The sequence below is a fragment of the Pinus tabuliformis genome, chromosome 5_2 (genome assembly GCF_031772625.1).
Source record: "Pinus tabuliformis cultivar Carrire ecotype Pingquan chromosome 5_2, CPIR1, whole genome shotgun sequence".
NCBI lineage: Eukaryota > Viridiplantae > Streptophyta > Pinopsida > Pinales > Pinaceae > Pinus > Pinus tabuliformis.
Window position 1 is genome coordinate 384313559 of NC_142306.1, and position 72089 is coordinate 384385647.

At 37.5% G+C, this 72089-nt stretch overlaps 1 pseudogene; it reads right to left on the reverse strand.

Annotated features, from left to right (window-relative positions):
- Positions 1-18051: 18051 nt before the first annotated feature.
- On the reverse strand, positions 18052-20636 carry LOC149159087 (uncharacterized; annotated as a pseudogene).
- Positions 20637-72089: the final 51453 nt, after the last annotated feature.

Below are 72089 nucleotides of genomic sequence, written 5' to 3' on the forward strand. Positions count from 1 at the left end.
ATTTTTTTTTCATTTTTCCATTTCTTTGATTTCTCTATGTGCTTCGAGTTCTCAATAAATATAGGATTCTCTGTTAGATGGATCCCACTCTTGTTCTCACAATATATTAGTGTAGTTTCTAGGGCATGCTCAAATAAATTTCCAAAGAGATTCCTCAACCAAACTACTTTCTAGCTAGCCATGCTAGCAACAATGTACTCTGACTCTACAGCACTCAGTGCTACAGAATTCTACTTCCTGCTCATCTAAAATATCATGGAATATCCAAGGCTAAAACAACATCTAGACATACTCTTCCTATCGAAAACATTTCCTACCCAGTCAACATCAGTGTATCCATGAATTCAAACATCTTCAATAGAATATCTCAAACCAAGTGTGATCGTCCCATGCAAATATCTCAAAATGTGTTTGATAGTGATCCAATGGGTAGGAGAGGCACGATTATGAATTTAAACAACATATTCATTGCGTAGCATATCTCTAGATGGGTGTTCGCTAGGAACATTAGAGCGCCAATCAATTATCTATACTTAGATGGATTTCCAAATTGGTTCCTATAGCCTCTGCACATAATTTCTTGAAGTTTATTCCCATTAGTGTGTGTAGGGACTTTCATTTCATCATTCCAAATTTCTCCAACAACTTCACAACATATATTCATTTTGAGAGGAAAAGCTCACCGGTCCTTTGCCATATGCCAAGGCCTAGAAAGTAATGCATGAGTATGAGGTCCTTCATCTTGAATTTAGAGGCTATCTCCATGTTACATTTGATCATTAGGGTCTCACTACCTATCAAGAATATATGGTCAACATATAAAACCAAAATCAATGAGATATCTTGGACTACCTTGAAGTAGATGTTGGGATTGACATTACTTCTTATGAAGCCTAGCTTCACCAAATAATTGTCAATGTGGGCACACCATGCTCTAGGGGATTGCTTCAAATCTTATGATGCCTTATTCAACCTCAAAACATGTTCCTTTGGATGCTCTATGTCAAATCCTCATGGCTTCTCAATGTACACTTATTCCTGTAACATGCCATAAAGGAATGTTGTCTTCAAATCCCTCTAATGACAGGTCCATCCTTGACTTGCAGCAATGGAAACATATTATCATCATAATATTATCCCTCTTGATTAACCACTCTGAATTCAACACAGATTTCCCCTTCGGTCTCATACAAGATACCATACATCATGATTCATAATTGATTCATATTATTTGGCCATAACATACTTCCAAACTTCTTCTTTCACGACTTCTTCAATGGTGGGAGGCTGGCTTCAATCATAGTTCTCATGGTGGAAACATATCCCTGGTATCTGCATGACTTCTTACTTTCTCTAAATTCTCTTCCAATGGGAGCACACCTCTCATCATCTTGTAATGAGTCACAAATCCAAAGTGCCCTCTTCTTGGTGGGAGGATCACATAGAGGAGGATCTAGGGAATCTATGGGTTCCATGGAATCATCAACAATATTTGTTTCAGATAACGACATCAAAGGAACATCTAAAATATCCATATCATCATTATTCTCAGGAGGATAATGCAAAGGAAGGTACATTACTTTACAAGGGAAGCATCTTCATCGAATGTAACATCCCTGCTCATTTCAACCTTGCTTTGACCAAGAATATACTTTCTAAATGCTTTAGAATTTTCATAATATCCAACAAACATACATTTTCTTCCCATAGCCTCCAACTTGTTTCTTTTGTGCTTCGTCACGTGAAAGTATATGGGGAAAGCAAAGTTACAAAGATGACCAACATCGGGCTTGACACATGTGAATACTTCTTCTAGGGTATTGTTGTCTAATGCTTGATGAGGCGCCCTATCTTAAACATATACAACAACACTCATTGATTCTCACCAAAAGAGCTTTGGAAGCTTTTGATTATGTAGCATGGCATATGTAGCTTCTATAATCGACCTGTTATTTCTTTCAACCACTCCATTTTGTTTGGGAGTATAGGGCACAATTGTGTTTTTATTTACCTTCCTTTTTCCAAAAATCAATGAACTCCTTAGATGTGTACTCTCCACCATTGTCAGACCTGAATATTTTCATTTTCTTCCCTTTTTTTATTTTTGATCAAAGCTTTTAACACCTTGAATATTTCAAAGGCTTCATCCTTGTGCTTCAAATAATATATCCTTTTCTTTCTTGATAAGTCGTCAATGAAGACGATGTAGTAGAGATGGCCAATAATATAATTCATAAACATTGGATCACATATGTTAAAATTAATGATATGGAGAATGTAATTTGTATTTTTCTCACTAGAGGGTAATGTTCCACTTGTCTTCTCTCCATTAGCACAACCTAAACATAGTCCATCATGTTGAGCTTGGGCCTTAGGAATCCCTGAGACTAATTTCTCCAATTCCAAAAGAGAATAATAATGTATATGGGGAAATCTTTGGTGCCATAGCTCACTTAGATGAATATTATCATGGAATAATTATAGAAGAGGTCTTCCAGTAACCCAGTATATTCCTTCATATCTTGATCCTAATGTGAATGAATCTCTCATAGGTTATACAACAGGAAAAGTAAGAACCTTTTCCTTGATGAAGGAAGTCCTCATCCCTTTGTCTCCCAAAGTAGATATTGATACCAAAATCTTCTCAAATCTCTGCACATACATCACATCATCGAGAAAAATAGATTCCTTAAAGTTCAAATGAAATTTGATAGACCCAAAGCCTTTGATGGGATGAGTGGAGTTATCTTCAAGAATAATTTTCAAATTTGACTCCCTCTCTTCAAAATTAGAGAAAACTTCCTTATATCCGTAGAAGTGATGAGTGGCACAACTATAACCAAACTAACTATCCCACAATTATGGAGATGAAGTAGTAAGGGCATCAATAAGAATATGTTCATATTGATTTGTAACATTACTTTCATACCTGGAGAATCTTGAATTCTTTTGGGGATGATGATCCTCATCATGTTGACTAAGATCATCTTGTCTTCTTCTTCCATCTCTTCCATTGCCATCATTACCTTGGTATTCACTTCATTTTTGATCATCAAACTTGTTGTTGTTGATTGTAGATTTGTAGTGTGGAACATTGTTCTTCTTGGGGAAATCTCAAAAATAATGACCTTTCTTGTGAGAATTGTAGCATTCAATGTGAGATGATGATCTATCACTCCTTCTTTTGGCATCTCAAGGTGGAGACTTTCTTGAATTTGATGGACCTCCTTCTGCTTTCTTCTTGTTTTCAATGATAAATGGAGCGAGATCTCCCACTTCATGCTTTTGAATCCTTCCTCTTGATATCATCCTTCATTATTCTTGAGTGATATTTCCAAGAATTTCATCAAATGATGGGAGGGTATTGTTATTTCTTATAGTACTAATGAATGTTTCCAATATAGGTGTGAGACCTCTTAGAGTCACAGTCGCCAATTTCCTATTAGGCACAAATTACCAAACTCTTTGCAATTGATCTCTAAGATAAGATATCTGGAAAATGTAGGATTGCACATACTCTCTAATCCAGGTGGATATTGTTGGAAACCCACCTATTCCACTTGGACCCTCACCATTGTTCTTCCAATTATTTTTAGTTTCCTTAATTGTAGTGCAATTTACTATTTTTGTCAATTTACCAGGTCCTCAACTTCTGCTGCTGTTTTGAGGCCCTAAATGACTTTTTTTGGCAAAATGCATCTAGGTATATATATGGAAATTGCATTATAAACCCTCAGAGAGATCTTTCCAATGAGGTATCATATGCGTCAAACAGAGATAATATGACCAATTTACGACCCTAAGAAATTGGTTGTTCAACTAACCCCAACGGGGCCCAGAAGCTCTTGGTGTTACATCTCCTTCGGTTAGGGTTCTGGTTGTTTAGGGTTTTTCTCTTATTGCCCAATAATAAAAGGGCCCTTGAGCCTCATTTTAAATAAGTTCAGAGGCATGTAGCCGCCACATCTCTTCTCAGAGATAAGCTACCATTGCCTGATCTAGTCTTATTTCCATTATGTTTGTAAGCATATTTTAGTATTTAATATTAATGAAATGAAGTTTTATTTATGCTGCATCTTTATATTTATGGTTATATCTGTAATTTTTTGTGTTGATATTTAAATACGGACCAATGGTATCAGAGGGGTTTGTTCTTTCTATGTTTTTCTTCGCATGTCCCCAACGAGGTCGAGATATAAGGAGTTAGGGCCCGATCTGGTTGACCCTTTGCAATATCAACCTCGTAAACCCCAACAAATGCCCATGGGGGAAGAAAAGAAAGAAGAAAGAGAAGGAGATGCTATTAGAATATTTCAATGGGAGGCCCTTGAGAAACAAAGGAAAAAGATGATGGATAACTTTGCATAGATCCTTCAACGGTTGCTCACCAGTGGCGCATCCACATACAATGGCCACTCTGGAGGATCCCCACCTTTTAAGGTACAAGTAAAGTTTGACATTCTCATATTTGAGTGAAAAATATATGCAAACACCATAGGTAAATGGTTAAATCTGCTAGAAATATATTTTTCTGTTCATGATTTTTCTAGTCAAGAAAAGATTATTTTTTCCCTTCTCAAAGCGACACCCCATGTCAAGGATTGGTGGGAAACATACTATGTGAAAAAGGATGAAAGTACAACCTCATTATTTTCAGTCACTCCCACTTGGAATTCATTTCGGGATTCCATCAAGGAGTAGTACTACCCTGTCAGGAGCTATGAGGACAAATAAATAAATTGGAGCACACTGCGAAAGGCAAGGGATGAATATGTGTCGATGTTTACCAATGTTTTTCATGCCCTTCACACGAAGTTGGGTATCAAGGATTCTGAGAAACATTTGGTACTCAAGTATCGTGGTTGTCTAGACAGATACATTCAGGATAAGATGGAGTTCCTAGACATATCCTCGCTCAACATGGCATACTGGTATGCCATCAAGATCAGCTAGAAGTTCAAAAAGAAGAAGAGAGACTGTGCATCTATGAATCTAAAGCAAGGGAAAAGTGCCCCCAAACCACAGAACAAAGTACAAATCCAAGGCAGGATGGCCAACGATAACCAACCAAAGCCACAAGCAAAGGAAAACACTTCAAAGTTGAAGAAGGACATAGGAAAGTGGAGTGAGTTCCATAAGAGGTCCACTGACAACATAAGTGAGTGTTGGGTGAAGTAGTCACTCGTGGCTGAGCTGAAGGGTTCGAAATTAGATGCATGTTCTGACTCTTAGTCAGAACCTCACAAGGGTAATGACAAAGGGAAGCAGGTTATCGATGTGGAGCCCAACATTACCATTTCCACCATGAAAATGTAGAGGGAGGAACCCGAAGATCTAGAGAAGGAGCGTCTTTTCCACTCCCTAATGTGGGTAAAGTGTTACCCACTGGGATCCAAAAGAACCTCATTGTAGAAGAGGTCATGAAGTAGCTAGGCTTACTGACCACAACACAAATACAACTGTACACCATTGGGTGGCTTCACCAAGGACAGGATCTTCGCATGAGCCAACAATGCCACCTTCCATACAACATCAAGCCCTTCACGGATGAGGTATTATGTGATGTTGCTCCCCTTGATGTTTGTGATGTATTATTAGGCCCACCGTACTTGTGGAAGTGACTTTTTTTCTATGAGTCAAGGCCTCACACTGCTATTTTTACCTTGGGAAATAAGTTGTATAGGATACTAGAGGTAGCACTACCTACCTTCACCTCTATAGTTATGGCAAAATGACATTGTAAGCTCATTTTCAAAACTGGTAAATTTGTTTTGGTGATGATATGCCCTTAGAGAAAGAAGAAGACGGTGGCCACAATCTCCAGATAGGGCCTCTCTACATGACAAGAACAATGGAAAAGGTCATGGAGGAGTATGAGGACATCTTCACCTCCCCCGCAAGGGTGCCTCTACACTATCAAGTCAGACACTGCATCAATCTGACCACAGGTGCATCGTTTCCCAACGGACCAATCTATTGGCGCTTTGTTCTAGAGAACAATGAAATCAGGAGTTATATTCAGGAGCTACTATAGAAAGGTCACATCCGACCAAGTTCATTTCCCTATGGGAGCTTGATTATGTTGGTACAGAAGAAGGATGGTACTTGGAGACTTTGTATTGACCATCGGTGCTGAAAAATATCACTTTCTAGAGTAGGTACCCAATCACATAGAAGGATGACCTTTTGGACCAACTCAAGGGGGGAAATATTTCTGCAAGATTGAGATGAAGTCCAGATATTACTAGGTACCAATCGAACCCTCCAAAATGTGGAAGACTTCCTCCATAGCCAAGGAGGGCCTTTTTGAATGGTTGGATATACCTTTTGAGTTGCCGAATGCTCCTGCAACCTTCATGAGGATAACAGATGGCATCTTGCAGCCTTTCATGAACTCATTTATAGTGATATACTTGGATGACATTTTGATCTTCAGCTAGAGTTGGGAAGAGCACCTCCACCACATTCGACAGGCTCTCCAAACACTACATCAACACAAGTTGTGTGCCAATTTGGAGAAATGCACTTTTGGCATGACCAAGGTTTAGTATCTAGGATGCATTATTGATGAACAGGGGGTGCATGTGGATTCATGCAAGATATAATTAATTCCAAATTAGCCAGTACCAACCACTCTAATAGAGAACCACATCTTTCTCAAACTTGCCAATTTCTACTATAGGTTCATGTTGGGGTTCTCGCATATCACTTATCTCTTGAGTCAAGTCATCATGGGATGAGAGAAAGAAAAAATCCTTTGGTATTAATCTAAACAGAAAGCATTCACAGAGTTGAAACATCACCTCTGCTCTGCACCAGTGCTCACATTACCAGAATTACAACAACCATTTGAGATCGAGACAGATGCCTCTGGCCATGCTACTGGGGCAATCCTTACTCAATAGGTGCATCCAGTGAGATATCACAGTGAGACACTTTCAGACACAGTTCAAAAGTATCCCACTTATGACAAAGAGATGTATTCCATTGTGCAAGCCTGCCGACAATGGAAGCATTATATTTTAGGGAAGGAAATGATCATCCACATATACCACCAACCCTCGTAGTCCATACAGATGCAAAGGAAGTTGCAGAATGATCTCCATCAGAAGTGGTCCACATACCTGCAATAGTTCCATTTGAATATCAAGTAGAAGAAGGACAACGCCAATAATGTTGCAGATTGCCTCAGCCAACCACCAATCATCACGTTAACCACTGTGCTCAACTCTTGCGGGCAAGAGACTTTTGATTGGCCATTTGTCTACAAAAGTGACCCAGAATTTGGCGACACATACCATATGCTCTTGGAGGGTTAACAAGTTCCATATTTTCACCTTCTGGGTGATCTCTTATGCCACCTGGGACAACCTTGTGTTCCTTCAAGTGAGCGTGCCAAGATGATTTAGGAAGCACACTACAGTCAAGTTGTTGGGCATTTCAGGGTCGAGAAAATGGTGGCAGTATTACAGAAGTATTTTTATTGGCCGAATCTTCAACAGGATATTAGGAAGTACATCAGATCCTGCACTTCCTACACCATTGCCTACCCCTAGTTGACCTTACAAATGTATCTTCATGGATTACATGTCAGGCCTTCCTTCTACTAAGCATGGCAACAATTGTGTTTTTGTGGTTGTCAACATATTCTCGAAGATGGCCATTATGGCGGCCTACAAGAAGAATATCACAGCATAAGCAACTCCTAAACTCTTCTTTGAATGAGTGTGGGTACACTTTGTGATCCCACGGTCTATCATCTCAGATTGGGACAACAGGTTCTTCAATACATATTGTTACAGTCTCTGGTCGATGCTGGACACTAAGCTCACTAAGTCCATAACTTTCCATCCCAAAACTGGTGGTGAGACAGAGGTCATCAATAGGATGATCATACACATTCTATGCATGTACAACTCAAATCATCCACGCACAAGGGATGAGAGCCTCCCCTATGTCCAGTACAGTTATAACTGGACTCTCCACTTCTCTACTGGCCACAACCCTTTTCAAGTGGGCTTGGGATTCCAGTCACTATGTCCCATTGATGTGGCCATACCATCTGCAGTGACTTAGGAAGATTCAGCTCATGTCCAGCCCAAAACTAACAAGGCAAATAGATTCATTAAACACATTCAACACATCTGCCAACAGGTCCATGACATATTGGACAAATCCAATGTTAAGTACAATTAGCGACATGATCAACATCGGGTGCCACACAAGTTCTAGGTGGGCGACAAAGTTTGGCTACATTTGCAGAAGCATCGCCTCATTGGGCCCCACCACAAGATTCTCCCACTTCGATATGATCCATACACTATCACCAAGGTTGTGGGAGATAATACTTTTAAGCTCATAATTACCCAATTCCTTGGACTCCACCTATTGTTCAATGTGGATCGCCTTCGACCATACTTTCCACTATTACTGGACACATCTAACATTCTAGAACAACTCGGACCAACAGAGTTAAATCTAGACTACATGGGACAAGCTGCAATTGATCAGATCATGGACACACAGATCAAGAACACTCGCCAGGAAAACATCCATCTATATAGATTTGTCAAAGCCATCCAACTCCTACACCAAGGCAAATGGCTCACTCGGGACCTAGTTCAGCAGAAGTTTCCTCATCTCATGGAGGAACTCAATGCAATGGAGACCATTCCTTCCTAAGGGGGGGAGGACTGATCCAGGTGGATATTGGTGGCCACTTGACTATTCCACTTGGACCCTCATCATTTTTCTTTTAGTTTCTTTTAGTTTCCTTAATTGTAGCATAATTTATTACTTTTGGCAGTTTTTTGGGTGCTCCACCTCCAAATTTGTTTTGAGGCCTGAAATAATGTTTTCTTGGCCAAATGCATCCATTGATTTCAAGGGAAATCGCATCAGCAGTTGTAGTCCTGAGAGAGATATTTACAACAAAGTATCATATCCGTCAAACAGAGCTAATATGACCAAGTTACGACCCCGGGAAGTTGGCTGCCCAACTAACCGCAAAGGGGCTCATAAAATCTTCGTGTTACATCTCCTTGGGTTACGGTTTTAGTTTTTTAGGGGTTTTCTCTTATTTTTCGATAATAGAAATTCCCTTGAGCCTCATTGTAACCGAGTTCAGAGGCATATAGCCACCACATCTCTTCTCAGAGATAAGCTACCATCACCTGAGCTAGTCTTATTTCCATTATGTTTGTAAGCATATTTCAGTATTTGATATTAATGAAATGAAGTGTTATTTCCACTGCATCTCTGTATTTATGGTTATATCTGTAATTTGTTGTGTTCCTATTTAAATATGGATCACTCTCCTTTGTTCATCTTTGTGTCTTTGAGCTGGTCTTTCAAGGAGACGATTTCATTCAAATTGTTGACTTCATACTTGCCAACTATATTATCATACATTTCCTTAGACTTCCTGAAATTTCTAACATATGCAAGTAAATTATCTTGTAAACCATTTGTTATAATTTTTTTTTATTATAACTCACCTTTCTTTTTCTTCTTCTTAATAACAATAGAAGCATTTTCTCGATGCTCAGGCACTTTTCCTTGAATGTAATAAAAAACATCATTGTCGCTAGCTATCATTAGGGAATTTTGAGGTCTGAAATGGGCCTCCTAAGAAAAATGTACAACCAAAATAAACTATAAAGAACCAGTAGGATTCAATATGATGATGTTAATCAGGGGGGATGTTTCACCATTTTTTGAGTAAAAGGGTAAAAATAGTAAAAAATAATAAAAAATAAAACTACTTTTTCAACTCCTATTTTCGACATATCTCCCTAAGGTTTTACTCAAATTTCGAGTGGAAGTACTCGTTGGATGAAAAATTTAATTCCTCATGCATATATTAACCATGTTACATACTTTTGATGTGCCCCGTTACAGGAAAAATGAAAAATACATGAAAAAAGGTGATTGTAATCACGTTTTTCATGTATTTCTCATTTTTCATGTAGTAAGGTCCATTTAAAGTATGGAACATGGGTACTCATTTGATGAGGAATCAAATTTGGAATCGAATGTGTGTTTCTACTTGAAATTTGAGTAAACCCATAGGGAGATAAGTTGAAAATACGAGTTGAAAAAATATTTTTTTTGTTTCTTCCCTCTAAAATTTGATGATGTAATCTAATATTATTTTATTATTTCCATTATTATTTTATAACTTTCTTTGGAGGCTCATTTTATACCTCAAAACTCCGTTAATGGATATCCAACCTAACTTTCCATTCAACAATGCTAGATGAGTCACCCAACTTCTCATTTTGCTTGAAGAAGGAAGACATCTTGACCTAACTAGATTGGGTCCTTCAACTTTTCCAAAGATGACTGCTTAAATTCTTGTCTCCTTTTTTGGATTTCCTTCACCTTAGCTCTGATACCATGTTAAATTTTCAGATTGTTCTATGTTGGATATCCAACCTGGCTTTCCATTCAACAATGTTAGATGAGTCACCCAACTTCTCTTTTTCCTTAAAGAAGGAAGACATCTTGACCTGACTAGATTGTGTCCTTCAACTTTTACAAAGACGATTGCTTAAATTCTTGTCTCCTTTTTGGGATTTCCTTCACCTTAGCTCTGATACCATGTTAAATTTTCAGATTGTTCTATGTTGTATCAATTGGTTTAGCTCAATTCAACACTTCACAACAATCTTTCCAATAAAAATTAATCTTTTCAGTCATCAACAATAATTGAAGATAGAACAATAAATGAAATGACAATGGAGATAATCAACACATCAACAAGATACACAAGGTTTGGGCAAAGACCAGGGAAAAACCCCACAAGGGGGAAAACCCTTTGAAATTCTTCTTCTATTAGATTGTCATAAAATGTTTAGCAGCCAATACAATGATCCATGTACAATATTCAACGAAATAACTGAATAAAATTGAGAAATATGTTTCCAACATCAATATATATTAGAGACAACTTTCCGTGTGTGCAGTCAACTTTGGTCAATGGTCAAATCTCAGTCAAAATTTCTAGTTGTAGGGAGGAGGAGTTGTGTGAGTGACTGAAGGGTTCTAGTCGCTCCCTTGAGCCTACATGCCAACAAATGCAATCAAATTTATCCTCTGACGAGCCAACAACTGTAATCCAAAACCCTAAGAAGATATGCGGGCTTCGAACCCTATAATTTTCGACTTCTATGAACTTTTGTTGACCTAGCCTCAAACCTATCTCAACCAATCAATGAATAAGAAAAAAAGAATATGCTTGGTGATGTCCAAATGAGCTTGAGGTCACTTGTCTTTATAGGCTTCCAAGGGTAAGCAAATTACCATTAGGGTCAATCTTTTCTAATGTGCATGTGCGTGCTTTTCTTCATAAGTACACCTTCTCTTATCCAGATTTGATTATCTTTATGTCAATTTTAGTATGGCTCTCGAAAACAGGAATTCAATGCAATCATCATCTGCATCATATGATTGTTCCAAAGTGGAATTTGGCCCTAGTTTCCAATTTAGACAACCTGGAAATCCCTTCAGACCCATGTTGCTCACTAAGGGCCACACTCAGCCATCTACATTAAAAATTCTAAATCACCAAGATTATATGATGGTTTAAATTTACTCTTCTTTTTATCAGTTTCCATGTTTGTTTCTTAGCATTCAATTTATAGTGGTAATATAAAGATAAAGGCCTTTTTTAATCTAGGTTGTCATTGATGTTAATATAGAAGTGTTCAATAGATAACTTTACACCTACATGAATATGAACCTTCACAGATTTACTATCCTCCATATTAAACCTTTGCAGTATTGTCTCAACATAATTCCTACAGTTTAACCAAATCTTCCTCTTTTCCCAATCTTGTTTAATTTCCATGCCTAAAATATTGTTTGCAACACCTAGATCTATCATGTCGAATTTAGAGGACAAATGGGTCTTCAAATCCTGGATAATTTCTTTGTCATTTCCAACTAGCAACATATCTTCCACATATAAGACTAGATAGATAACACGATCACGAATTATTTTAAAATACACACAATGATTTGCTTTTCTTCTTGTGAAGCCAAGTCCTTGTATAAGTATATCAAATTTCTGATACCACATCCTTAGTGACTGTTTTAATCCATACAAAGACTTTTTCAACTTGCATACTAATTCATTCTTACCCTTCACTACAAAACCTTTAGGTTACTTCATGTAGATCTCTTCTTCTAAATCCCCATGAAGAAATTTTGTCTTCACATCCATATTCTCTACCTCAAAATCAAAAGCAACAATAATGGACAAAAATAATCTAATAGAAGCTACCTTGGAAATAGGAGAAAAAATATCACCCAAATTAATTCCTGACACATGGGAATAACCTTTTTCTACCAATCGAGCTTTTTATTTCTCCACCTTTCCTTCTTCATTTTTCTTCTTCTTGGACACCCATTTGCTGCCAATGGGTTTCCTTCCAATCGGTAAACCCAGCAGATCCCACACCTCATTTTTGTGAAAATATGTCTTTTCATCAACCATGGCCTCTTCCAATGTTTGTCATCCTCTGAATCTACTGCTTCCATCACAGTTCTGGGATCATCAACAATAATAGATAAAGAAAACTTTGCACAGAAAGTAGATGGAATATACCTTTTTGGCTGCCTTCTTTCTCAAACTGATCTTCTCACAGCTAGACTCTATGGTTCTTCATCTTCTGATTCCTCTTCTGGTGTAGTGTCTAATTCTTCCACCTTTTGCTCAAACTCCATCTTCTCAGGTTCCTTTGGTAGAACTTCATGTTTAATAACATCTTTCACCTCTATAAACACCACATCTCGGTTGTACACAACCTTCCTTGTTTATGGGTTTCGAAGCTTATAACCTTTTAAACCATCCTTATATCCAATAAATATGCACTTTCAGATTTACTATCCAACTTTGTTCTTTTCACCTTTGGAACATGTACATATGCATCACATCCCAATACCCTCAGATGTGAAAGAGAAGGTTTCTTACCAGTCCATACCTCTTATGGAGTATTATTCTCCAACGTTGGTGAAGGTGATTTGTTGACCAAGTAATATATAGTCTCCATTGCCTCTACCAAGAATTCTTGTCCTAACCTGACACCATTGATCATGCTTCTTGCCCTTCCCATCAACGTCTTTTCCATTATTTCTACAACTCCATTTTTCTTAGGTGTGTATGGAGTAGTCTTCTGCCGTGCTATACCAAACTTCCTACATAACTTTTCAAATTCCTTCTTGCAAAACTCTCCATCATCATATGTCCTCAACACCTTTATCTTCTTCTCTGTCTATTTTTCCACCAGAGCCTTAAATTATTTAAACCTATCAAAGACTTCAGATTTCGTCATAAGGAAATATATCCATGTATTCCTTGAAAAGTCATCTATAAATGATACATATTACACATAATTTCCTAGTGATGGAACAGACACAGATCCAAACACATCACTGGGCACAAGCTCTAGTATTCGTTTCGCCCTCTTACGACCAAAGGGGAAACCTCACCTAATTTTGCTACCCATATACATACTTTTCATAGAAGTCAAAATCGAGACAGTTATTAGACATACGTTCTACAATACCATTACAGTGAAGTATTCCAAGGCCCTTCTATCCAATATGTTTAAGCCTTTGATTCCATAGCATGGTCTTTTCTCTAGAGACCACTAAATTTTATGCTCCACTTTTAGAAACCACAAAACTGTTGCACCCATCAATAGCATTGTGACCTTGAAGCTTGTATAGAGTTCCAATCTGAACTCCCTGAATCAATACTAGTTCTCCTCGAACCATCTTGCAAGTATCTTTATCGAACACTTTTTTAACACTTGTATCATCTAGCTTACTTATAGAAATCAAATTTCTAGCCAATGCACGAATATGCATAACACTCGGAAGAGTTCTAATCCTTCCACCTTGCAACTTCAACTTGAATTTTCTGTGACCAACGATTCTAGCATTTATGTCATCCCCTAATAAGACATCACCACCATCATATTTCTCATACTCGCAGAACCACTCTCTATGCGGAGTGAAGTGAAAGGATGCACCTGAGTCAATCAACCATGCCTCATGATCTACATGTGTACTTGAAGAAGAAGCCAAGTACACATCCCTACCTTCATCTGAGGTGGTTTTCGCCTCTGTAGAAGGGGCATCATCAGATACCTTTCCTTTCTCAAGAGCTTTAGATTTATAGTCCCTTTTAAGTTCCCCTTCCTTTCTGCATTTCCAGCACACCTTTACATGTTTTCTTGGATATTTATATCTCCCACTCGAGGAATTACTTTTATTTCCAGTCTAGGACCATCTTTGTATAGACAACGCCTCACATTCTAGCCCTACATATTTTCCCGTCTCATCTCCTCCGACAGCAAGGATGAGACTATTTCACCAAAGTGCAAGGCAGTTTCATTTCTACTTATTGCAACAACTAGACTATCCCACAAATCTAGTAGAGAACAAAACAAACTATTTCACTTATATTCATTTGAAATTTTAATATAAATAGATAATAATTGACTTACAATAGTATTAAAGGTGTTCAGATGCTCTATCACCGAGTCTCCATCTTCCATCCTCAGGTTATAGAGATTTTTTTGTAGGAACAATTTATTCACTAGAGAATTAGATTGGTACAAAGTCCCTAAATTGTCCCAAAAGCCTTCGTTGGAGCTTCCTTGATACATTCAACAATACTAAATCTGAGACACACAATCGTATTGTTCTCTTTGCTTCTGACCCAACTTCACTCAGCCTTCAGCTGACATTGTTGTTGGTTTAGTACAGGGATCTACCATGATCCAATACTCTTTATCCACTAGTAGATCCTCCATCTTGAGTTTCCACAACTCAAAACTCTAACCATTAAATTTCTTGATCTTTATCTTTAGACTACTCTCCATCTTCTTTCACCACAAGAATCGATCCCACAGATCTCCCACTAAACAGGGTCTAGCACGGGCCTAAGAAAAAACCCATTAGCAAAAAACACATCCCCTTGAAGCCAAAACAAATCTCATAGCAAAAGTAGGTTATAACATTATACAAAAATTAGCTACATACGAATTCTAAAAAAACTAAAAATAAACAATAGTGAGAGCATAAAACATAAAACATGTATACACAAAGATTTTCCCCTAGATCCAAAAACCGAGAATACCAGATTGATTTTAATTGTGTCCCTTTCAATGCTATAATACATATATATACATATCGAAGCATCTGTAACCCCCAATCCATTAACCCTGGATTAAAATACAAACATAGTTCCCTTAACCATATCTAGAAAATACCATGTATAGAAAACCAGCATGCCCAAAACCATGTGTGAAATCCATGCACAAAACTATAAGAAGGTCTGCCCACCTAATATAGGGTCCCAAAAAAAATTTCCCACGGTGCTCCTTGGGACATCGTGCAATGGGGTTGCCACCCCTCGACATGGGGGGAAGCCACCCTACATGTGACCCCTCGATAGCGACTGATGCAACGTACAGATAGGGCTACTACCCCAACCCGCCTCCCCCGTGTGGGGTAGTCATGGAAATAATATAACAGAACCCAACAGAGACACCACCAATACTTTGATCTCCATCATCGTGAGAACTTTTTGATTTTCCTCTTTCACCCTTTGATCTCTTTCACACGTATTCTCCCGGATCAGGAGAAATACTATGACCACTTCCATTCTTAATGTTGTTTCACACTGAAGTGTACCTCCGCTCATTATCATTTTTCACTGAACATCTCTTCCATTTCTTTGTGCGCTCATTCTTAGACCTTGCATCTATCTAAGAGTTATATTCATCTGCGAGAAGAGAAGCTAAAATCTAGTGAGGTTGTGAAGGCTCTTCCTCATCTTCAAACTTTGAACTATCAGGATGATGTCCAGGTCCCCTCTCATCCACTAACAATGTAGATTGAAGTTCTTACATTGGAAAAATATCCTCTTGTTTGGCATCACTTCCATTGCCTCCAGAGTGAGGAGCTAGGAGTTCAACCAAGAATGGAGAAACATAATCTTCACATCCTTGATGTGTGAAGGAAGGGGTGGGTCCTTTAGATCCAAACCTGTGTGAGTTCTTTCCTATAGAGTCGCTTGGAGAAATCTGGTTAAAGACACTGGACTTTCCATGCACCAATGATTTTAGTTTCCATCTACTGTCAACATAATCACATTGTCCAATTGATTTTTTTATTTCTAGGGCTCTGAGACAGCTTGTGCATCTTATCAACCACTTCGACACATTGTCAAAATTTATTTCCACAAGGGGGCATGGTATTCCTCTCCTATCTTTTTAACCTTCAAGAAAATCTTATAAACCAACTTTATGCTTTCTACTATCAATTGCAGAAATTTCTAATAGACCTTGCCTTGACTTTTTAAGTTTTGGTCCTTATGCACTTTCACTTCTCATCACATTTTTTCTAGAAAAATCTCTTTGATTCAAAGGTATATTCCTTTACCCTAGTATATTTTTCTGTAAGAGGAAACATTTCCTCTGAAACATGTATCCTCTTATTGACACAATTATGCATCCGTTGTCTCCTAAATACCTGTTTCTTTAGTCCCATGTTAGTTTTGAAAGCATCCTCAACAATTTTGTTATTGTTGTTTTCATGTTTTACTACTTCCCTAGAATTATAGATTCTCCTCGACCTCTTTCGACATACAAGATTTGAAGACATGTTTCTTGAAATCCATGCCTGAGTTTTCTGCAGAGGAGGAAATGAAGAAACACCCCCAAAAGCATTTTCTTGATTTGTTAGCCCCTACACATTATTGTTATGATTTCCATATATTACTCCATGAATATTTTGCTTCTATTTCCATGCCAAAAATTCTTGTAAAAGAGAATGATAATTCTCACCTATAGGGGAGATATAACGAACATCATGACAGCCCCTTGCGAGACTTGAACTCAAACCTCCATCCTACAGTAAGGAGATGGATTTTTTATTTTATGAAAGGTTGTTTCTTTATAGTCTTGTCCAAATTAAGATTATAGTTAAAGGCTTCTCGAGGAAAATATTTAACATCAAATGTTTCTTATTTTGCATGAGACTCGAGTGGTTCAACTGATATGCGCCCTAACCTCTTCAACTATACAGGTTTTCCATGAATGCCTAAATAAAGTGACATGTCACTAGATATTTCTTTCCTCATTGAAGAGGTCATTTCATCCTCCAATCCACTGGCTAGATCCTCCAATAATACCCCTTCAAATTCGCAATCTTCTAGGTATTTCCAGTCTACGTCCTTGGTTGGAGACTAGGACATAATTTTCTCAATACAATCTTCTTCATTGGCTAGAACAAGGGGTACGTGTGTTTGTTCTTTTTATGGCACTTTGAATATAATTATTATCTTTTTTCTTTGTGTTAACTCAGGTTCAATATTATAATCATCATCTAGAATATGACTATCCTGAGGTTGCCATAATTTCCTTTCTTATAAGGAGATTTTCTTCTAAATCCACCAACAAGAAAGGAAAAAAGACCTGCATTAAACTCTGCAATAGTATTGAGATGTCTACAAAGAACTTCCCACCATTGAACTATGCAATAGACTTCAAATTTATACAAAGAGCTTCCCAAAGGAAACCCAAACACTAAGGGTTTCATGTCATTGAATTTCTCTCAATATTGCCAAGTGCTATTGAATTTTCGCAAAACCTATAAGCTTTGAAAGGTCGTTGAAAAATAATCCTAACTATTTAATTAAATGAATTTGATCGTTATTTCGAGAGTAGAAAAGAAAACCCATAGAAGATGTTGGAAATATTTCTATCTATTTCATTAAACTAATTTGATCACATCATGTCTAAAGTACAAAAAGAATCCAACTAAAGAACACTAAAGTAATTAAATTTTTTCACTAACTTACCATTTTTCATATAAAGAAATTAGTAACAAAGAATAATATCAATAAATTAAAAATGGTGAAAATTGTATTTGGTATGGTCATGAAATGTCAAATTAAATTTTCAACCGGAGATTGTATTGCATGCAATCAATATGAAAGCCGCACAACTATATCTTAAAAAAATTATTAAGCTACTATACGGTGACAACCATTGGCGTATAAGGTCTCTAAAAACTAACGTACTGACGAGCCAAACCAAAGTCACATAGCTTCAATTCACCACAATTGTTTAGAAGAAGGTTTGAAGTCTTCAAAGTCCCTAGAAAAATAAACAAAGTAGATAGTTCATTCATCATCGATTTCCATAAAAAAATATATGTCTCCTTGTATTTTATGTTGGATAAATAGTTCGATATATAGACGAAGAAAGAACCTAACAAAAGATATCAAGTGCACACATGGCATGCACAATATGCCTTTATTTATCTTTGATAAATAGACGAAGAAAAAACCTAACAACATATCAAGTGCACACATGGCATGCACAATACCGCATCATTTAAAAACAATATAGAATGTAAACGAAAACATAAGGAACTTGTACCTATGCAGCACCCAATTATCATGAAGGTATTTAACACCCTCAAAGAGGTGCAATATCAAACATTTAACTTTTCTTTGGCTGAAAGGTTGTTTCATGGTTTCCATAAGTCCTTTCAGATCATGCTCCATGTATTCCATCACCATACAAATGTTGTCCAAGTTGCTTTCTACCACTACTTCCTTTACATCAACAATCTATGGGTGATGGAATGATAGAAAGACATTTATCTCCGTGAGAGAAGTCACCCGAAAGCCATTTCTTTCTTTTCCGTTTTTTACCTTTATTTTAGAGCGACTATCTCCCCCATTTTCTTATTCTTAGCTCTACAGACAACCCCATATGTGCCTTCGTCTATCTTGTTAATCCTCTCAAATTCATTGACACTTTTTCAACCTTGTAGCATATCATTCATTCGTTGTGCGATTGGAATCTCAGGTTGAATCGAAGACTTGGGCTCATCATGAGACTTCGATTCAGGTGGTTGTCCAATACTATCATCTTCACTATTGTTGCCATCATCCATTTCCATAAGCTCTCATTGATTTAATTCTAGGACATACTGTTGATCTCTTCTTACATCATCCTTCCCCAAGACACCACCAATATGTTCACCTGCATCGTCTTCAGAACTCTTTTATTTTCCTCCTGCACCCTCTGATCTCTCTCCCACCTATTCTCCCGGTTCAGGAGAAATGCGTTGACCACTGCCATGCTTAATGCCACTGCGCTCTCAAGAGTACCTCCCCTCCTCACTGTCCATGTTGTTGAACGTTTCTTTCGTTTCTTTGTGCCCTCATTCTCAAACCTTACAGCTCTGGGAGAGTTATATTCATCTACCCCGTCAGAAGCTAAAATTTAGCGAGGTTGCAAAGGCTCTTATTTATCTTAAAGCTTTAGACTGTCAAGCAGTTGTCCAGGTTTCCTCTCCTCGTCTCACGACGTAGATTGGTGTTCTTCCAATGGAAAAATATCCTCTTTTTTGGCATTACTTCCATTGCCTCCAGAGTGACGAGCTGGGAGTTGGGCCGAGAGTGGAGAAACATAATCTTCACACACTTTATATGTGAAAGAAGGGGTCGGTCCTTTTGATCCAGACGCATGTGAGTTCCTTCCTCGAGATTCGCTTGGAGAAATCTGGAGAGACTTGCCTACCAAGCCATTAGCTGGTGAACTGAAGATTCCAGCAGAAGCATTGGAAGTCAAGTTCAAACTCGCTGTGGTGGGCTGAAAAATCGACGTGGCAGATGGAGCATTGTGCGGCTAAACTTCAATGCGGACACATCTATAGCGCTCGAACCTCCTAAACTATATGCATTCTTCGACTCTTCTGCCAATCTCGGAGATGATCTGGGCTTTTCGCCTAAATCCTACAATAATGGAGAATACTTTTTTCTTCTCGTTCCGTAGACGGGGGCATGTATCGAGGTTGTAAAGGCTCTTCCTCATCTTCAGACCATCTCGCAGCTGTCCAGGTTCCCTCTCATCCTCGGACGACGTAGATTGGACTTCTCCCATTGGAAATATATCTTCTTTGCATCACTTCTATAACACTCAAACCTCCTAAACTACTTGAATTCTTTGACTGTTCTGCAAGGGATCGGAGATGATCCAGCCTTTTTGTCTAAATCCCACACTATTGGAAAATACTTTTCTTTTTCGCATTCCGGAGACGGGGGCATTATTATCTAGGTCCCTCTTGTACACCTCACCTTCGCCTGTCCAATACCGTTCGAAATGAAACCCTAAATCCGCGTCAATACACCAACCACCACCGTCCTCATAAGCACTCCCGCTAGAGACCTCACCGACCTCTCTATCTGTATCACTGGTGGCATGGCTCCCTTTACCGCGGCTATATCCGTAACCCCGAGAGGGTGATGAAGGGTAACCAGAGTAGTAGGTCATGTTCTAATCATTTTCGAGCTGCTGATCCTTATCCCTACTATCTGTAAGCTTAACCCTAGACCTGCAGTCTCATGAGCAGTCCCTGTTCCTATCGGCCTCCCGATCCCTGTCCCTATCTCGGTCTTCTTCTCGACCCCTTCTCGTTCATGTTTGTCGCTTTTGTTCACATAATGAGAATTCCTCTGCCTTAGAATTTCTTGGTCCCAGTCCCGGTCTCTGTTGTACTCATGGTCGTGGACCGTGGTTGCCTCCATGCCTGCTTGATGCCATAATAGTTCCTTCCAAGAAAAAAAAATCACAACTCCTTTCCACTTCGCGTATGTTGTGAAAAACCTGGAAGAAACCCTAAGAATTTTTGAAATCCCTCGAGTTCGTTTGTTGTAACACTCTACAAATCATACTGTAATAGAAACAACGTAGTGTTTCAAAGAATCTGACTCACAACCGTTGATCAAATAACATTTTCTACCATAACCGCCTCCATTGATAGCCAAAGAGGATTTAGATGAATGTCCAAATAGAAAACTTAAAGAATTCGAGGTGCTTACTAGGTATGGGAGGCCGGCGAGGGAATTTACATGCATCTGGGATTGCAGTAAATATTTGCCATCTTCCAAAATGACATTTGCCGAAGGCCGATGATTCTTGCTCCCAGCAATGAGCTTCAAAGTTTTTTTAAAGAGAACAACCTATTGCAACCATTGACGTCTGGTCTATGAAGAAACCATCCTTTGCACCTTTCTAGCCAATCAAAACCGCCAAATGCAAGCTTATCTCAAATCAACGGATGAGTATAATTCAATCTTCTAACAAAAGATCGAGTGGTGCATAGTGACGACAGGTGGGTAGCAGAGTTCTCCCTACAAGGAAATGCCTGTCAATTTTAAAGGTTGAAAAAACTTTAATTTTTCTATGGATCAATATCTCTACTAACAAAACAAAGAAAGTAAAAATAATTCTTTTATAAATATTACGAAATGATAAATATTTGATTACAAAGGATGAAAGAAAGAAAAGTTGTATATCGAATGAAGAATTAATATTTGTTGCAATACTTTTTTGCAAATTGGTATAAGAGGGATCTGTATAAATTCTTATGGATCAACATATAATTTATAGTAACATTTACAAACATTTAAATACCAATAAATTATTTCAACATCCACTTTTCTTTATTATATAAAGAAAAAATTTACTAAAACTAAATTAATTTATTTATTTATTACGTCAGTAGGTTTTTTTGGCATCAAAATTAATTCTAAAAGTATTTAAAATTAGTGGAAGGATAATTAATTTAGGATAATATTAATAAATAACAAATATTTTAATGTATCTTTCTTAAACCAAGTTATCCTTAAAAAGAATTAAAAAGAATAAAAATGTAAAGCATAAAAAATATGCTGAGATACATATCTACCATAGCCTATTCTAGATTGGAATGTATGATTAAAAAGAATTAAAAATAATAACAATGTAAAGTCAAAAATATGCCTAGATACATACCTACTATAGCATATTCTATGTTGGAATGTATGAAACATAAATGGTTAATGACTACTCAAAATATAAAAAAAAGTACTAAATTATATTTTATTATTAGTATTAGAAAACATATTATATATACAAAATAATGAAGATATACATGTTTGTATCTCTAGAACTTTAACATAATTTTACCTATACAGTCGAACTTATCACACCACTTTGAATTTTCAGCCTATACATTTAACAAGCTCATCATGGACAATGATTTAGACATTTCTATAATCCCATCTCCAAAAACTAACCTTGACATCCATTATAGAAAAGAGTGTATAGACTCAACTTCCTCCCCATTTATGTGACTCAACTTCCTCCCCATCAATGAACACATAAAGGCCTAGTGCACCGCACCATCTAGCACGGACATATCATTTTTAGAGAGACAATTTTTTTGTTCAACTTTGGAATGATATGATTAAAGGACATCCACTCAAAATAAACAAAAGCATGCTTGATGTCTCTAGGGACGGGTTCACGTGTAACATCATCGACCAAAGCCTTTTGGGTAGCCTAATCTATCACAAATTTAGAATCACACAAGACTTAGCTTTTTTACTTCTTTTTCTATTTTTATTTCTAAAAGAAGTCAATCTCAATAATCTAAGTTTTATTATTGGAGACTCTTCTAGAACATATTTGATAAGCATATAATGAATGTAATTGAAGAATAGGATGATGCCATATGTGTTCAAAGGGTTTTGAGCGTTTGCAATAGAAATACCCTTTACTTATGTCAGAAGTTCTAAAGGTAGTTGTTTGGTTTGAGGATGATTGCAGCAACAGAGAAAATCACAGGAGTCTCTCCGATCAACCTTCCGATGTTACTCATATTAATGGTTGGGATCAACCTTCTGATGGTACTGATATTAATGGCAGGAGAGTAAGACCAAGAAATAGCATTCAAAGTTTGGACTTGTTTGTGGAGTGTCATTATGAAAGTAATGAGACTGTTGAACATTAACTGAGGTTGACTATCACTGTTTGTGTTTGTCTGTGGATGGTGAGAAGGGCAATGGCTAGAAAGTTGAACTTCAGTCTAGAGGATTTATGATGCACATTTTTAAGATAGACCTTGTATATGATTTGTTTTTTAATAATGATGTCTACACTATTGGCGTTAATAATCCTAGCAAGGGAAATATGCATTCAGCAGGTAAAACCTATTATTTCTCTTCAGTCATATGTTGTGTTCACACTTTTAACTCTTATTTTCGAGCAATTTATAAAGAAGTTTCTTCGCCTTGTAAACTTCTCTCGCAATAGGTTATATCAGGTTCATTATTGTTACAGTATTATAGCTAGAAATATAGGTTGTTTCAATAACTGGTTATTAATTCTCTTTTTTGAAATAAAATTATTAGTGTATTTGGTTTAATTGGAAAGTTTAATTGGGGATAGTCAAAACTCATATATTCAAAGTTTAAATCTCAGTGAACAAAGTTAACAAACTTGCAAAATATAATTAAAATACTTGGGGATTCCTAAATCCCTACGTCTAATTACAATTATCCATGATTACTAATTATTAATCCCTAGATCACGGTGATAACATGATACTCCACACCTGAGGCATTCGATTATGGATTATCCATACCTGTAGGCATAGGCATCTGTTAACCAGTCAAGGTTTTAATGAAAATTAAGTCGAAAATGGGAATATTTTTGCAATATTATGAGGAAAACTAGAGGTTATGATCTTCTTCGTATTATTGTGGTTTCGATAGTGGGCCTAATGGTTAAGAGCATGTGTTTCCTCCTAAAAGGTTCAAAGGGTCAAAACTAAAGGGAGTAGAGTATGTATGCCTTGGTAGACTTAGCAGTCAAACAGCTGGGGGAGGTGGGTCCCTTGTCTCACAAACATGGGTCTCATACACCAATTTGGTCTATGGCTTAGCCCAAACCTTAAAAATGGTCCTCGAGGTCAGGCTTCCCTGTACTCTTTATTAACAATTGTTAGTGAAAATTTGGTTTGGTGCTCATATTCTTTGTCAAGACCACTCTAGCTACCTTAAAATTGGATAATAATAATTATTTTTAGGAAGTGCCTTGGTCCTCCAGAACACACCTCCATGTGATCCTTTATTAACAATCGTTGGTGGAAGTGTGATTTTGTGCGCATCTTCTTTCTCAACATAGCTCTGGCTATTAGGAATCTGCTGGTGCTTGATGCTTTTCAAGATAAACTCTTGACTTAGTTTTTCTAACCCTCAGTAATTTTTTGGATAAAGCTATGTATTTAATCTTATGGTTTGGATTCTCTAATTTTATTATGTAATACAATTTTTTTATTACTACAATGTTCTTGTAGCTTACAAAAAATTAATAATAAAACAATCTAAATCCATTTTAACTCCAAAATTATCAAGCACCAAAAAAGATCTATATTGGTAGTAAACTTGTTGATAAAATGTTGAGAAGAAAATTTAAAACTACACCTCCTCTTTTGTTTTCTTGTGTTTTTAGCTATATCTTAGATGTGTGTAGCTATGTCTTAGGCATGTATAGTTATTTTAATTAGTATGGTGGAATATATATAGTAGATTATTATTATACATGCATGACCCTAAAATCCAAAGTTCTAGCTAAAAATAACCCGGGTGATGCAGACAAGATCATATCTTCAAGAAGTGGAATGATGGAATACTTGAATTTTTGAATTTTTTTATTTAGTAAAACCTACACTAGATAAATCACCTTATCCCATAAGATGCAGTGAATTCCCTATGGCTGAAAACAGTGGAACATTAGATATGTTGCATCAAATATCAAATTTTGTAAAAGTTGTCCATCTCCAACAATATAATTAAAATTAAAATTAGCATTTTGATAAAGATGGAAAGCATATGAAACATTGTACCTTAAAACTTATCATATATTCAGAATATGTGTTTGAGTTAAAATTGTGCTTTGATTCCTATAAAACAAAAGAAATCTATGTTAGTTGATGGGGAAAGAAAATATTTTATGTACCAAAAACTTAATATGAAAACATGTCAATACTTTTATCATATCTAGTACCTCATAAACTTGAGGCTCAACTTTATTCATGCTTGCTAGTTATAAATAGATAGAAATGATAAATATCTATTAATAAGCTCCAAATTTCAAATTATAGGTTTAGTTCAAGCATACCTAGTCCCGAGTGTAGAAGAGAGACCATAACCTATAGCCTTAGATTCTCTAGTTACAGTAGTAGTTTTTTTCTGTAGCAAAAAGTAGTTTCACTACATAAATATCTAATCAGGATGCACATATCCTTCATTTATTGAATATTGGTCAGCTAGATTCTCATGCTCACAGGATAGAGATTCTTCAACCTTTGGTATTTTTTTTCTAAGTAAGTTTAATCTATTAATATGATAAAAAAAAGGGGGATTACAGTGGGGCTTGACCATAGAGGAACCAAGCCTCATTCATCACACAGTCATAATAATTTTCTTTGACTACCCCAACAGAGGGGGAACCAGTCTAAAAATATGAGTCCAAAAATAACCCACACAGGGATAACCAGTTTAATCACGGCATTACTGAGACATTTTAACCAGATCATAATCCTAACTTGAAGACACATAAAACTAAACAGAAATTGAACCGTCAACATGACAAAATGTCCACCTGGTATACTCAACACTTGGCACTTAGTCTTACGGGGCCGTTTCCTCTACAATTGCACACGCATACTTGTTCGGGTTGTCTTCGTCCATATTGCCTATACCTACACACTGTCCTGACGTGTCTCCTTGGCGACTACCAGAAGCCTGCATGTAACTAAGTTTGCCCTTCTCAACATGTTGACTGCTAGCAACATCTTTTCCATGCATTCTGGTTCGACCTTCTTCAGTTTCCCAATCACTAGTGTTGTCCCGGCTCTTACTGCTCGAACCTGCTCTGTTCGCCTCCTCATTGTGAACATCCAGAGGAGTAGGTGGCTTAATTCCTTCCATGATGGTAATTGAGATAGTGGCGAAGATAACTGGATGGTTCAGTGAGCTGCGGAAGTGGAACTGCATGGTGTGAGGAGCAGGGTGCGACGAGAGGGGAAAGTTGGCAGTGCAAACTAATGCATCACCACGACCTGAGCTATGGAGCTAGGCTCTGCCTCTGCCACTTCGTGTGTCTGGGTACCGCCCCGCGAAACTGAGCGTGTTGGGATTATCGGCAGAGAAAGCAGGGGAAGCCGAATCAGGGCTAGGCATAGCAGGTGAATGAGAGCTGCTGCCTCGCATGCCCCCTCTTCGACTGTGCATACGATGGTGAACCATGGTGGGAAAGGGAACAGGGGGAGAATCAACAGGGATGGAGGAATTGACAAAGGAGCTATGCGAAGAGGTTACAGAGGAGTTTAGGTCATGAGCAATATTGCAGAGGTTGGTGTGGGAATGGTGGAAGCCATTATCCAAATCGATACAGCTTAACAACCAACATTTGCGGCTAGCGATGGTGCACACATTCGGCTCTCCCGCTTTCGAAGGACAAACACAGTGAATCAGGGGGGAAAAATAACAAAGAAATTCACAGGCTCCATTTTTATGTGGGCAGTGGCTCTGGCTCGGCCTATGCAGTCATTAAATGGTTCCTGCGATGTGCCATGAGTGCCATTCAGGGTGGCATGGGGGAAGTTGCAGGGAGCCATGTGGCCACCTTGTCCGTTGACTTGCCGTCTTGTCATATTAATTCCTGGGATGAACATCCCTTCTAATTCCTTTGAGTTATTTGTATCCCAGCCGATTGAGCCTAAATAGGTTAGATGCAGAACACCCTTGTGATCTTTGAAGACTCCTCCATATCCTGCTTTACCTGGACTACCTTTAGATGCCCCATTATAGTTGAGTTGAATCATGTGCTGGGGCAAAGGGGTCCATGTGTCGTCTGTCCTTCCTTGTGAGGATGTTTTGCCTTGATTTGCTTGTATATGATTCCATTGAAGGTTCCAGTTTGCCCAGATAGTCTGTTCCTGAGGGATGGCTAGACAATCTTCTTTTGACCAGGCTTGAAGCATCAAGGTTTCTTGAAGGTTTTGACCTATATTATTCTATAGAACTTCTGAGGGGGAGGCTTGGTCCTTGAAGATGCGACGATTCATTTCTTTCCAAACATTCCACATGAGGAATCCTGGGATTAGATTCCATAGGGCATTTAATAGTTTGGTTTTGTAAGGATTGTTTGCCCAAGAACGTAGAGTGTTAGAGATATTCTATTACCTCGTCCTTCTTTTTGACATCTGAAGCTTACTTTTTCCCAAAGTTCATTCACCAATGGGTAGGAATTGAATAGGTTCTCAATGGTTTCTTCCGCCTTTTTGCAGTTTGGACACATAGAAGGCCTATGAAATCTTCTTTTTCGTAGGTTGTCCCAAGTGAGAATTTTATTTTGGCATAGCAGCTAGAGGAAAGTGGAGGCGTTTGGCCAAATGGTGGGGGCCCAAACTTTGTTCCAAAGTGGATCTTTGACTATTTGAGTTCTTATTGTCAAATTGTAAGCTTCTTGTGTAGAGAATGTTCTTTTTTCTTCATAACCCCATCTGATTTTATCCCTCTTATCACAGTAGTGAATTTGCCTATTTGAAAGCTCTGTTTCTAGACAATCCTTGGTGAGCTGAGTGCCTTGCCCGATAATGTGATCTGAATTTATCCATTGCCTGTATCCTTGAGCGTGGGTATGCATCCAGTATTGATTTACCTTTGCCATCAGTTGCCCTTCCCAGTCCTGTATGTGCTGAGGTTCGACAAGGTCTTTTAACTTAGGTCTTTGCTGCCATGAGTCTTCCCAAAACCGGGCACTGTTACCATTCCTAATTTCCAAGAAGTTGTGCTGTTGAATTAAATCCTTATGTTCTTTGGTTGCATTCCAGATGAGAGAACCTGATCCAACTTCTGTGAGTCTGATTAAATCATCCTCTGGTCGGTTATTGGCGTATTTCACTGTCCAAAGGTTAGCCCAGGGAGTATGTGGCTCCAAGATCCATTTCCACCAGATACGAGCTCCCATGACTGCATTACTACACTGAGGATCAAAAATCCTGGTACGTCCATATATTTTTGGGAGGCACACTATATCCCATTTTACCAGAGCCGATTTTCTCTTTTGGCTTGTGTTTCCCCACAGGAAATTTCTTTGAAGATTTCTGATTTCTTTGAGGACCCATTTTGGAGTTGCCATAACTAAAAAAAGGTAGAGCGGCATGGATTGCAACACAGCTTTGATTAGGACTAGACGACTAGCCATGTTTAGCACACTGTAAGTCCAAGAAGAGAGATGAGCTTCTAATTTTCCAAAAAGTAATTTCCAGGATGAATGCTTTAAAGTAGAGTCCGTCATGGGAGATCATAGGTATTTGGAGGGAAGAGCAGCTATTAAAAAACCTAGGATTCGAGCAATAGATTTTTTGGTTGTAGCAGGGGTGTGAAAGAAGAATATCTGGGATTTGGTCTTGTTAATGAAAGCCCCAGAGGCATCCAAAAAGTCAGACAAAATGGTTTTTAATTTGAGAGATTCCTAAACTAAGGGATGGCCAAATAACATATTATAATCCACAAATTGCTAGTGGGTGAAGACTAGGGAGTTGGGGAAAGAAAGACCTCTTAGATATTGGGAATGAAGCGCTTCTTTGATGCAACGTCCCAGTCCTCCCACCATTAAAACGAAAAGGAAAGGGGAGAGGGGGTCACCTTGCCAGATGCCTCTAAAGGGCCGAAAGGGAGAGGAAGGGATCCCATTGATCAGTATGGAGAAGAAGGAAGAGGAAATAAGACTTATGACCCATCTAACCCAGGGAGGAGAGAAGCCAAAGGCTATTAGCATTTTGTGTATATAATTCTAGCTTAAACTATAAAAATCCTTAGAAAGATTGATTTTTAGGAGCATACCTGCCTTTTTTAGTTGCTTCAATGAATGTATAATCTCGTGAGTGAGAATGATTCCATCCATGATTTTCCTTCCTTCCACATAGCCTGATTACTTGGGAGATATGAGGAGAGAGAGTAGAGGTTTTACGTTGGAATAAATTACTTTGGAGATGATTTTGTAAATGACATTACATAGAGCAATGGGCCTGAATTTGTCCGAAGTTTGTGGGTGATCTTCCTTGTGGATGAGGGCTAGAAAGATTGCATTCAGAGAAGGAAGTAGCCATCGATTAGTTCTAGATTCCTCCACGACTTGCCAAACCTCGTCTTTGATAAGATCCCAAAATCTGTGAAATAAATTGGAAGTAAAACCATCAGGGCTAGGCACTTTTCCTTCTTTCAGATGTCGCACGACATTCTCCACTTCCTGTAAAGAGATTGGCCTAAGGAGGAGCTGATTGTGTTCCTCAGTTATGATCTTAGGGATATTCTTGGTTATTTTCTCAATAGCCTGTCATCCATCAATCTAAGGTTCCTGGTGTACCTTCTTGAAATGGGTAAGGAACTCTTGTTCAATATCCTCATGTTTTTCCAACCGATCCCCCATAGATTCTGAATATTGGTGATGTTTTTATGCATTCTTCTTTTGATAGTAGTGCGATGGAAGAACTTTGTGTTTCTTTCACCCTCTTTGAGCCATCTGATTCTTGACTTTTGCTTCCAAATAATTTCTTCTTGCTTGGCTCTTTCAGATAGTTGTAATTGCAGGTGTTTCTCCAGCTCTGATGTTTCCTCGGACTGTCCTTCCGTGAAGATTCTCTGATGTAGTCATTGCATTTCTTGATTTAGACCACATTGTGCTTGGAAGATATTGCCAAAGGTATTTTAATGTTGTTCTTGAGATTTTTGAGTTTTTGCTGGAACTGATACATTTTGGTACCATCCGGAGGTTTGAAGTTTTTCTAGACCTCCTGAATCAGATTGTTGAAATATGGGTGCAGCATCCAGAAAGAATCAAATCGGAAAGGCTTGCGAGTGGCATTACCCGGCCTCTGCCATTGAAGCGTGATAGGCCAATGATCTGAACCTATGATTGGTAAGATTGATGCCGTGAAATCCCCACCTATGTGGATGGCATTATCCGAAAGCAGGAACTGATCCAGTCTTGAAGCAATTTGATGTGCTTTTGTTCGTTTTTTATTCCAAGTGTATACACCATTGTTGGATTCCATATCTATGAGACACTTGGCTTGAATGAAGTTTTTGAAGTGCATGCTTTCATTGTCCAATCTGGCCCTGCCCCCTGTTTTTTCCTCCAACCTTGTTATCATATTAAAGTCTCCTCCTATGATCCAGATTGGATATGTTGTTTCCGAGTTGATCAAAGCTAATGTGTTCAGTATGTCAATCTTGCTCATTGCTTCCTGGGGGAAGTAGACATTAGTTAGATGACCATGTACATTTTTCCCTGTAATATGGAAGGTGGCTTGTATAAAATGCTTATTCGCGTGAATATTATCAAGCATGATAGCTCGTTAATCCCAGATTATGGCCAGTCCTCCTGAAGCACCAAAAGTGTCTAGTGTTGTTGCTTTGCTGCCTGGCTACACTTTTGCAAGTGTTTGGTCCAGTATTGTAGAGTTACATTTGGTTTCTTGTATGAAAAAAATTTGGGGTTTTTCCATTTGAATCTTGTTTTTCATCAGTCTCTATTTTCCAGGGCTGTTTAGCCCTCTAATATTCCATGAGATAAGCTTCATGGTGTACTTCTAGGAAGGGGTTTGCAATACTTTGTAAGCTTGGAATATCTTCCTAATTCTACCAGCATTTCCCCAATGTGGATGGTTCTCTATAGATCGGTTTTCCTGCCTCTTTTTTTATTATATTTTGTAGTATTTTTACCATCCCATTGACTCCCAAGCTGGATACCTAAAACTCTTTGCTGCTATGCTCTCGAGAGGAAGAAATCTAAGCTTTCCAGTTGCCTTTCTAGGATTTTTTTGTATTCCTTTTTCTTACAAGCTTTCTCTAATCCTAATATATCCAAATCTCCAATGTCGAAGCTCTCTGGCTCCTCTTCCATGTCCTGTATTCCACTTCTTTCTGCTACGTTTCTACTACAGTCATGATTTCCTGTGGCATATTGTCAACCTCCATACCTTGAGAATTCCATTTCGGTGTGAGACTAGGCACGGTCAAGGTATGGTCTGTGGATTGGACAGATTTGTGGGTAATCTTAGAGCTCGAAGGGGTGGAGAGAGGAGTCATCTTGGGGATATCCTTCAATTGGTCAAGGATTTCATGGGTGTTCTGTTCTGTCTAATTTAGGATCTCAAAGCTCTTGCTTGTGGAAGGCATTGAGGTATTAGCTACAGGCTTTTCAAGGCCAGCTGAGGGTTTCTTGTGATTCTTTTTACGGTTGGTGACCTTGGTAAAGCCATCCAAATCAGATTTGTCCGCATTGGAGGGGTTCAATGATTTCAGGTTTGAAGGGCAGTCTCGGAAGAGATGGTCGAGGGCATGGCATTTCCTGCAATAGAATGGTACATGCTCATAATCTATTGATTGTATCCATTCAAAATCATCATGGTAAAGACTTACCGCATCCGGGAGATCTTTGTTGAGATGCATGTAGACACAAGTTCGGAAATAGGAGGTGTATCGCTTGAGTTTCGTCTCCTCTGCGATTTTAATGAACTCCCATAGGCCATTCCTAATATCTTGCAGCGATTTCCCATCCCAATACTCCAGAGGAATGAAATAAAGGTGAATCCACACTAGTTCCCAGCTTAAATCCTCTTTGTCACGATTGAATCATTTTATCCAATCTCTCAGATATAAACCCGCTGCATTGAAAAAATACGGTCCTCCATCGAGAACTCCGTTTCGGTCTTCTATACAGTTGAAAATCACTGTAAAGAAGCCTTTAGGCCCCACCTACAGGGTAATGTGCCCTTTTGGTTTCCATTTGGCTGCTATCCATCCATGCAAAGCTTTCTTCGTGGGATAGAAGCCTATAAATTTTCCAATCAGCGCATGATCCTTCATGTACTAGATTTCATTATTGATCCGATGGCTTGGGAGCTCAATCTTTGGTCATTCAGCCGCTACGGGCTTACATGTGTCCAATGTCGCCCTTGGTGCTTCATTCTTGTTCATGTTGTCAGGCAAAGTGTTTGGAACCGGTTTACCATCTTCTTTTTGTTTTTTCTTGACATCTTCAGCAATTATGGGGGGAGGCACCCTATCCTCCCCCTGAGGGGAATCCATTGCTTGTGAACTATGCCTTTGTCGCGTAGTGTTGTGTCTTCAGTGCTGATTGGAAGCAGGAAAATGTGGTTTGTGTAGGTCTTCCGTTCACGGGTCTGACTCAAAACCTAGTTGTCCATCATTGTAGAGTCGCTCCGATCGTTGATACACAACATTCATGTGCCTTTCAGATGAACTCTTCAACCTTTGGTTTTGCTAGTGGTTTTGTATTTCAATATATATATGAAATTTTTTCATTTTATTTTACTTGTGAGGTTGTTGAGTAGCCAATCCAATTCATAGTAAGAAACATTAGTTTATGTTGTTTAATATTCAATATTTATATATTTTATATGGTAATATGAAGGGGCATAACTTATCTATCTATTGAGTCAACATTTAACTATATAAAGTACAAATTTTTATTTTTAATTCTAATTTTAGTTTTGTATAATTTGATCAAGTCAAAATCATATCACATTAAATTATATTAAATTACATTACATAATTTTTTACAACATTGCTTCTATATTGGATTGTAGAGAGCTTTTTAGTTAAAAAACCTATCAAAAGCACCAGACTTCCCATTTAGCTTGTCCATCCCAAAATTTGGAAGGAAATATAAGAATAAGTGTTAAGCCTTATTGTAATTGGTTCACTTCCATTTATCTAATTTGGAAAAAGGAATTTAGTAGGAATTTATGTTTTGTATAGCTAGTTATAAAATAAGTATGTCCTTTTTGGGTTAAATTGTACAAGATGGTGGGAAGAAAAATTAAAATGAAACACACAATAATTGCTGCCTCATAGTTTAATTAGTTTACTACCATCAATATAATTTATTAAAAAAAAAATAGTTGGAATGTTTGTTTTACAGAGCTAGTTATAAAAATGTTATTTATAACAAAGATATGATATTTTAATGTGATAATTACTTTCTAATGATCTTTTAATCATTTTTCTCTTGTCACATGTATCATTAAGAAATTACACACAAAAAATCTTAATACTAATACATGAATAACACAAATCTACAAAAAACACAAAAAATCTTAATACTAATACAATAATAACAGAAAGATAAAACTACAGTCGAGCACAAATGAGACAAAATTTTCACTTGAGAAACCTTACCCAGAAAGAAAACAACAATCTTTTCTTAGGAGAAATTCTTCAATTCAAGGAAAAAAGAAAAAAAATCTATCAAACTAGCCACAAAAACCAAATAACTCAAACCTTGTCAAATGAGCCAATTTTCGGTCTTCTTGTTTCTACTCAAAATTTCATTCAACCTTGGTGAAAAGGCTGAAATTCGACCTCAAGCTGCCAAGTAAGTTCGGGTAACTTGCCTAAAATTTTGGTCAACTACGCAAAACTTTCCAGAAAAAATTTAGTCAAACAATTTGTTATTGTAGCCATACACGTTAGGTCAATGCTAATCAAAAGTTAGATAAACTTGTATGCCATAGAAAAATTTTGTCCTTAGGAAGCTGGACGCCTTTCACAGATTCCTTCGCATCTATGAACAAAATATTTGATTCTTCTTGTGATGATTGGAGTTGGTCTCCAAGTGACAAGGTCGAATGAAAATTTATAGCAAAATAGGGTGCCCCATGTGGTTTGCATTTATCGATGGGACAACATGATATTTTGGAGCTCACTTAAGCATTATGGAGGAAAATTAAATTAAAAAAATAAACTTCTTCCTTTAATTTTTTTTGAGGGCCAATCTAAATTGCTAAAAATACAAATATTTCAAAAATCAACACTTCATCTTAGCTAGGAAGGTATTAATCTTGATTTCTTCACATGTGGAGTTTTGTTAAACAAAATCTCCTTCCTAAGAAAAGGTTGAATGAGCTTGCTACGTTAATGTATCCATCCACTTCATATTGTCATATAGAATCATGTGGAAAGCATCTTGCATCAACATCAAGTTCTAGACACCCCCTAGCCAAATACCTTTTGGCCTTCTAGGGTGAATAAGACTAGTCCTTGCTCACCAACTCAACAACTAGTCACTTGGAGCAAGGTTAATTCCTTTGACTAGAAATGGTGAAGCCCTAGGCCAATTACCATCCTTTCATGCAAATTGAATGGAAATACACTTTCCCAATGCTAATGGAACTCACTCTACCAACTAGCCAACTACCTCTTGGCAATATGGTTAGAATATTCTAACACAGGGAGTACTCTTTGCCTTGATGCTCTCTAGGCTATTCTCCCTAGCCACATTACATGACCCCTAGTCAATACTATTAAAATGTCAATATTCTGACCTAGGCAGAATGTCTTCCCTTTGATGCTACAATTTCAACATTCCGTTTAACTGAGGGAAGCATTTTCAACTATTGTAAGCTTGTTCTTGAAGTATACAAACTTCATCCTGTGATAGAGGCTTGATTTGAGAATGTCAAAATCCTTCTCATTCATACAAATGAAATGGAGGAGCACTACTACCTTATATACCATGTCTACGAAATAGTGGTACTTGATCTCAATGTGTTGTGACTTTTCATCATGGTCATCTTATGCATGTGATCAAACAATACTGTGAGTAGGTTTCAAGGATGAACTCCTTCACAACTCACCAAACTAGCTACAATATACTCAACTTCTATAGTGTTGAGTGTGATAGATGTCTATTTTGTACTTATCCTTCATATCAAAGCATAACCCAAAACTCAAGCATCATTTAGATGTCTTATTCATGTCTCGTGCACTCTCTTGAACTTGATCCTCAGAGAATCGTCTTTTCAAAAACTTTTCTTATTTCTTCCTAATAATTATATATGCTATTAAAGCCTTGGCATCCTTAATGAGGTACCTACAATCCTCATTAGGAGGTCATGCAAGATATTATTATGACCAAGTAAAAGATAAAAGGACAAGAGGTCGATCAAAAGAGCTATAATAATATTCATGGAAAAAATATATAAAGTACTTTTCTTTTGAAGATTGTAGGGAATTGTCTACTCGCTCTTGATCCTTTCCTTCTTGAAAAAATCATTGAAATCCATATAGAATTTCATCAAGATATAAATTCTTATCATCCTCCTCATCTTTTGTTATCAATTCATGTAGCTTCACTTTTCTTCCTTGCACGAATTATATGAGATAGGGTTTCTTTATCCTGAAGTTATCTATCCATGCCAAGGTCTCAAATGTAAGTTGAGACATCTTCATGTTACCAAGAACACACTCCCAGTAGCATTCAACATTCTTTATTGTGTTCTTGGGTATATTATGACTTTCACATTCAAGTCATAACCTTAATCTCTTCTAGAGTTTTCAAACCCTGTGCATTACAAAATAACTTGTTGTATAGGTGGGAGAATTTCTCAAATCCATATGAAACTCTACATGTGTGATGAATTTATCATCATCCTCATATTTTGTTATCAATCAAGGATGCTCCATCCCTATCAAACTGGCAATATCAGTCCAAACAAATGTATCAAGATAAATGATCCAAATTTCCCTTTGTAAGGCAATCTCCCTTTCATGCATTTAGCACTACAACAAGTACTTATGACCAGTAACTTGCAATCACAATATAATTCCATTTCTGAATGACCATGCCCCACTATATCTTCCCTGCTTGGAGGCATTGTCATCAATTCCACTCTAGAGTCATTCTTTGCATTGATAAAGTACTTTCTATACTAGGTTGTTATTTTCCCTTGATGAGATGTGTGAGTGTTGACATTTAAGTAAAGTGCCAAAAATTGGTTGTTGAACCCTTTTTTTGTTCATCCAAGCACTTCGATGAACTTGAAATTGTAGAGATGATTAAAACTAATCATGTAATTCCATTCGTGTGACATTGAAGGATTAAGTCATGTTCTTTAGAAAGTAAATTTTTAGGTCCCTATAATTTAGTGTAATCCATTTGTTGTTATTAGTGTAGCCCCCTATTGTTATTGTTGTTCCCATGTATCCCCCATGTTGTTATTGTTGTGCCCCGTAGAAGCCTGCTATTGTTATTATTGGGCCCTTACACTATTATTTTACGTAGTCTCTGATTATATCATGACCCCTTAGACTCCTATATATACAAAGGAGGTATATCAAAATTACGAGACCAAGTGCAAAAAATCTCACTCTCACAAAGAGAAACCAAAGAGGAACTAAAAGGGGAAATGGATGGCTTCTATGGGGCACAAAAATAACAACATGGGTGATACATCGGAACAATAATAACAACATGGGGGATACATGGGAACAACAATACCAATAGGGGGCTACACTAATAACAATAAAGGGAATACAGTAGTATTATACGCACCTAACATACCTTTTCAATTTCATCATACTAACAAAGCCTTTTCTTTCTCATAAACAAGTATTTTTTTTAATCAGACACAAGCTCATTGGAGTAACTTTCGAATCAACTTCAAGTGTTTCCCCAACTCTACTAGCCTGCCACATCTAGGTCTCGGTCAAACTTTCTTAAGTTAAGGTGAGTCTTATACTTCAAAAATGCACACTTAATAATCACTTTATAGTAGAACAACATCCTCAAATTAACCTTGCTAGACTACCATCATCGATAATTCAAAACTATGTTTTCAAGGGTATGAGACCTTTCATCTTCTTCTAGGCCAACAAGCTAGCTATGGTTCCCTTCTGATCTTTTTTCCAATAAAATGATGGTGTTCTCGACCCTTCTGTTGATTTGTTGAGGCCTTTTGACCCTTTTATGGCAAATATGAGGATTATTGCTTCCTTATAGGGCTTCAACCCTCCTCCTAATCATGGAAAATTAACCCCTTTTATAGGCAGAGAACCCATTCTTCATGAAATGAATATTAAAACTTTTTTTCATTCAAACTATAGTTAGGGAATGGACTCTTCCATAGTCCAATCTAAGTTTTCCTTCTAGTGGAATCAAATGACTACTCTTTAACCTTGTTTATATTGACTTATGGAGGAAAGGGAGATGAAGGGTAACATATTTGAATGAGAGGGAAATTGAAGGGAAAATAGAGGAAATTGAAGGAAATAGAGGCCTCGAGAATAAAAAGGCTTATGAGGATTAGTTCATAGCATTTATCAGTTTAGTTTTGGGAATTGGTTTCAGAGAGGAGAAGAGCACCAAAATGAGCAAGGAAGCAAAGGAAGCAAAGGAAGGAGAAGAAAGAAAAAGAAAGCAAAGGAAATAAAGGATCAAGCGAGGAATAGTTGGATAAAGCGTCTACAATGGGATTAATTGTATGTATGGTTTCCTTACTAGTTTTGGCATGCATGGTACATGCATGTGTGTATTAGGTTATCTTGTTTATATAGACTTATAGGAGAAAAAGGAGATGAAGGGTAACATATCTTCATGAGAGGGAAATTGAAGGGAAAATAGAGGAAATTGAAGGAAATAGAGGCCTCAACAATAAAAAGGCTTATGAGAATCAATTCATAGTATTTATCAGTTTAGTTTTGGGAATTGGTTTTAGAAAGAAGAAGAGCACCAAGATGAGCACGGAAGCAAAGGAATCAAAGGAAGGAGAAGAAAGAAAAAGAAAGAAGAGGAAAGAAAAGGTCAAGCAAGGAATAGTTGGATCAAGCGTCTACAATGGGATTAATTGTATGTATTAAGTTGCATGTATGATTTCCTTGCTAGTTTTGGCATGCATGGTACATGCATGTGTGTATTAGGTTATCTTGTTGTCATTAGCATGGGTTTTGTCTAATTTGATAGTGGTTTAAGCCTCGCCTTGCTATTTCTGGATAGCCATGGTGTGATGGGATTCATTCTTGGTTGAGCTTTAGATTTTCAGAAGGTTTTGGATCTAGGTGAGGTGTACTGAGGATAATCCCAAGGGTTGTGGGTCGAGATGGGTTTCTCTGGGAATCCCTCAACAATTGGGTAGAGACCGGAAAATTCCTCAAGGGAAATCAAATGACTACTCTTTAACCTTGTTTATATTCACTTATGGATGCTCTTTAAAAATATTAGATTTTATACCATCTTGATTTTCTAAGGAGTGACTAATATTCTAATCTCATAATTAATTTCTAATGATTTCTTAATCAAGTTGCTTATATTACATGTAATATTAAGAAATCATAAATAGAAAATCTCAATAGTAATGCAATAATGATTATAGCATAAAGAGACAATGAAGCACAAAAAGGAGATAAAAAAAATTGACCTTGAAAACCCAACTTTGAGAGAAAAGCAACAATCTTTTATTGGGAGAAATTCTTCAATTCAACAAAAGGTACAATTTGATTTTAAGTCAAACTGACCACACAGATCTAATAAATCCTTATCAAATAGATCAATTTTTAGCCTTCTTATTTGTACTCATCATTTTGGTAAACCTTGGTCGATATAGCTGAAATTTGACCTCCTGGAGCTAACCAATAAGTTTGTTCAACCCACCCAGAATTTTGGTCAGCTACCTAGAACTTGCAAAGAAAAATTTCGGTATAAAATTCTCCCTTATAAAGCACATCCTCTTTCCTAGACTCCTTCGCATGTGTGAATAAAATTGTACATGCTCCTTTTCATGATCTGATTCGGTCTCCAAGTGATGAGGTCGAATGCTAATTTATAGTGTATTAGGGTGCCCCAAGTGGTGCATCTTTCTGGTTGGGCTGACCTAATCATTTGGATTTGAAATGAATATTTTGGAGGAAAATTAAATTCAAAATTAAAATGTTAAACTTCTTCCTTTTAATTTGTTTTAATGGTTGACCTAAGTAGCTAGGAATATCAATTGTAGCTACCCTATAAATCAACAAAAAGCTTATCTAAGACAATGAATATTTTGGTTTCAACTCTCAAGGAGGAAAATAAGTTTTTTCTTAAATAAAAATTTAAACTTTTTAAAGGCATACAACTTTATTAGAATTAATTTCAATGAGGAATAGGTTAATTAATTGAGGCTTTGCAGCAACTAATAAGAGTGGCATCTAGTAACAGTAAAATTCCTTTATCTTAGGATGAGTAGATAGGTGGTTATCCTTGTATATCAGTGTAAATATGGTATTTAGTTGTCGTTATAAATATCCATTGATAATATGATTATTTCTTGGATGAAACAAATGTGCATGGGTATATATGTGGTTTTTATTCTAAATATTGTAATGAGTTGTGTTATAAAGCTCCAATAAACAATATGATTGTCATGTATTTAGCAGTGGTCATTGTAAATACTGCAACAAGATGGGTTATAAAGCTCCATAGGAAGCATCTTTTGGTTTCCAATGATCTTGTTGGTTATAGGTCTCATTGAACATCAAGGACGATGTTCCCCTAAGGGGCACGAGTCTATAACAACCCTTGCTTAACATTTCATGTAATTAGGTTAATAAAGGAAAACAAAGACCAAGTTCATGGGACACGTATTCCAAGTTGAATGTTGGGAAAAACATCCTAGTGGGTGTCACTTTTAGTTATTATGGCTAAAGAAATTGGCAAAGGATTTAGAAATTTAAAGTGGAAATTATTTACATTTATTTATGAAAATAGAGGAAAATAGGAGAAAAGGGGGATGAAGGGTAACATATTTGCATGAGAGGGAAATTGAAGGGAAAATAGAGGAAATTGAAGGAAGTAGAGGCCTCAAGAATAAAAAGGATTATGAGGATTAGTTCATAGTATTTATCAGTTTAGTTTTGGGAATTGGTTTCAGAGAGGAGAAGAGCACCAAGATGAGCAAGGAAGCAAAGGAAGCAAAGGAAGGAGAAGAAAGAAAAATAAAGCAAAGGAAAGAAAGGATCAAGCGAGGAATAGTTGGATCAAGTGTCTGCAGTGGGATTAATTGTATGTATTAAGTTGCATGTATGATTTCCTTGCTAGTTTTGGCATGCATGGTACATGAATGTGTGTATTAGGTTATCTTGTTGTCATTAGCATGGGTTTTGTCTAATTTGACATTGGTTTAAGCCTTGCCTTGCCATTTCTGGATAGCCATGGTGTGATGGGATTCATTCTTGGTTGAGCTTTATATTTTTGAAAGGTTTTGGATTTGGGTGAGGTGTACTGAGGAAAATCCCAAGGGTTGTGGGTGGACATGGGTTTCTCTGGGAATCCCTCAATAGTTGGGTAGAGACAGGAAAACTCCTAGAGGTATGGTGAAGAAATTCTAATGCATCAAATATTGGTTTGGTTTCGTGATCTCAAGACGAGTTTAGGTGATATCACAGTAGTGTGAGGAAAATCCCAAGGGTTGTGGGTGGAGATTAGTATCTTTGGGAATCCATCAACAATTGGGTAGAGACCAGAAAATTCCTCAAGGACCAGATTAGGTGATATCACAGTAGCGTGAGCCTAGAGGTGGTTTAACCTATGGATTCCCTTGATTGTTTATGTCTTGGTTTATACCATGAGGTCCCACATTCATTCTTGGAATCTGGCATAGGGGTGATAGGCTGAAAGAAATATTTGGTTCAACTCAATCAATGGTCAAGTGGTTCATGGATGTCCCTAACGTGGTTGACTTTTGAATATGTTAAGAAGAGTTATTTCCTTAGGAATTTAATGAGTAAATTTACTTGTTAATATGTTTATTTAATAGTTGTTTTGTCATTCTTATTAATCTGGTTATATGCAAGTTATAAGCATGGTTTTATAAAATATTCTAGTCATGGCTCTCATCATGTTTTATTGGTGAATTAATGGTTATTGAATGCATGAATTAATAGATGTTACAGAATCTACTTTGAGAGGGAATTAGACCTTCTTGATTATTCTCAGATAAGTATGAGAGCCCTCTATTCAAATATGTATTAGTGAACTATAGATTTCAGGTTCCCAATATGTTCGATTAAATGAATTCCATGGTTAGGCTTGGTTGGGTCAAGCTTGTGGCTAAAATTTGTATATCTATATTTTCTTGATGTATTTTATTATTTTTTAAAGTCTCGTTAAGTTCTCGGCAGTCCTATGGAGACAAGCCCTTAAAAGGTGCTACTGATTCTGAGGTCATAAAATCAAAACTGAGAAATTGGGACTGCAGTCGCTACCTTGCAAGGTTATTAACTAGAATGGTGGCCTACAATCTCATGGATACAATGTTATTCCTGTTTATGCAAGTCTTAGTCAATGAAAAAGAAGTCTGAATCAGGGTTTTGGCACTTGGACTAGTGGTTTACCTCTTGGAGGTCCTCCAACTCTCAAGGAAGGTTAGTAAGGTTTCAGTTTGTAAACCCATTTCCTTAAGGTGAACTAGGAGGTTTGGTCATGCCATATTATCCCTTAGCTCATGTTTACCCTAGCAGGCCAGTGAAATTTGGTAGATATGGGAGGGGTGGTTACACATAGAGTCATCTGCAAGGTTAGGCAATGACATGGATGGCTCTACATCTACATTAATAATATCATCTCTTGTTTTAGTTTTGGGAGGGATGGGAAAGTCCCTCACTTTTCCAAAGGAAACATCTTCATCAAATGTCACATCTTGACTAAACTTAATTTTCTTCATGGGCATGACTATGTTTATGTCATGGGAGCTCTTGTCTCTTCACTCTTTCATGTGATGTGTTTCCCGCATGAAGGAAAAATCATGAACATTGACCAACTTTCTTTTGTTGGTCCTAATTTCAATCCTAAGTAATAAACATACCTAAATGGACCTTATATTCAAGTGGTATCTTCCCCGCCATAGATTAATTATGTGGCAACTTATCCCATTCACATACCTACTAATGAAGATTATCCTTTCACTATTTCCTCAACTTGTTTTGACCTAGATCTAGTAGGTGATATGGTGAATCATTTACTCAGGGAATTGGAGCTTTATATTTCCATTAGATCCCTTAATATATATCCCTTATAGAGTGTTGTTCTCTCATATGATGAGAACCTCTTGGAAGCCATGGCCTTCCGCAAGTCATGATCAAGGTTCCCAGAGCATATTTTATTGTCTTGTGTCAATCTTCTTAAAAATGAATTAAGGTGTTATTGAAGAGTTCTTTGTCTTGTATCAAGCTATTTAAAAAATGAAACAAGGTAAAGAGAAAAGTTATTTTTCTTTGGTCAAGGTCATTAAAAAATGAAACTAGGTCTAGAGAAAAGTTCATTTTCCTATGTCAAGATTGTTGAAAAAATGAAACAATGTGTCATGAGCATAGTTATTTTCCTCTGTCAATCCTTGTTAAAAAATGAAACAAATCCCCTTCCAATTCAATTCTTTGATTATATCTCATAGATCCCCAGTTGAGTGTTTGACTTGATCTTATTAATGAACCTTCATTCCATCCACCTGTTAGTAACAAATAGTCTACTTAGATGAATGAATTGAAGCTTAGGGGTCATGTACCTGGAATTGAGTCACAATGCAGGGAGCATCCAAACTTGTTTCAAGTATTGTTTTCCTCTATTTGAAGCTTGTGTAAAAATGAAACCACTCTCAAGCATAGTTTTCTCATGTTTCAAGTTTGTGAAAAAATGAAACCATCTTCAAGTATTCTCATGCATAGTTTCCCATTTTCTAGGGAATGAAACCATCTACCTGGCCAATCATATTCTTTCACTTGGTTGTTTTATCCCTTCCTGAGGAGCCGCTGCAATGAGTGGTCTCATAAGACAATCTCTTGACCTTTGCATGTTTTGAGTAGTTCCATCATGACCAGAACTAATTTCTATCCCTTCATTACACTCATTCCTCCACGAGAAGTCCTCTTTCAGCTCATTTTAGACTCCCAAAATATGAAAATATTATAGAGCACTTGTCTTTTCGAACTCATTAAATTAAATTAAAAGATATCTACTGAGTATAATTTTAACTCTTTTCCAAACTGAGATATATTAACTACGAAAAAGGAATACCTTAGTCGGACATGGCTAAGAGGTTTTCTTGAGTATGATTTTCTACCTTCTCAGACTCAAGAAGCTACCTACGAAAAGAAACCTTTGGAGTTTTTTTTCTCCTCCTTTTCAAACTGTTTAAACATGAAAAATATATCGAGTTACACCTTTGTTGGACTCGTTAAAATATCAAACATCGATGGACTCGTCATTTATCATAGGGCCGAATAAATCCTTCTCTGGGTTTGTTAAATATTATTAGAGTGATTCATCTGAATGGTGAACTTACACATCAAGCATATGTTATCCTCTTCAATCTTGTTATAAAATAAAGAGGTACCGACTAGTATGGTTGGGGAAATTGTGAAAATAGGGTACTTCATTTTTTAATGGAAATGAGTCACTCTTGATCAAGACACTCTTCCACCTCATCTCCATGGCTATTGGGTTGGGAAATATTCTCATCTTTTTATTGAACGTATTGTTTGAAAGCCTCCACTTTTGGTTTTAGCTCAATGCCACCAAATCCATTTAGTGTCACCACTATGTTCAAGAGAATCTATTCTGTCAATATCTTCCACAACACTCTTAAGCCTTCATTCCATGTCCACCTTTCCTAATCTTGTTCTGTATCAGCAACATTCTGATCATTCTATCTCAAATCATGATACATGTTTCATGTCGTTCATGGGGGATACATCAAGGAACTCCTACGATGGGCCATTTCCTATCAACATCAGCTCCTTATCCAGGAAGTTGCCTAAAAAACACTTCTTTGTACCTTCATGTTCTCAGACATCAATAGAAAGTTTCCTCTCTCTTGTTGAATGGTTTACATCATTGACCTTCGACTGAAATATTTTCCGTGGTGTTCGACATCAACTCATTTATTCACACTGTATGTGTTTTACTAGAGTAGCTTGATAGCCATTAACATCATCGATGCTTTCTCTCATGCCTATTAACATAATATGTCATTAGCCGATAATTAGATGGTGTCTAACATGTTTCACCTCAATTCATTGATTCACATGGTTAGACTCGTACATTGGTTTGTCGTGTGAACAAGATAGAAGACCTCAAATCTAGTTTCATCCATATGGGTTGTGGTTTTAGGAGTAATACAATATGACAATGTATGATGGCTATGATTATACAAACAATCATCTAGTCATGGGTCTACCATTTGTCTTATATGGACGTGTCTTTTGGTCATTGTAGATGTAATGTTATCTTATGTGTTGAGTATGGGTATGGCTCCCTTAAAAAGGATGTCATGATGTAAATATATTGTAACAGATGATGATCTCGTTAGTTTTTGTTGATCCTGACTTGTTACAAGGTAAAGCACTTTAGTCATCAACTATCATTTATGACTTTGTGCTTTATGGGAAAATCTGTTATAGGCCAATTGGTACATATAGTCAATATACCTTCAAAAATGGTCATTCACATCCTTTGAACACTTTTTCATCCTCCCTACAAAAATTCGTAAGCATGACTCTTTCTAGACCTGAGTTTTTTCCTGAAAGCACCTTCCTTCATTCATTTTAAGGACCAACACATCCTGGACCCTTATATTGAGGGTTGAATATGAGGTTTCCCTTCTCGGCACCTACATTGATCACTAGCAGGTTGCTCAGTGTTGGGGGTTTGCTGATTCTATAAATTCAGGAAAATAAAAGGAATCCTGAAGCTTCCTCTTCCAGAAGCTTCCAGTATTTGTTGTAACTATTTACCTCACATAAAAGTATTGAATCCTACTTGATCCTACCTTATATTTTTCGTCCTTTATCCCCTAATATCATACTCCCATCAAGAGTGGATCTCAATCCCAGATTGGTAAATGGATAAGAATTCATGAACTACCTCTCCTTCCTATATATTCACCTCATTCCATAAGCACCTTGTTGGTTATTGTTGGCTTTTGGAGAGTGATTCTACCCTTATGCTCTTGATGTGAGTGATATCTTTCAAAGAATTAGGATGTGTAGAGGTGCACTTTGTGACAAGGAAAGGATAAGTCAACTTGGAGTAGCTCCTATACAAGATCAACACCTAATTTTTATTGTAACACACCATTTCTATTAATGCAAAGAGTTATTTTTTTCCCTATATATGATGTTATGGTTTCATATATTTCAATACCATTTTGATATATTGAATAAAGAGATTAGATGGTGCTGCATAGATCTCTTAGATCGTTGGATTATGTTATCTTCCTATGAAGGATCTAATCATAGAGATTGGATCTTGGATTGGAGCATACAATCCAAGGAAGGAGTGAAGCATATGACTGATTCAATGCAAGCTTCATCCCATTATCTATTTAATTTAATGAAAACATTATTGTCCTTGTCTTTCTTTTGTTCTAGGTCAATCAACCAAACTTAGGGTAGATACTTCTATCCACATTCATAGATTCCACATAATAGGGCAGACTTGTACCCTTGGAGGTCGACTTGGTCAAGCAAGTAAATTGGATTTTTCTCCATTTTTTGATAATAAAATTCAAATTGAATTTGCACATTTTCAATATGAAAAGGAAGTAGCTCAAACCAATGAAGAATACCCTATCCTTGTATATTCAAAGGAAGGTGTTGCAAAAGAAGAGGAGCTAGAAAATCAAAAGGATGAATCATGTCAAACACCATAAATGTTAAAATTTGTACAAAAATATCATCTAGAAGACCAAATTATTAGATATGTTGATGGAAGAGTACAAACTTCAAGAAACATGACAAACAAACCAAAAAGGAATGGCAATTCCTTATTATCCACACTAGAACCAGAGAATTTCACTCAAGCAAGGATCTTCACTCGATAAAGGCAATGGGCAAAGATATGAACCCAATTGGAAAGAAGATAATGGGAGATAGTACGTCAGCCAAAGAATAAAAATATTATATGAACCAAGCAGGTATATAAGAAAAAATGAATGAAGATGGACAAATCATCAGAAATAAGGCAAGATTGGTGTGCAACATATAAACTCAAATCAAAGGAAGTGACTTTGAAGAGAATTTTCCTCCTATTTCTAGAATAGAAGCTATATGGATGTCTTTCGCATTTTCTTTTTCAAAATCCTTCAAAGTCTATGAAATGGACGTGAATGAAATGGACGCGAGATCTAAAAGAAGAACGAGACATGGAACAACAAAAAGGGTTTGAATTGTCTGAAAATAACGACTTTGTATACAAATTAAAGAAGACCTTGTATGGATTAAAGTGTGCTCAAAGAGCTTGGTATGCTAGACTTGATCACTATCTTTAACAAGGATTCAAGAAAGGAGTTGCAGGAAGCAACCTTTACATGAATATGGACACATATAATCTAGTAATCACATTAGTATAAGTGGATGCTCTAATTTTAGGGAGCAATAATGATGAAATGAGTCACAAATTTTCCCAAGATATGTCAACAAAGTTTGAAAATTTGTCGATTACTGGAGAGTTTTCTTACTTTCTTGGACTTAAAGTAATTCAAATTGAAGAAGGAATGTTCATATCACAAGTAAAATATCTTAGGGATACTATTAGGTGATTTGGAATGGAATAATGTGTTATTGTGAGCACACCTATGAGTATAGGCTACAAATTAAGTAAAGACAATGAATCTCCTATGGTGGATGCAACTCTTTATAGATCAATGATTGGAGGTCACTTACATTTCACAGCTGCGCGACCAGGTAACATGTAGGAAGTAGGAATGGTGGAAATATTCCATTTAATCCTAAAGGAATCTCACATGCTAGTTATATAAATAATACTCAGATACTTGAAAGGCACTTTTGATTTTGGACTATGGTACCCTAAGATCACAAACCTTACCTTGGAAACATATATTAATGCATATTGGGAAGAAAGTATTAATGAAAGAAAGAGTATGACTGGGAATGCATTCTTGTTAGGAGATTGTCTTGTATCTTAGCTTAACAAGAAATACTCATCTATATATTTCTCCACAATCGAATACAAGTATATAGTAACGACAAATTATTCTACACAAATCCTATGGATAAACGAAGCCTTGAAGGATGTCAATACAGAAACACATTAGCCCATTACGCTCTACTATGACAATACTAGTGTCGTTAGTCTCTTAAAAATTCTAGACATGCATTCAAAGACAAAACATATTCCAATCTAATAGCACTTTCATCAAGAACAAGTTGCAAATTATAACATAAAAAGGGAGTGTGTCAACTAAGGGACAAATTGAAGATTTCTTCACAAAACCCCTAGCTACAAAATAGTTTGAATATATTCCTCAAAATATGTGGGCCATCTATATAACATCTCATTAGAGCAATAGTTTTCAATTTATGTCGAAGGGGGAGAATATGATTGGGGGGAACATCATGATAGGAGGAGCAACACGATGACAAGGGGAGCAACATATGAGGAGATTGTTACCAACAATAACAAAGGGGGATATTGTTGGAATAATTTGTTTTTATTAATGTCAAAGGATTACTTGATGAATATAAGAATTCCATCGATTCAAGGAGCACATTAAGACATTTCCAATGAGCCATATCATGCCTCCTATCTTCTCTCAAATGACGAGAAATGAAATTTTTGGGTGAGGAAATCAATCTTTGTCCTCCTTTTCATGTCAATCTACCTTGAGATAAAGTAAATCCCCTAATATACACATGACAATTCAATGAGGGCTCAACTAGTATAAATAAGTCACCATTCCTCATCATTTCCTCATCCATCTTGGCCAAGGAAAGCAATATCAAGGATATCAAGCTAGATGTAGAGAGATAAGGTTCATATCCCAATGAACCAAGAAGAAAATTCAGGGAATTTGTTTGGGTTGGTATCTCCATTTTCTTGGATCAAGGTTTATTGACACATATTATAGTCTTATTGGAGTTGTAAAACTCAAACACTATAAAGCACAAAATTTATTCTTCTCGTAGAGAAATATCGACCTTCATTATAGTAGACCTCAACCTACACTGGAGTAGAACTCGGCCTATAATATTAGACCTGAACCACCTGCAATTATCGACTCCTACAAACTTCACCCCCTTGCAAATATCAACCTCGTACAATCATTGGACTATGGCTTTGAGTATGCATCCTCAAATTATCGCTAAATTGTAGCAAAATTAAAATTTAAAATGTGGCTTCCTTATAGTATTTCAGATCTATGTTTTTCATATCATTTTAAGAGTAGAATTATACCAATTTATGAGAACATTTTTTTATTAATCTCTGTGGCTATTTTGGTGCAAACTTTAGACTATTTTGACCGAAAACGTGGAACAATTTTATATGAAAATTTAAAAGTTCTTTGGGGCCTCTCTCTTGTAAACAAACTTGATATTCCTTGAGCAACTTTTTTAAGACTCTTGTACGAGCATCTTTAGAGAACTTTGTGAATATTTTTATTCAATCATATTTGAAGCCTTTTTTGAAGAAACCTTTCTAAGCCTTGTTGAAGTAGACTTCAACGCTTCTTGGAGAAAGGGAATTTTGTAGACCTATTTTGAAGTGTATTTGGAACTTATTTTGGAGATATCTTATAGAAGTTAATATTGAATTCTATTTGGAAATCTTGGAGCCTAGGAGGATTAGAGTGCTCATTTTTACCAAGTTGGTTCTTGTATTTTCTCAAGGTGGGAGCCTTGAAGGAATTCCAGATTTTGTTGTTCAAGTTGCAGCTTAAGATTTGTTTTAGAGGATTAGAGTCCTCAATACCTTCATCAATATTTTTTTTTCTATTTCTTATGTTATAGTAAAACTTGTGATACAAATATTAACTAGCATAATATCACAATTGAATGAAAATATTGATTCAACCCCCCTCTCAGTATTTATAACACTTGGGTTAGCCATGACACTTGGACCATTTCTATTCCATTCCACATATTCTTCATATTAACATAAACGTTCGTGGAATTTTGTAATGGTAAGAGGTCATTATGATAACACACACACACACACACAAACACAAATATATATATATATATAACATTTCTTATGCCAAAGTAATATTTCATTAAGTCATGTAGTATACCATTGGAGTTGGTATATAAATGTTTATGTTATGCTAGGGGGGCCCATGGTACCATTGTGTATTTACTAAGGGGTGGTTTTAAATGTATTACCCTTCATGTGACAAAGGCCACCTAGCTTGGAATATTTAAGGTATCCCATTCCCTATCACATAGAATAAAAATGTGGATGATGAATATTATCTTGATAAGTTCGATAATAGAAATATGACAATTGGTAGTTAGGGTAACTACCCTCATCACCCTCCTCCACCACCTCCATTGTTTGCACACTCAGTCCTTGTGAGCGACACTCTACAACTCTAAGAAAAAATTTGAAATACAGTGGCCTCTGTTCAACCTCAGAAAACTACTAATGATATTTTCCATCAAAAAGGAGGAGGTTTCTGTGAATACTACACCAAATGTTACAAAGAAATTACAAGTTTTTATGTTCAAGGTAATAATTAGGATTGTAGTCATTTCTATGATTCTTTTTTTTAGTTTTTCATTTCTTTGATTTCTCTATGTGCTTGGAGTTCTCATGAAATACAATATTATCTGTCAGATGGATCCCACTATTGTTGTCACAGTATATCAGTGTAGTGTCTAGGGAGTGCTCAAATAAATCTCCAAAGAGATTCCTCAACCAAATTAATTTGTAGCTAGCCATGCTAGCGACAATGTACTTTGACTCTGCAGTACTCAGTGCTACCGACTTCTTCTTCCTACTCATCTAAAAGATCATGGAAGATCCAAGGCTAAAGCAACATCCAAACATACTCTTCCTAGCGAAAACATTTCCTACCCAGTCAACATCAGTGTATCAATGATGTCAAACATCTTTGGCAGAATATCTCAGACCAAGTGTGATCGTCCCATGCAAATATCTAAAAACGTGTTTGATAGTGATTGAATGTGTAGGAGAGGCACGATTATGAATTGAAACAACATATTCATTGTGTAGCATATCTCTCGATGGTTGTTCAGTAGGAACACTAGAGCCCCAATCAATTATCTATACTTGGATGGATTTTCCAAATTGGTTCCTACAACCTCTCCACATAATTTCTTGAAGTTTATTCCCATTAGTGTGCATAGGGATTTGCATTTCTTCATTCCAAATTTCTCCAACAACTTCATAACATATATTCATTTTGAGAGTAAAAGCTCATCGGTCCTTTGCCACATTCCAAGGCCTAGAAAGTAGTGCATGAGTATGAGGTCCTTCATCTCGAATTTAGAGGCTATCTCCATGTTACGCTTGATCATCAGGGTCTCACTGCCTGTCAAGAATATATCGTCAACATATAAAACCAAAATATATGAGATATCTTGGACTACCTTGAAGTAGAGATTGGGATAAACATTGCTTCTTGTGAAGCCCAACTTCACCAAAAAATTGTCAATGCTGGTGCACCATTCTCTGGGGGATTGTTTCAAATCATATAATGCATTCTTCAACTTGCAAACATGTTCCTTTGGATCCTCTACGTCAAATCCCCGTGGCTGCTCAATGTACGCTTATTCTTGTAACATGCCATAAAGGAATGTTGTATTCAAAGCCATCTAATGACAGGTCTATCCTTGACTTGCAACAAGGGAAACTATTGAATGAATGGTTGTATATCGAGCCATAGGTGAAAATATATCATCATAATATTATCCTTCTTTCTAGGAGAATCCTCGGTCCACGAACCTTTCTTTATATTTCTCAATGCTACCATCAAATCTGTGTTTGTTCTTGAATAACCACTTTGAATTCAATTAAGTTATGTAAACACTGCTCAAACCCCCGATTGTGATATGACTCACGAACCCGATGGTCCCATTACAACATGCCCTAAAGAATATCACATCTACATTGGAAATTATGTATCACAAAGGAATTCCACTTAAATCCTCTGATTGCAATAATATTACAAACCTCTAGGACCATTACAATTCACCTTAAAGAAACATCGCATCTGCCTATCGAAGTTGTCATATCACAAAGTCTTAAAGTATTTCACGTTAAAACACCGATTGTGATATTACTATGGACCCTATTGCACCACTATAATATGACCCAATGTAATATCACATCCATATATAGGAACTTTTATATCACAAGTCTTAAAGGGATGTAACGATCAAACATCGATTGTGATATAATATGCATACCTGAAAGCTCCATTAAAATACACCTTTATGTAGTATCACATCTGGGTATCGGAAGTTACACAAATCATAAAGGGTTTTCACCCCGAACTGCTGATTGCGATAAACCCCTGAACCACTGATGCGATAGCATTGTGGATCCGCTGCACCATTATAGCATGGAGTAGTTAAATATCACATCTGCAGTAATCACAAAGTTCAAAGGAATGTTAAACTGTTGATTGCGATAATATTGTTGACCCGATGGATTCGTTAAAAATAGTTCATTAAATATCACATTCTCTCCATTAGAAGACAGAGCATGTGAACACTTGTAAAACCTCTGATTTTTATGAAGTTGCAATTTTGAGATTAAAGGAATGACTTCGATTCTCATGAAATTGCGATTGTGGGATTAAAGGTGATGATGTGGCATGTGGGACCTCCAAGTCGATATAGCAGCTCTTATATGGTTTCCATGAGTAATCAAGTCTGTGGATGAAAGACTCTTCAATATGTTTTAATATACAAGTCAGCCTCCTTCCAATAAACGTGTCTTTCTGGTCATTGGTGAAACCCATATAAATATAATTTAAGATATATCATTTCTATCCATCGATTGTCGGCATCGATCATAGAACAGAATGACAATTGATAACTCGTGAACATGAAGGAAAAGTTGAAAGAAAGCCAAAGGTCGAGCGAGTGCAGAGGAAGTCGAAGGTTCAGTAGAAGACGAAGGTAAAAAAATTATGTTGACTGGGTTAATCATTGAAAGTTTGGAATTATAATGAATCTGCAGAAGTGCAGCCCACGATATGTTAAAGAGACTACATAAGGTAGGGTTGTTTTATGATTGTAAGCATAATCTGAAGCTGCGATAGTGACTCTCCTGAAGCAGTTATCGTGACTGTTAGAAAAGAGGGTTGCAACAGAGAGTTGTGTGTGTGCAAGATCATTGAAGATACAGTAACGATTATGTAAAGACTATTGAATACCATCGTGTGTTAGTCATCATGATGTGACTTGGAGATTCTGTTTGGAAAATATGAAGAGTTGTGAAGACTCCTTCACATGTAGATAGATTGTCATTGATGTAGCAATGAAGCTGTAGATTGACAGAATTCAGTTAAGAAGATTTTGGGACCAGAGAATTACTATCAAACATATCTAGAAAAAATATAGAAGTGGGTTGGAGCCCAGAGGGTTGGTGCCTGGAGGTTGCAGCCTCGAACAATAAGGTTGGTTCCATGGAGAATAGGGTTGGAGCCCTAGAGGATCGAAGTCCTTAAGAATCCAGGTTGGTTGATGAATAAGATAAAGGATTGGAGTCCTTGGAGTTGGTGCCCCAAAACCGATATTGTTGGAGCCCCAGAGGATCGAAGTCCTCAAAAAACTAGGTCGGTGCCTGAAGCAGATATAGGATTGGAGTCCTTGAGGTTGGTGCCTCAAAATTGATAAGGTTGGATCCTTGGAAGTCCAAGTCAGTGCTTGGAAAATACATTATGGAGCCTGGAAGATTGAGGATTGGTGTCCTTGGAGTTGGTGCTTCTAAACTCAAGGTTAGTGCCTTGCATAAGATAGGGTCGAAGGCCTAGAGGTCCGAGCCTCACTAAAGTCCAAGTAGGTGCTTGGCACATCCCAGTATGGAGCTTGTGTGTCTTCATCAAGGGTTGGATCCCTACCCATATTGTACTTGATTCTTTATAAAGATTATATTAATAAAAGCGTTTACTTCTATTGTTTATTTTTGTGTTCTAAATATAAGTGATCTAACTGGTAAAAGTAACAATTGAAAAGAAATATTGATTCACCCCCCTCTAAGTATTTCCAGCAATTGGTATCAGAGATAGTACCTTAACTCTAAGCCTAACAACTTGTAGGTTGATCATTAGAACAAAAATGAAGAAGCCAAGGAAGAAAGTCTCCAATCCTCCTAAAGGTGTGTCTCCCTCAACCACCGAAATCGAAGTCAGTCAATCTGTGAAGGATCCATTGTTCAACGAAAACTTTGATATATGGGAGGAAAGAATGAGGAATTTCTTCAAGACTCAAGGAATTGAAGTTTGGAAATCAGTGATTTTTGATAACATGATGGATGGAGAATCCAAGGAGCATAATACAAGAGCAATGAAAGCAATCTTGAATGGGCTACCTGATTCTATGAAGGTAAATTTTGAAAAATCCTCTTTAGCAAAAGGCATATAGGATAAACTTCATGATCTTCACTCAAAAGGAGCATTGAAAATGATCTCTAGTGAAGAAAACGATGGAAAACAAGAACAAAATCTAGAGCCCATCAAGGAAGCTGAAAATAAGATTGATGACATCAAGGCTAAAGAAGACCGAGAATATGAAGAGAATGAAAAAGACTTTGAAGAAGATCTCCTCACTAAACTTATGGCTTCCATGGAAGAGATTATCAATTTGAAAAAGGAAAATGAGGAACTTAAGAAGAAAGCATTAGCTGGTGAGTAAGACCAAACAAGGAAGGAAGTTGACCTTGTCAAGCTTCAAGTACAAGAAAGAGATGAAGAGCTCACCAAGCTTAAGGAGGAATCTCATCAAATCAAAAGAAAGCATCATGAACTAGTCATATCCATGAAAAATCAATTGGATAAGGCAAAAAAATAGGAAGATACCTTGTCAAGGAACCTTGAATAAAGGCACAAGAGCTTGAACAAACTTGAGGTAGATATTGGTCAATACAAGGAATAGGTCTTGTCCCTTAGATCTCAACTAGAAGAAGTAAGGAAACAAGCGCAAGGAGCTGAGAAGGTGATGAAAGCTTTGAAATTCATAGAAGGACAAGTTGATGAAGCAGAAAAGGATGATGACATCACCAAGTTAAAATCAGAAATCACTTCTCCCAAATCCAAATCGTGTGAAGTAACCAGGATCATGGAGGAAATGGAGACAAGTCTAGCTAAGGAAAATGAAGAAATACTCAGAATAAAATCGGATATCATCTCTCTTAAAATAGAAGGAAATGAAGCAACTTTTATCAAGGAAGGGATTGAGAAACAACCTGCTAGGAAGAATAAAGACTGCGAAATATTGGAAGAAGAAATTGTCTCCCTAAAGAAAATGGTTGAAGGGATGGATAAATTTTTGACGAGCTCAGAAGCCTTGGATGACATGCTCAACCATCAAAGATCTCCATTTGATAAATTAGGTCTCAGGTATGAAGGAGAATCCTCAAGCAAGAATGATAATGCTTAAAACAAAAAGGATGTGAGGAAGCGAGAAAGAAATGTTGATACTCCGAGTTCCAGCAAAGGCAAGCATAAGAGTCAAGGCAACAATGAAGGAAATCCTATTCTAAGAAGAAATGCAGATGATGTCAAGGATGCAAGAAGCAATGGTTATAATCAAAGGATCTCAAGACAGAAAGACTTCAGAAGTACATCAAGGAAACCTTCTTCTCCCAGGTACCAAAGTATATTTCTTAGTTATTGTTATTCTTGTACAAACTTTGGACACATGGAAAACGATTTTAGGGAATTCCAAAAAGATAGACACTATGGTCCCCAAAAATATCTGAGAAGCAATTATGTATGAAGAAATCTTGAATTCTTATTCATGAACAACATATAATGCTTCAGGTGTCATAACATTGGTCATATGGCACATGATTGTAACTTAACTTGGGTTCCTACATAAGCTAGGACCATGCCAGAAAACAAAGTTACAGAAGTATGGAGAAGAAAGCAAATACAATCTGAAAATCTCTTGAATTCTCCAACCAACAACACATGTTGTTGACTTGATGAAGATATTCTTGATATTTCAAGTGTTTGATGATGGGATTCTGCCAAAAAGAGACCATGCATACAATTAGGGGGAGCTTGTGATTCTTGATCATTATTGCAGAAGCTATCCATGAAAGTGTCCTTATGAAATCCTTGATGAACTATATTAACAATCATTCTTTGATAGATCATTTCTCAGGAACACCCCTTTGAAAACACATGATCTCTTATCTATTCAATGGACTGTTGTTAAAAATATTTTTCCTCATGATCTCTAAACAGAAATTGGAGCAACAAAAGGCCATCTAATGCTAATAAGTGAATAACTGTGTTGCTATTATTACAGAAGTTGAATATTTTGACTCAGGGATTTGATGAGAGAATAGGTAAATTATGGACACAAATAGAGGCAAACTTAAAACAAACAGATACATCAGGGAATGAAGCTTGAAGCAAGAGCAGTTGGCAACATCTAACATAATTGAAGCATTGCAAAAAGTTATCAACCAATAGAACGAATAAAATAAAACAGTCACAGATTGGATATCAAAAAAAAAGGGGAGAATGTTGTGTTGTTGAACATAGATCAACAACTTAAGGAGAAGCAAAAAGATAAAAAGGTATCCTAGTTTGAAGAAGGATACCGAGAATGAAAATTTCAGTGTAATTTTCTCTTGATTCAGACTGTGAAGGCCTCTTAATTCTTACTATGGAGGCTACAGAATACAATGTTGAAGTGTAAAAAAATTGGACCTGGACATTTGGTATATGACTAGTTGGAGTCTGTTTTGAAGCATTGAAGTGGAGCATCTTTAAGCACTGTTGAAGCCATGATGAAGAAGTTTTGAAACATGAAGAGAGGATAATGTGCTAGCTAATTATGACACAAAAATCCTTCTATCTTGAGTAAAAATAAGAGCACAACGACAGGGAGAGTAAGATACCCATAAAAATCTATTGTTCATAAATAACAAAAGTAGTTTGATAGGGGGAGCAATTTCACAGGGGGAGTCCATGTGCACTCTTTTTGCCATTGATGTCAAAGGGGGAGAGAAGAAGAATATTTCCATCAATGAAAAGGGGGAGATTGTTAATCTAGGTTGTCATTGATATCAATAAAGTAGTGTTTGTGATGGAAAATTCTTTAATACATAATGTTGCCCATTGATGCCCATTGATCATAATACTACTCATGGAGGATCCAAGGATTGAATAGAGGCATAATAGAAATAATGGAACCGCGGAGAAAAAATATCAGATGCTATTTGAAGAGGATAAAGAGTAAAGAGGAGAAGCCATGAAGCCAAAGAGTAAGAGGAAGAGTTCATCAGAAGCCATCAAGGAAGCAGGTTATCGCATATGCCCAAGGGTAAGTGCTATCGATAGAACAAAGAGAAACAATGATATTAGAGGAGCAAAGAAGAAAACACTGGAGGAGCTATATTAGAGGAAGTAATATACCATGGGAACCCTTTAGACAATATATAATATCGACAGAAATCTTATCAGCAATTATATTATATTAAGTTATGTAAACATTGCGTAAACCCTTGATTGTGATATGAGTTATGGACCCGATGGTCCCATTATAACACGCCCTAAAGAATATCGCATCTGCATTGGAAGTTATGTATCACAAAGGAATTCCACTTAAATCCTCTAATTGCAATAATATTACGGACCCACAGGACCATTACAATTCACCTTAAAGAAACATCGCATCTTCCTATCGAAATTGTCATATCGCAAAGTCTTAAACGATGTCACATTAAAACACTGATTGCGATATTACCGAGGACCCAACTGCACCACTATAATATGACTCAATGTAATATCACATTTGCGTATTGGAACATTCATATCATGAGTCTGAAAGAAATGTAATGATAAAACATCGATTGCGATATAATATGCGGACCCAAAAGCTCCATTAAAATACATATTTATGTAGTATCACATCCGGGTATCGTAAGTTACACAAATCATAAAGGGTTGTCACCCCGAACTACCGATTACGATAAACCCTCGAACCACCGATTGCAATAGCATTACGAACCCGCTGCACCATTATAGCATGGCTTAATTAAATATCGCATCCACAGTAATCATAAAGTTCAAAGGAATGTCAAACTACCGATTGTGATAATATTGTGGACTCGATGGATTCATTAAAAATAGTTCATTGAATATCACATCCACTCCATCGGAAGACAGAGCATGTGCACACTTGTTAAACCTTTGATTTTTATGAAGTTGCGCTTGCAGGATTAAAGGAATGAATCCAATTCTCATGAAATTGTGATTACGGGATTAAAGCTGATGACATGGCATGTGGGACCTCCATGTGGGTATAGCAGCTCTTATATGGTTTCCATGAATAATCAAGTCTATGGATGAAAGACTCTTCAATATGTTTTAATGTACAAGTCGGCCTCCTTCCAATAAACGTGTCTTTCCAGTCATTGGTGAAATCCATATAAATATAAGTTGAGACGTATCATTTCTATTCGTTGGTTGTGGGCATCGATGATAGAAAAAATGACAGTTCACAACTCGTGAACATGAAGGAAGAGTAGAAAGAAAGTTGAAGTTCGAGTGAGCGTAGAGGAAGCTGAAGGTTCAGCAGAGGACGAAGGTAAGAACATTTTGTTGACTGGGTTAATCATTGAAAGTTCAGACTTATAATGAATTCGTAGAAGCGTAGCCCACGATATGTTAAAGAGAATGCATAAGATAGGGTTTTTTTGAAATTTTATGCACAACATGAAGCCATGATAGTTACTCTCCTGAAGCATACTCCTAAAGCAGTTATCACGACTGTTAGAAAAGAGGGTTGAAACAGAGAGTTGTGTGTGTGTGAGATCATTAAAGATACATTGACGATTGTGTAAAGACTATTGAAGGCCATGGTGTGTTAGTCATCATGATGTGACTTGGAGATTATGTTTGGGAAATATGAAGACTTGTGAAGACTCCTTCATGTGTAGATAGATTGTCATTGATGTAGAAGTAAAGATGTAGATTGACAAAATTCAGTGAAGAAGATTTTGGGAGCAGAGGATTACTATCAAACATGTCTAGACAAAATATAACAGTGGATTGGAGACCAGAGGGTTGGTGCCCAGAGGTTGGAGCCTCGAACAACAAGGTTGGTGCCTTGGAGAATAGGGTTGGAGTCCTAGAGGATCGAAGTCCTTAAGAATCCAAGCTGGTGCTTGAAGAAGATAAAGGATTGGAGTCGTTGGGGTTGGTGCCCCAAAACTGATAGGGTTGGATCCCTAGAGGATCAAACTCCTCAAGGGACCAGGTCATTGCTTGAAGTAGATATAGGATTGGAGTCCTTGACATTGGTGCTTCTAAACTCATGGTTGGTGCCTTGGATAAGATAGGGTCGAAGCCCTAGAGGTCGGCGCGTCACTAAAGTTCAAGTAGGTGCTTGGCACATCCGAGGTTTGAGCCCTACACATATTGTACTTGATTCTTTATAAAGATTATATTAATAAAATCGTTTACTTCTATTGTTCATTTTTGTGTTCTAAATATAAGTGATCTAGCTGGTAAAAGTAATAATTGAAAAGAAATATTGATTCACTTCCCTCTCAGTATTTCCAACACTTGGTGGGACTACGACACAGAGGAAGACCTAAGGAATCTATGGGTTCCATGGGATCATCAACAATATTTGTTTCAGATAACAACATTGAAGGACCATCTAAAATATCCATATCGTCATTATTCTCAAGAGGAAAAGGCACAGGAAGGTACCTTACTTTTCCAAAGGAAACGTCTTCATCAAATGTAACATCCTTGCTCATTTCAACCTTTCTTTGACTAGGAATATACTTCCTAAATGCTTTATAATTTTCATAATATCCAACAAACATACATTTTCTTCCCATGGCCTCAAACTTGTTTCTTTTGTGTTTCATCACATGAAAGTGTACGGGGAAACCAAAGTTATGAAGATGATCGACATCGGGCTTGACACATGTGAATACTTCTTCGAGGGTCTTGTTGTCTAATGCTTGATGAGGCACCCTGTTTTGAACATATACAACAACACTCATTGATTCTCCCCAAAGGAGCTTTGGAAACTTTTGATTATGGAACATGGCATATGTAGCTTCTATAATGGACTTGTTATTTCTTTCAACTGCTCCAATTTGTTTGGGATGATAGGGCATAATTGTGTTTTTATTTACCTTCTTCCAAAAATAAATGAACTCCTTAGATGTGTACTCTCCACCATTGTCAGACTTGAATATTTTTATTTTCTTCCATTTTTTATTTTCAATCAAAGCTTTGAACTCCTTGAATATTTCAAGGGCTTCATCCTTGTGCTTCAAATAATATATCCTTGTCTTTCTTGAGAAGTCGTAAATGAAGGTGATGTAGTAGAGATGGCCACCAATAGAATTCACAAATATTGGACCATATATGTTAAAATGAATGATATGGAGAATGTAATTTGTATTTTTCTCCCAAGAGGGTAATGTTCCCCTTGTCTTCTCTCCAATGGCACAACCTAGACATACTCCATCATGTTGAGCTTTAGCCTTGGGAATCCCTGAGACTAATTTCTCCAATTCCAAAAGATCATAATAATGTATATGGGGAAATCTTTGGTGCCATAGCTCAGTTAGATGAATATTATCATGGACCAATTATAGAATAGGTCTTCCAGTAAACCAATATATACCTTCCCATCTTGATCCTAATGTGAATGAATCTCTCATAGGTTATACAACAGGAAAAGTAAGAACCTTTTCCGTGATGAAGGAAAACCTCATCCCTTTGTCTTCCAAAGCGAATATTGATACCCAATTCTTCTTAAATTTGAACACATACATCACATCATTGAGAAAAATAGATTCCTTAGAGTTCAAATGAAATTTGATAAACTGAAATCCTTTGATGGGATAAGTGGAGTTATCTTCAAGAATAATTTTCAAATTTGACTCCCTCTCTTCCAAATTAGAGAAAACTTCCTTATACCTACAAAAGTGATGAGTGACACAACTATCAACCAACCAACTATCCCACAAATATGGAGATGAACTAGTAAGTGCATAAATAAGAATATATTCAAATTAATTTGTAACATTACTTTCGTACCCGGAGAATCTTGAATTCTTTTGGGGATGATGATCCTCATCACGTTCACTAGGAGCATCTCGTCTTCTTCTTCCATCTCTTCCATTGCCATCATTACTTGGTTCTTCCCTTCATCTCCGATCATCAAACCTATTGTTGTGGATTCTAGTGTTGTAGTGTGGAACATTATTCTTCTCAGGGAAATATCAAGAATAATGACCTTTCTTGTGAGAATTGTAGCATTCAATGTGAGATGATGATCTATCATTCCTTCTCTTTGCATCTCAAGGTGGAGGCTTTCTTGAATTTGATGGACCTCATTTTCCTTTCTTCTTTTTTCAATGATAAATGGAGCGAGATCTCCCTCTTCATGCTTTTGAATCCTTCCTCTTCATATCATCCTTCATTCTTCTTGAGTCATATTTCCAAGAATTTCATCAAATGATGGGAGGGTATTGTTGTTTCTTATAGTAATAATTAATGTTTACAAAATAGGCGGTAGACCTCTTAGAGTCACAATCACCAATTCCCTATTTGACACAAATTACCAAACACTTTGCAATTGATCTCTAAGACGAAATATCCTCAAAATGTAGGATTGCACATACTCTCTAATCCAGGTGGATATTGGTGACCACCCGCCTATTCCACTTGGACCCTCACCATTGTTCTTTCAGTTTTTTTGAGTTTCCTTAACTGTAGCACAATTTTCTATTTTTGGCAGTTTATCAGCTCCTGAACTTCTGGATCTGTTTTGAGGCCCTAAACAACATTTTTTTGGACAGATGAATTTACGAATATCTTTGGAAATTTCAGTATAAATTTTGGTCCTCAAGGAGATCTTTCCAACGAGGTATCATATGCGTCGAACAAAGATAATATGACCAAGTTACGACCCCAGGAAGTTGGTTGCCAAACTAACCACAACAGGGCCCATAAGCTCTTGGTGTTACATCTCCTCCGGTTAGGGTTTTGGTTGTTTAGGGTTTTTCTATTATTGTTCAAAAATAAATAGGCCCTTGAACCTCATTGTCACTGAGTTCAGAGGCATGTATCTGCCACATCTCTTCTCAGAGATAAGCTACCATCGCATGAGCTAGCCTTATTTCCATTCTATTTGTAAGCATATTTTAGTATTTAATATTAATGAAATGAAGTGTTATTTCTATTGCATCTCTATATTTATGGTTATATCTATAATTTGTTGTGTTCCTATTTAAATACACATCAGTGGTATCAAAGGGGTCTGCTCTTTCTCTGTTTTTCTTTGCATGCCCCCAACGAGGTCAGGATATAAGGAGTTAGGGCTTGATCTAGTTGACCTTTTGCAAAATCAACCTCGTAAACCCTGACAGCCACCCATGGGGAAGAAAAGAAATACGAGGGAGAATGAGATCCTACTAAAATATTTCAATAGGAGGCCGTCGAGAAAGAAAGGAATGCAATGATGGATAACTTTGCCTAGATCCTTTAACAGTTGCCAACCAGTGGCACAACCACATCCAGTAGCCACTCTCGAGGATCCACACCTTTAAGGTACAACTGAAGTTTAACATTCCCATATTTGAGGGCCAAATAGATACAAACACTATAGATAAATGGTTAAATCTATTAGAAGGATATTTTTTTGTTCATGATTTTTCTAGCCGGGAAAAGATTATGTTTTCTCTTCTCAAAGATGCACCCCACGTTAAGGATTGGTGGGAAACCTACTGTGCAAAAAGGATAAAAGTGCGACCTCATTATTTTCAGCAGCTCCCACTTGGAATTTGTTTCGGGATGCCATCAAGGAGTAGTACTAACATGTTGAGAGTTATGAGGACAAATACATAAAGTGGACCACACTGTGAAACGGAAGGGACGAATATGTGCTAGAGTTTACCAATGTTTCTCATACCCTTCGCACAAAGTAGGGTATCAAGGATTCTAAGAAACATTTGGTACTCAAGTATTGTGGTTGCCTAGATAGATACATCCAAGATAGGATGGACTTCCTAGACATATCCTAGCTCAGCATGGCATATCGATACGCTGTCAAGATAGACCAGAAATTCAAAGAAAAGAAGCGAGACTTTGGATTTGTGAAACTGATGCAAGGGAAAAATGACCAAAAACTACAGAAAAATGTACAAATCCAAGGTAGGATGGCCTAGGACAACCCGCAAAAGCCACAAGTAAAGGAAAACACTTCAAAGCTGAAGAAGGACACAGGAAAGTGGAGTGAGTTCCGTAAGAGGTCCACTCACAACACAAGTGAGTGTCGAGCCAAGTGGTCACTGGTGGTCGAGCTGAAGGCTTCGAAATCAGATGCCTGTTCTAACTCTAACCCAGAACCTGACAAGGGGAGTGACAAAGGAAAGCAGATTATCGATGCGGAGCCCAACACCAATGTTGCCAACACAAATATGTAGAAGGAGGAGCCTGAAGATCTAGAGAAGAGGAGCATCTCTTCCACTCCTTGATCTGGGTAAAGGGTTACCCACTACAATTCATTGTCAACATTGGGATAGAAAAGAACCTCATTGTAGCAAAGGTCATGAAGTGACTGGGATTACCGACCAAAATACACACACAATTGTACACCATTCGGTGCCTTCACCAAGGATAGGATCTTTGCGTGAACCAATAGTGCCACCTTCCATACAACATGAAGCCCTTCACGAATGAGGTATTATGTGATGTGTCTCCCCTTGATGTTTGTGATGTATTATTAGGCCAACCATACTTGTCGAAGTGACATGTTGTGTATGAGTCAAGGCCTTGCACTATTATTTTTACCTTGGGAAATAAGTTGTATAGGATACTGGAGGTAGCACTGCCTACCATCATCTATGTAGCTACTGCAAAACAATGTTGTAAGATCATTTCCAAAACTGGTAAATTTTTTTTCCTCATGATACACCCCCAGGGAAAGAAGAAGACGGTGGCCATGATCTGCAAACAGGGCCCCTCCACACGACAACAACAGATGGAAAAGGTTGTGGAGGAGTACGAGGATATCTTCACCTCCTGTGCAAGGGTACCTCTGCACTGTCAGGTGAAGCACTCTGTCAATCTGACCCCAGGTGTGTCATTTCCCAATGGACCAACCTACCGGTGCTCTGTTCTAGAGAACGATAAAGTCAGGAGTCGAATTTAGGAGCTATTGCAAAAAGGTCACATCTGGCCAAGTTCATTACCTTATGGGAGCTTGATCATGTTGGTACAAAAGAAGGATGGGACTTGGAGACTCTGTATTGACCATTGGGTGCTGAAAAAGATCACTTTCTCGAATAGGTAGCCGATCCCATGGATTGATGACCTTTTGGACCAACTCAAGGGGGAAAAATATTTCAGCAAGATCGACTTGAAGTCCAGATATCACCAAGTACCAATCAAACCCTCTGATATGTGGAAGACTGCCTTCAAAGCCAAGGAGGGATTTTTTGAATGCTTGGATATGCCTTTTGGGTTGGCGAATGCTCTTGCAACCTTCATGAGGATAATGGATGACATCTTGTAGCATTTCAAGAACTCATTTGTAGTGGTATACTTGCATCACATCCTGAACTTTAGCCAGAGCTGGGAAGAGCACCTCCACCACATCCGACATGCTCTCTAAACACTCCGGCAACACAAGTTGTGTGCCAATTTGGAGAAATGCACTTCTGGCATGACCCAGGTTTAGTATCTGGGATACATTATTGATGAACAGGGGGTGCATGTGGATCCATCCAAGATCTAATTAATTCCAAATTGGCCAGCCCCAAACACTCTGACAAAGCATCATAGCTTTCTCAATCTTGCCAATTTCTACCATAGGTTCATGTTGGGGTTCTCTCATATCACTTCCATCTTGAGTCAAGTCACCAAGGGAGGAGGGAAAGAAAAATTCCTTTGGTATGAATCTGAACAGAAGGCATTCTTAGAGTTGAAACATCACCTCTACTCTGCACCAGTGCTCACATTACCATAATTACAACAACCATTTGAGATAAAGACAGATGCCTCTGGATATGCTCTTGGGGAATTCCTTACTCAATAGGGGCATCCAATGGCATATCACAGTGAGAAAATTTCAAACATAGTTCAAAAGTATCCAAATTATGACAAAGAGATGTATTCCATTGTGTAGGCCTTCCAACAATGGAAGCATCACATTTTAGGAAAGGAAATGGTCATCCGCATATACCACTGACCCCTACAGTTCATACAGATGCAAGGGAAGTTGTTGACTAATCACCATCATAATTTGTCCACATACCTCCATCAATTCCATTTGAATATCAAGTACAAGAAAGGCAACACCAATAATGTTGTAGACTACCTCAGCCGACCACAGATCATGGCGTTAACCACTGTGCTCAAATCTTGTGGGAAAGCAACTTTTGATTGGCCATTTCTCTACAAAAGTGACCCGGAATTCGGCCACACATACCATACACTCTTGAAGGGTCATCTACTTCCAAAATTTCACCTCCAGGATGCTTTGTTATGCCACATAGGACACCCTTGTGTTCCTTCAAGCGAGCATGCCAAGATGATTTGGGAAGCACACTACAGTTGGGTTGTTGGGCGCTTCATGGTGGAGAAAATGGTGGTAGTACTGTAGAAGTATTTTTATTGGCCGAATCTTCGACAAGATGTTAGGAAGTACAACAGAACCTATACTTTGTGCACCATTTTGAAACCAACAATCAAGAACCAACACCTCTATACTCTGCTGCCTACCCCTGGTCGACCCTGGGAACCCATCTCCATGGATTACATTTCGGGTCTTCCTTCTACTAAGCAAGGCAATGATTCTTTTTTTTTTATCGACAAATTTTCAAAGATGGCCATTATGGTAGCCTGCAAGAAGAATATCACAGTAGAATCCACTCCTAAACTCTTGTTTGAATGAGTATGGGTACACTTTGGGATCCCACAGTCTATCATCTCAAATCAGGAAAACAGGTTCTTTAATACATTTTGTTCCAGTCTCTAGCTAATGCTAGACACCAAGCTCACTAAGTCCACCACTTTCCATCACCAAAATGATGGTGAGATAGAGGTTAGCAAGATGATCGCACACATTTTGTGCATGTATAACTCAAATCATCCATGCACATGGGATGAGAGCCTCCCCTATGTCTAGTATAGTTATAACCGGACTCTCCATCGCTCTACTAGCTAGAACCCTTTTTCCAGTGGGCTTAGGATTCTAGTCACTATGTCCCATTGATGTGGCCATACCATTTTCAGCAACTCAGGAAGATTCGGCTCATGTCCAGCCTGAAGCCAACAAGGAAAATAACTTCATTAAACACATTCAACACATCTGCCAACACGTCCATGACATATTGGACAAATCCAATGCTAAGTACATGCAGCGACATGATCAGCATTGGGTGCGACACAAGTTCCTTGTGGGCGACAGAGTTTGGCTACATTTGCAAAAGGAGTGCCTCGATGGGCCCCACCACAAGATTCTCCCACTTTGATATGGGCTATACACCATCACCAAGGTTGTGGGAGATAATTATTTTAAGCTCATAATTACCCCATTCCTTGCCCTACACCTAGTGTTCAATGTGGATCGCCTTCGGCCATACTTTCCATTGTTACTAGACACATTCGACATTCTAGAACAACTCACACCAACAGAGTTAAATCCATACTACATGGAACAGGTTGCAGTTGATCGGATCATGGACACACAGATCAAGAACACTTGCTAGGAGAACATCCATCTATATCGATTTGTCAAAACCTTCCAACTCCTACACCAAGGCAAATGGCTCAGTGCAGACCAAGTTCAGCAGAAGTTTCCTCATCTCATGGAGGAACTCAATGCAATGGAGACCATTGCTTCCTAAGGGGGGAGGATGGATCCAGGTGGATATTAGTGGCCACTTGCCTATTCCACTTGGACCCTCACCATTTTTCTTTCAGTTTATTTTAGTTTCCTTAATTGTAGCATAATTTACTACTTTTGGCAGTTTTTCAAGTCCTCAACTTCCAAATCCTTTTTGAGGCCCTAAACGACGTTTTTTTTGCCAAATGCATCCAAATGTTTCAAAATAACTCTCATTATAAGTTGTAGTCATCGGAGAGATCTTTCTAACGATGTATCATATCCGTCAAACATAGATAATATGACCGAGTTACAACCGTGGGAAGTTGGTTGCGCAACTAACCGCAAAAGGACCCATAAACTCTTGGTGATACATCTCCTCGAGTTAGGGTTTTGGTTGTTGAGGGTTTTTCTCTTATTGTTCAATAATGAAAAGGCCCTTGAGCCTCATTGTAACTGAGTTCAAAGGCATGTAGCCACCACATCTCTTCTTAGAGATAAGCTACCATCACCCAAGCTAGTCTTATTTCCATTCTGTTTGTAAGCATATTTCAGTATTTGATATTAATGAAATGGAGTGTTATTTCTGCAACATCATTGTATATATGGTTATATCTATAATTTTTTGCATTCCTGTTTAAATATGGATCACTCTCCTTTGTTCATCTTTGTGTCTTTCAGTTGGTCTTTCAAGGAGATGATTTCATTCAAATTGTTGACTTCATACATGCTAACTATCTTATCATACATGTCCTTAGACTTCCTGGAATTTCTAACATATGAAAGTAAATTATCTTGTAAGCCATTAGTTATAATTTGTTTTTATTTTAACCGACCTTTCTTGTTTTTGTTCTTGATAACATTAGAAGCATTCTCTGGAGGGTCATGCACTTTTCCTTGAATGTAACCAAAAACATCATTACTGTTAGCTATCATTAGGAGAATTTTGAGGTGTAAAATGGGTCTACTAAGAAAAATGTACAACCAAAATAAAATTTAAAGAACCAATAGAATTCAATATGATTATGTCAACCATGGGAGACGATTCACCATTTTTGGAGTAAAAAAGTAAAAATATTAAAAAATAATAAAAAAATAAAACTATTTTTTCAACTCCTATTTTCAACTTATCTTCCTAAGGTTTTACTCAAATTTCGAGTGGGAGTACTAATTGGATGAAAAATTTAATTCCTCATGCAAATATTACCCATGTTACATACTTTCGATGAGCCTTGCTACAAGAAAAATGAGCAATACATGAAAAAGCGTGATTGCAATCACATTTTTCATGTATTTCTCATTTTTCGTGTTGTAAGATCCATTGAAAGTATGGAACATGGGTAGTCATTGGATGAGGAAACAAATTGGGCATCCAATGAGTGTTTCTCCTTGAAATTTGAGTAAACCCATAGGGAGATAAGTTGAAAATACGAGTTGAAAAAATATTTTTTTCTTTTTTCCCTCTAAAATTTGATGATGTAATCTAATCTTATTTTATTATTTTAAAGTATTCTTAGAAGGCCCATTTCATACCCCAAAACTCTCCTAATGGATATCCAACCACTTTCCATTCAACAATTTTAGATGAGTCACCCAACTTCTCATTTTCCTTGAAGAAGGAAGACACCTTGACCCGACTAGATTGGGTCCTTCAACTTTTCCAAAGATGATTGCTTAAATTCTTGTCTCCTTTTTGGGATTTCCTTCACCTTAGCTCTGATACCATGTTAAATTTTTAGATTGTTCTATGTTGTATGAATTACTTTAACTCAATTCAACACTTCACAACAATATTTCCAATAACAATTAATCTTTTCAGTCATCAACAATAATTGAAGATAGAACAATAAATGCAATGACAAAGGAGATAATCAACACATCAACAATATATAAATGGTTTGGTCAAAGACCAGGGTTAAACCCCACAAGGGGGAAAACCCTTTGATATTATTCTCCTATTAGATTGTCATAAAATGTTTAGTAGATAATACAATGATCCATATACAATTTTCAAAGAAATAACCCAATAAAATTGAGAAATATGTTTCCAACATCAATATCAGTGACAACTTTCCCTATGTGTGGTCAACTGCAGTCAACTTTAGTTAATGGTCAAATTTCAGTCAAAATTTCTAGTTGTAGGGAGGAGGGGTTGTGTGAGTGACTGAAGGGTTCTAGTCACTTCCTTGAGCCTACATGCCAGTAAATGCAGTCAAATTTATCCTTTATGAGCCAGCAACTATAACCCAAAACCCTATAAACATATGCGGGTTTCGGACCCTGTAATTTCGGACTTTTATGAACTTCTTTTTTTGACCCACCCTAAAACCTGTCTCAACCATTCAAAGAAGAAGAAAAGAAGAATATGCTTGGGGATGTCCAAATGAGCTTGAGGTCTGATCTAGGTGGATCTTTAGATACAATGTCATGGAAAAACTCAAAGTGATCAGAATGAAGTCAACTCATGACCAGAGCAGATATCTTGTCTTCCTGATTCCAACGGCACAAATGATACTTCAATCCATGTCTAGATGATGAAGTTAGCACACAAAGAAGGATTTTTTATCCTTAAGTAAATGAGGATTTTCCTTTGAAAATGGATCTTAAGCCTTTAAGGTCAAATCATAGTTGGAGGTTGCATAAAGGTGGACTTAAGCGATGAGTAGTGGAACCCCCGATCTGCGATCTCTAATCAGATCATATCGGCGGGTCAGAGGCAATAAAAATCGAAGGTCTTACATATGTATATCGGTGGTGGCAGGTTGCGATCGACGATTAATCAGATTGGTGGAACCACTATTGGACAGCTGGGGCGATATATGTGTGGGATGCCGACGCGATCGGCCGACGCCGATATCGGCGATTGGCGATCAGTGGTCGGTCATTCCCGATAACCAGGATAGGGAGAACCCCGATATACCGATTTGTGACCTCAGTGTGGACCCGATATGGAAAATAAGCTCAATTTTATGTTTTTTGAAGTCCAGGTATATGGTTTTTGGGTGGATTTCAGTGTTTTTTATGGATTTTTAAAGTTTTATCATTTCAAATGATAGAATGCCATTTAGAGAAGTGGTTGCACCTGTCGATCATTCCACGCTACTAACCTCCATAGTTAACCAGGCAAGCCGTGATTTAAATGGGATCTTGTCCAAGAATCCATTATAGAAGAGGATCGTTGGAAAGAGCGAGGGGAGACAAATTTTAGTGGCAGCACGCTATTTCGCAGGAGGCCAAGAGCACATATTTATCTATTTTGGATTGTTTACATACTCCAACCCCTTTTATTGCTACACGAAGCTTTGGTGTTGCATACCTCTCCATCTCAGGCATCCATTTCACAAGCCATCTTGCAGATTGGAGGTATAAGCCTCTTATGGACAGTTTGATGAATGTAATTCTATTCTTTCATGCCATTTAATAAGAAAGGCCTCCCGTTATTGAGCTGGGACCAGAGACGTAGTCCGAATTTGGATGAACTCCGTTATCAATCCTTGGTGTCCTCTTTTGTGCTTTTTATGTGTTTACTTCTTCTTTTCTTATGTGCACCTTTTTGTGTTAAGCTGCACTTTTACATGTAATTCTTTTCTATACATGTATAAGCGAAAACATCCTGGAACAAGTGGTATCAGAGCAGGGATTTTTAGATGTGAATTCCATGTTTGTATGATAACAAGAAGTAGACTTCAAAGAGATGAAGGGAATCTAGAACCTTTTGATCCAGAGGCAGGGCGTGGACCTTGGAGAAGAAACATGGCTGAAGATGAAGCTCGTATTGAAGAGGAGCGCAATTTCAGAAAGAATTTCTATTCAATGGAAGAAAATATTAGTGAGCTGGTTGTAAGGCTGGAAAAAGTAGAAGAGAGGAATCCAGAAGGACAAGGTTCAGTACATGGGAATGGTGGAGAAGAACCCCCTCCTTCTCCTTCTAATGATGAAGGTTCTTCTTCCCCTCACCACCATAATCATAGAAATCCAAAGGATGCATTTAAGAAACCTTTTTTTAAATTAGACATTAAATTTGATCTTCCTGTGTTTAATGGTGAAAGTAGCACAAAAAATCTTAACAATTGGATCAGGAGGATTAAGGTTTACTGCAGGATTCAGTAAATCATAGAGGATGAGGCGAAAGTCCAACTAGCATCTCTACCACTGGGCATCATAGCTCTCATTTGGTGGGAGAGAAAATTGCAGAGCAGTAAAAACGTGGGCAATCTCTTTTCCTCATGGTTTGATTTTACTTCTGCGTTAAAGGAACAGATTTATCCCTTAGGATACAAACAGAAAGCTTTGATGAATTGGCAATATTTAATGAAAGGCAAAGGGAAGGATGTTCAGAGTTTTACAAAATAATTTTGGAAGCAAGCACTGAATTTGGGCATTGCACTATATACACTTGAAGTTGTAACCAAGTATATTGGCTCACTGCATAGTTATATTTGGCATTCATTATTGTTGTTTTAACCAACCACTATTGACGCAACTAGTGTGAAAGAAATTCATATTGAGAACAGGGACAAGAATGAAAGAGAGGACCTGTCCAGAAAGCCACCATTCAAACCTCCCAATGGCAAATCCAAAGCGAGATGGAAAGGGAAGGAGAAGAAAACAACAACAGCCAAAGAGGGAGAGCTGCCTTATTGCAATCATTGCAAGAATGAAGGCCATGATGATGACCATTGTTGGAAACAGCACCTAGAAAGGTGTCCAAAGAAGTATGGAGGAAAAGGAAAGGAGAAAATAGTGGCAGAAGCACAACAAGGCCTTGGATCAGATTCGGGAGATGAAGTGCTGGTCACAGTAGCGGGAACAAAAGGTACCCTTACACCTCCTGTTGATTCTAAATCACATGGAAACACAAGTCCTGTAGATGAGTCCCTTTCGAATGATAGAAAAAGAATTGAATTATTTCATATTAGAGTTGTACTAAATCACATCACAGTATAAACTCTGTTTGATACTAGGTCCCCAGAAAATTTAATTGCAGAATCCCTGGTAAAGAAGATTGGCTTAGAAACAAAACCGCACCCAAAGCCTTACCCGCTGGGATTGATACATGATAAAGATAAATTGAATGTAACCCAGCAGTGCAAGGTAAAATTTGTGGTTGCATCTAAGCTGGTAGACGAAGTAGAAATGGATGTAATCCCGCTGGACATCTGTGGCATGGTATTGGGGAGCCCCTACCTGTATGACAGAAAAGTTGTCTTTTTCTTCCATGAGAATAAATATCACATCACCAAGGATGGGGTAGAATACATAGTGTGGGCTCATCAAAATAAGATTAATGCCAGCCTCATAAGTGCTGCACAGATGAAATGGCTGGTGAATTCCAGTAAAACATGCATGCTTATGATCGTAGGGAAGAAAGAGGACGAAATTGTTGATGCATTCTTGTTGGGTTGTGTTATATTCTTTCCACGACTAACCGACGTAGTTAAATGGGGGGTTAGAGGGGGGCGGAAGCCCCCCTTCGTTGCGCCGATTGCGCAGCGGGGGGGTGGCAGCCCCCCCTGTCCGGGGGGTTTGAGGGGGGCGGGTAGCCCCCCTCTACGGGGTCGGGGGCAGCGCCCCGGGAAATTTTTTTTTGGACCCTATATTAGGTTGGGCGAACCTACCTATGTTTTTGTGCATGATTTTCGCACATGGTATTGGACGCGATGGTTTTTCGGTCCATGGTATTGGATGCTTCGGCATGTATAAATATGTATTGTAACATTGAAAGGAACATAATGAAAAATCAAGCTGGTAGTCCCGGTTTTGGGATCCAGGGAAACATCTCTGTGCATATGTGTTTTATGGGTTATGCTCTCGCATTGTTTATTTTCTTTGTTTAAGAATTCGTATGCAGGTAATTTTCTGTATAGGGTTAAAACCTACAATTCTAGGGCTGCGATGGGAAGCGATGGGCTTAATTTTTTATTATAATGAATTGTTTCAGGAGTCGCGGGAACTACCTCCAAAGAGGGAAATCCAACATGAAATCCACCTGTTGCATGGCGCCCCTCTGCCGAATATATGCATGTATAGGATGTCGGTAGTTGAAATGGAGGAGATCAAGAGGCAAGTGTAGGAACTGCTAGACCAAGGTGTAATCAGGTCGAGATCCTCTCCATGTGGGTCGCCGATTTTTCTAGTTCCCAAGAAGGACAACAACTGGAGGATGTGTGTGGACTACCGCGTGCTCAACAAAATATCAGTAAAAAATCGCTATCCCCTCCCACATATAGATGATTTATTGGATCAATTAAAAAATGATGTATATTTCACAAAGTTAGGTTTGAGCAGTGGCTATCACCAGGTCTAAATTGCGGAGCAGGATGTGTGGAAAACTGCTTTCAAAACCAAGCAGGGGCTATTTGAATGGATGGTGTTGCCATTCGGGCTTTGCAATGCTCCAGCCATCTTTATGCGAGTTATGAATAATATATTTCAGTCTCTCATTGATGAGTTTGTTCTTGTATATTTAGATGATATAATAGTTTTTAGCAAGAATTGGTTTGAACATGTGAGTCATGTAAAG